At 43.0% G+C, this 72,089-nt stretch overlaps 1 protein-coding gene across 1 annotated transcript; it reads right to left on the bottom strand.

The window, feature by feature from the left end:
- Positions 1 to 34,500: 34,500 nt before the first annotated feature.
- On the bottom strand, positions 34,501 to 63,692 carry LOC148524755 (thioredoxin domain-containing protein 5-like). The gene is made up of 10 exons (XM_088471677.1): positions 63,227 to 63,692; positions 59,333 to 59,482; positions 56,440 to 56,545; positions 55,910 to 56,006; positions 46,819 to 46,934; positions 43,104 to 43,190; positions 42,838 to 42,963; positions 41,360 to 41,442; positions 41,012 to 41,141; positions 34,501 to 35,213 (listed from the first exon to the last, which is right to left on the bottom strand). The coding sequence occupies exons 1-10, from the start codon at positions 63,394 to 63,396 to the stop codon at positions 35,091 to 35,093; spliced, it is 1,188 nt and encodes a 395-aa protein (XP_088327803.1). The 5' UTR covers positions 63,397 to 63,692; the 3' UTR covers positions 34,501 to 35,090.
- Positions 63,693 to 72,089: the final 8,397 nt, after the last annotated feature.

Here is a 72,089-nt window from a genome sequence, read left to right as displayed (position 1 = left end):
GAGTGACAGAATGTGCCGTTTGTGGGTGGTGACAGGGGCTGGTCTTGGAAAATGGGGAAGTGGATGTGCAAACGCAGGTGTGTCTGTGCGTTCTAACAGCGTTTCATGGGCATGCATAATGAACATGGAAGCGTCTTTGTACACATCACCTGGTTGTATTTCACACTGCAGTGATTGCAGTGCTTGCGGAGGGGTAGGGTCGACCTCAAGGGCTGCGAGCAGCTCCGATGACTGTCGATGTTACTGATAAAGCATACACTTCCTGGAGATGACGTGTGCTGCGAAGGGAAGGGGCCGTCTTTAGACATAGTTGGCGTCCTCTTGCCTGGCTGTGTGGTCGCTTCCTATGCATATATTTGCAGCTGAGCGGCTGCGTGCAAACGAATCTAGCGAGCGGGTCTGAATCAGGCCCTGAGCCCACGGACCCCTACAGGAAAACAAACACACACATTGGGCTCAATAGGAAAACAAACACAATTGCCCCCACAGGAAAAAATAAAACACATTGGCCCCCGACAAGAAACAAAATTGTCCCCCACGGGAAAAAAAAAAACACACACAGCCCCCACAGGGGAAATCCACACACATTGGCCTACACATGAAAAAATAAAACACATTGATTCAATTATTCCTCCCACAGGGAAAAAAGAAGGCCGGCGCTGGCTCTTGCTTCTCCGTGACTTCTGTGTGCACTGCCACTGACTGTGCAGGGCTGCAGGGTGCTGCTGTGCATGCAGTCGTGCAGTGAAGGCTGCAAAGGTAGAGGGTGATGGAGGTGGGCCGAGGATGGGCTGAAGGCGGAGCCGTCAGTGGTGACTGACAGCTCCGCAAAGGCTTATGGGAGGAGCTGCTGCGGGTGGGCATGCGCAGCAGCTCCCCCAGCGGCCATTTTTCTTTAACTACACAGTCACACAGTAACGCTGCGCGATCAGAGCTGAGCTCCGATCACGGCAGTGGCAAGCGGAGCAGAGCAGGAGTCAATGAAGGGCAGCTACACAGGGACCGGCCCAGCGGGAACTGGCCCGGTGTCCCGGAGGCCCAATCCGCCGCTGAAAAGGCTAATTGGAGATAATGTAAAGGAAAATATAATTGCCCGGTGTTTTTTAAACATAACTGACAGAAATTTAAATAGTTTAACTTTTATCATATTAATGTGCTGTTAGTTCAAAGTTGCTATTAGCGATATCTAATTATTAACATTGTTACAGGCTTGCCTACCCTCCCGATTTGGTCATGAGCCTCCCGAATATCGGGTGCAGCTCCTGCCCCCCCCACCCTGAAAGGCAGACAAGCCTCTCGGCTGCCACCTGCCCCCCAGGCTACTACTAGAAACCCCCCAGTGGGGGGGACCGATGACGCGATTCACGTCATCGTGGTTCTGCCCCCTGCTTCACAATGCCTTTATTTTCGGCATTGTGAAGAGGGTGCGTGGCCATGATGATGCGATCATGCGGTCACGCCCTGGCCCCACCCCCAGAACAGCATCATAACCCAGCCATGCCCCCCGCTGTATGCAGGCATTCAGCTACCTCCCAGAAGGAGGGAGCTAAATGTTGGCAAGTATGCATTGTTGAATCGTGCAACTGAACCTTTAGTACATTCCTGCCTATAAACCTCTAAGATTCACCTGCCTAGAACCTCTAAGACAAAACCTGCTTATACCTCCTAAAACCATAAGGTGTCGCTAATTAGCGCTGTGTTTTAAATATACCATTAATAAGACTCTAAGACAGTGGAATAGCGGTCCAACGCGCTAAAGATTATTATTCAGGTAAAAGTACAGATGTTACCACGCTATGATCTAACAATGAGCGCAAACTAAATTGTACAAACATTTAGGTCATAAGGTACAGTCAATACATACGCGTGCGCTCTGGGACCAGATACCGGCATCAGTAATGAAACCTTCGTCGAAACAGCATAACAGGACCACCGCAGACTGGCATCTCCTTTCAGAGCACTCGCATATATACCCGTACTGGGATAAGCAATACAATAGAATACGTTGGCAGGTTCTCATTGGTTCCTCTTCTTGCTTCTTCCGTTACGGTACAATTCATAGGTTAGTGCAAAGACTCAAACCAGCCTCTAACAGCCTGATTGTGTCCACTTTCCCGCTGCATAATAAATCTAGTCTAAACTATGGCATACAACATTTCAAAAAGTTATTCTCTCTATCATTCATATTTCATAGCCGCATGTTCTGATCTCCTCACCGATGCCACCGGAACGCTGTGGGAAAAGAGTAGATCAGTACGGCACCAATCACGGTCCATTTGCCATTTACTAAACCATAGTTACAGAAAACATTAATTTCTTCATATGCTGACATTGCGATTAAACCAAATAATAATCATTCCTTTCGTGCTGCGGGACCATTGCTTTTAAATGTGTATGCGGGGAGAAATGACATTAAATTGTGTTGTGCGTTTGAGGGTCTGTGGGGCACTTAGCGACCAGCACTAAGTTGGAAAGGCTTCTGTGTATGTGTGTGAGCATGCCAGTATGGGTTTGGGAAAGATCACTAAAAAGCTGGCTGTGCGTCTAAATAGCTAGTTTGCGTTGTCCTATGTTTAACATGAAGTGCAGGGAAAACACCACTAATTTGCTACTTTTTGCTACATCGCGTATGTGTTAATGTGAATGCAGGGGAAAACACCACTACTTTGCTACTGCTCAAATATGTTTGTGGTGATTTTAATGTGTTGCAAAGTTATTTTATGTCTGCTAAACACCGTCGGTAGGTGTTTGGGGAAGATTGTGAAAAAGCTGTTCGTGCTACTTTTTAGCAACTTTGCGTTGTGAGTAGCAAAATTGCTACTTTTAGCAATTTTGCACTGTGGATTGTGTACTATGTATTTTTGACAAAATGGCGCTTGTGTAAGCTTTCTTTTCTAAAATGGAGTCTTGCTGCCATTCACAAGATGGTGTCTTGAGGCCAGTCGCAAAATGGCGTCGTCGCGATTAAATTTTAAACTGAACTTGTCTCAGCCAATTATTCAGCTTCGACAGTCCACCCTTTGATAGCAAACAATATGCTATCACAATCTGCTATTAGGATTTAATTTAGGCTTACATTTATATATTATTTAGTGTTATTATGGGATGGCACAAGGTGGTTCTTAATCCATCAATAATGTGTCTCTGGGTGGGGACATGAAACTACTATTATACGCACACCGCGGATCTTGGGAGATCAAGTGACAGATGTGGGAATGCACCAGTCTTATAACAGCAGTCTTGAAGGGGAATTTGAGACTTTACATTTTCTGGGTGTTCTATAAATAACATTTCAATAATATCCTCTATGCATGTCTAAATATTACACATTTAAATGATGGTACTTCCTAGCTCAGGGTTGTAATGCAGTTCTGTATCTACCTCGGTATACATATTATCATTTCTAACCACCATCACAGTTTCATTCCTTCATTTCACTCTGTTTTTACATTTTCCACACTTCAACACAATAGGAACACACCGGACGCATATGCCAATTACTATGATGACAATCAGTATAAGGATCAAGAATTTGCCTATGCTGGCGATCACTTCCTGGACCCATTCCCCTAGACCCGAGAACCATTTCACTGGGTTCAGCCATGACACCCATCCTTCTATCTTTTCCCCTACTTCAGCCACTGAAGCGTTATGGTTCTTGCGAAATTCCCACTTTAGCTGCAGAATTTCATCCATCTTCTGGTCTATCACCTCCTTAGGGTCGCTGGTATCATTGGTGACATAGGTGCAACATTTTACTCCAAATTGAGTGGACAATGTTATGCAATACCCTCCAGTAACAGCTGTTAAATAATGCAACACTAGCCTGTGTTGCACCACTTCTTTCTTGATCGCTTGCAATTCTCTCCCTGTGTACCTGAATGTGTCATCGTACATCTCGGTGATATTGTCTATTAATTTAGCAAGTTCTTGGATATATCTAAAATTTAATGTACCCCTCGCAATTCTGGTGGGATCCAGGGCAACTAAAACTTGGAAGCCAGTTGTCTCACTGATTAACTGATGGGCTTTATGCATATCACCAGGTATCATATTTCTCTTGCCTCTGTGTTCATATTCACTTCAACATGTGTGAGGGTCATAACTTCTGGGACTACTCTTCCCAGGTAACACAAACCATCGGAACTCGGGGAGAGCCATTTATACGCTTTTCTTCCACTTATAAAATATACATTATCAGGGAGAACATAAGGAATGGTATGCATCATTATCATTAAACACATTTCTCTTGCAAACAATCCTATCTCAGGCTCTTCCATCTGGTATATGCAAGTTTCTGGTTGTATTATTTTAGCACAATAACCATCTGGTACTTTACCAATCTTTTCTTTGGTGGAACTCAATGTATACCGGTACCTAAAATATTTCCCACTTGATTTAATTGAGCGTAGCAGATCATAGTTTATGGACTCATTATCAGCTCTTTGTGAGAAGGTCTTCGTCTGATTATTCCCCGACACTTCCCAACCTCCGGGTTTATTGGGGTTGGTTATGTTCAAACACAAAAGTGATCTATCTACTTGGAATTGATAGAGTTTGAAATGAGGTGGTTTGGATGAGAGGAATTTTCCATCCAATGTTTTCCCTTTTGGCAATTCTAAAATTTCCGTGATATTCAGCGGAAATGGCACCAACCCTACATTATGCTGTCCCTGTGGCACATGTGAACACACCCAGCAATCGGTTTGATTTAACACTTTGCCTACCATGCTGTGATAATCCTCTAAAGGATACCCTCCCCAGTACGGATTATATTTTGGTTGGCACCGTTGGATACAGTTCTCATCAACTAGGGACCCACAAAGCTCACAAATACAGGAATCATCAGACGATAACCCTCCACACCTTCTCCGAGTATCCGGAATGATAGCTCTTTTAACAATAACAGTACTAAGATTGGAAAGACACTCCCCTGATTGGCATTGCACTCCTCCTGTCTCCACTCCATCGGCACTGCCATCAGCTCCCGTTTCCTCAATCGGTCCCCCATCACAGAAACTGGATATCCCTGGACTGACCAGAATGGTGAACACTCTAAAAGAGAATATGAAAATGAACACAGCTGGCCTGTCCATTTTAACAACAAGTCCTGCAAAATTTCTCTCGGTTCATGTATCTCACTACGACCTTTTCAATCCTCCCGGAACAAGCTCGCGAGTGACAGGTCCACACTATCAGCCTTGTTTCCGACTTGTTTCCCCACCGGTTGATTGACCTTTTTGCAGTGAGTGGAATGGACCCATGTATCTCTCTCGGCCACCTTCAAAGATGTAGTACTCGTCAGCAGCACCTGGTATGGACCTTCCCACCGGTCAGTCAGACAACCTGAACGCAAGAAATTTCTGATCATTACATATTCTCCTGGTTCAACATCATGACAGTTAGTTTCAGGCATATCATTAGACAACAATTTCAGTTTCTGCTGCTGTTGCTTTAACTGCCTACTCATTGATATAAGATACTTTACAGTTACCTCGTTGTTACCCTTTAGATCTTCCTGTGGACTTATAATCAAATGAGGTTGTCTACCGAACAATATTTCAAATGGGGACAGATTCAGAGGAGGTCTAGGAGTGGTCCTTATGCTATGTAGGACCAAGGGTAATGCTTCTGGCCATCCTAGTCCAGTCTCTGCCATGATTTTACTTAGCTTATTTTTAATAGTCCCGTTCATCCTCTCTACCTTGGCACTGGCTTGCGGTCAGTAGGGGGTGTGAAGTCGGCTATTAATACCCATCAGCTTACACATATTTTGGAAAACATCACCTGTGAAATGGGTACCCCTATCACTCTTGATGATTCTAGGGATACCATACCTGCATACAAATTCCTGAACTATTTTCTTGGCAGTAAATGCAGCAGTATTAGTTGCCGCTGGGTAAGCCTCAACCCAGTTAGAAAATACGTCTGTGCACACTAATACATACTTAAGGTTCCTGCAGGGTGGTAATTGGATGAAATCAATTTGTATCACCTGGAAAGGTCCATCAGTCGGTGGAATGTGGGATGGTTCGGTAGGGATCGCTTTCCCTATGTTCTTTCTCAAGCAGGTCAGACAGGACATTGCTATCTTCTCTGCTTGTGAAGAAAAACCTGGTGCGCACCAGTATGCCCTCACCAACTTGCACATACCCTGTTTACCCAGGTGAGTCAGACCGTGTGCTGCCTCAGCCATGCTGGGGTAATATGCCTTGGGGGCTACTGGTTTACCATGTCCGTCCCTCCAGAGCCCAGAGGACTCTTGCCCACACCCCTTGGACTTCCAAATGGATTTTTCCTGAATTGAACACAAATTTTGCATCTCAATTAATTTTAGCATGTCAACGGTTTGGAATGAAATAATTGTTTCAGTTGGAGAAAACATTTTTAATCCTGCTGCCCATTTTGCAGCTTCATCGGCTCTGTTGTTGCCCAGTGACACCGGGTCATCCTCACATGTGTGGACTTTACATTTAATTACTGCCACTGCCTTGGGCAGTTGGATTGCTTCTAAGAGATGTTTTATGTGTCGGGAGTGTGCAACTGGTGTGCCTGCTGCTGTCATAAAATTTCTCAGACGCCATAGAGCCCCAAAATCATGCACTACCCCGAACGCGTACCTCGAATCAGTGTAAATGTTAGCAGATTTGCCTGCTGCCAGTTCACATGCTCTAGTCAGTGCTACTAACTCTGCCACCTGGGCTGAGTGAGGAGGACTGAGAGGTTTAGCTTCCATGATGTCTGTGTCATTTACAACAGCATAACATGTACATAACTCACCTGTGTCTGTTTGTCTATGACAACTCCCATCCATATAAAAAGTTACATCCACATTCTCTAAAGGTGTGTCATGTATGTCAGGTCTAGCAGCAAAGGTCTGATTCAGATATTTCATACAATCGTGCGTATCATTATGCCTGCCGAACTCACCTCCCGCCAGCAACTCTTCTCCTTCCACCCTTTGTACATCATGTTGTACATATGGTAGGTATGTTGCTGGATTCAGCGTACTGCAACATTTAACAGTAACATTTGCAGGAGCGATTAGGGCTAGTTCCCATTTGGTGAACCTAGCTGAGGAGACGTGTCTGGTTTGAGCTGGGTTCAACAGAGCAGATACAGCATGGGGAGTGTAGACAATCATATCATGGCCCAATACTACGTCCTCACTTTTACTCACCAATAGAGCGGTAGCTGCTACACTTCTCAAACAAGTGGGGTGTGATCTTGCTACCGTGTCCAATTGGGCACTGTAGTATGCTACGGGCCTACTGGCATCACCATGTTTTTGTGTAAGGACACCTGCAGCACAACCATCGGCTTCCGTACAATACAAATCAAAAGGTTTTTCATAATCAGGTATTCCCAATGCAGGAGCTCTTGTCAGACTATCCTTAAGATTAAGGAAAGCCTGTTCTGATTCCTCTGTGTGTATGACACGATCGGGCTTTGAGGAAGAGACTAATTCCTGTAAAGGTAAGGCCAAAATAGAAAAACCTGGGATCCACATTCGGCAATATCCACACATTCCTAAGAAGGTACGAATTTGCTGTTGATTCTGCGGCAGTGTCATGTTTTGTATGGCTTGTATTCTATCTGTTGTAAGATGTCGTAACCCCTGGGTTAGGCAGTGTCCCAAATATTTTACTCTGGATTGGCACGGCTGTAGTTTGTCCTTAGCCACCTTGTGTCCTGTTTGTGAGAGATGAAGTAATAAAAGTTTAGTATCATTCAAACATGACATAAACGAGTCAGAACATAGCAATAAATCGTCCACATATTGAATTAGAACAGATCCATTGGCAGGTTGAAAAGATTGTAAACAGTCGTGCAATGCCTGGGAGAAGATACTGGGGCTGTCTATGAAACCTTGGGGTAATCGTGTCCATGTGTATTGTAAACATCTGTATGTAAATGCGAATAGATACTGACAGTCAGGATGGAGAGGCACAGAGAAGAAAGCAGAACAGAGGTCAATGACAGTGAAATGGGTTGCATTTGGTGGGATCTGCATCAAAATGACAGCTGGATTTGGCACTATGGGGAATTGGCTCTCTACTACCTTATTAACACCTCTAAGGTCTTGTACCAGCCGATAGCCCCTCCCACCACTCTTCACTGGAAAGATGGGACTGTTGGCTACACTAGCTGTACGGACTAAAATTCCTTGTTGTAACAATCGCTCAATTATTGGAAAAACCCCTAATTCTACCTCCTGTTTTAGTGGGTACTGGGGAATTTTAGGAGCTTGCCTACCGTTTTTTAAGTTTACCATTACAGGGCTTACATTTGCCATTAATCCAGTGTCCTGTCCATCCTTAGTCCAAAGGGAATCTGGAATTAGGGACAACATTTTGTCTACTTGTGATCGGGTTTCATTTACAACTGTAGAGTGATACATTATCCTTTGAGGAGTGTCTAACATATCCCGCACCTCGTATACCATTCTCTCTGGGATATCTAAATATACCCCATCAGGGGTGCAATATATAACACATCCCATCTTACATAACAAGTCTCTGCCCAGTAGGTTAGTAGGAGCCGCAGCAGCCAGAAGGAACGAATGTCTGGTATGCAACGGCCCAATAGTAACCTCTGTGGACTTTGTTAAAGGATAACTTTCCACTTTACCTGTTACACCCATTGTTGGTACTGTCTCATTAGTCACCTGTAAATTAACGGGAGATTTCATCACTGACCTGGTCGCCCCTGTGTCTACAAGAAAAGGATATTCAGTATCAGCTACATCAACCATCATGACCGGTTCTTCCCTAGTACTTCCCGTTAACCTGACTATCTGTAGACTACAGGTATGACCTGACCCCTAGCGTTGGCTACCGTTCTCCAATAAAGCATTTACGGCTACAATTGGAGCTGGTGCCTGTTGAACATTTGCTGGCCTTTGTGCATATCCTTTATGGGGATATCTAAATTTTCCCTGATGTGGGATTCCTACTCCTTTTACTGTGCAGTTTCTACTTAAGTGTCCTGTTTGTTTACAGTTAAAGCATGTTCGTGTTTCGGGTGAAGACATGTGGTGTTGTGAGGTTTGCGCAGAGGGTAAAGGTGGTGGATATGGGTAAGGATAGGGAGGGTAAGGGTATTGTGGGGGATAAGAAGTTGGTGGATAGCCTGGGACCTGTGGTTGCATCAGGTTAGTGGGATAGAGTTGCGTTTGTTGTTGAGTGGGGTTAGTGAGAGTGGGTGTGTGTGCAAGTGCAAGCGTGTCTGTTGGCTGTGATGTTACCGTCATTCCCTCCAGAGCTTGTATACTGACAGCCATCAGTTTCTCGCTCTGGGCTTCTCTCTTTTTGGAGATGTTCTTATCATGTTCAATGGCGGTTTCTATGAGGGTATCTATTGTAAGTCCCCACCAGCCAGGCTGTGAGGTCTGTACCCGAGTTTTCAAACTCTCTTTCAGACCGTCCACAAGTACTGTGACTATCATTCCCCGGTGGTGAGTGCTATCTTTAATATCCTCTATCCCAGTGTACTGGGTGATAGCCTGCAGAGCCCGATCGCAGTAATCTTCTGCAGTCTCACTCTCTTTCTGTTTAATTGTGAAAATTTTGTTCCAGTTAACTACTACTGGAAAATATATACCCAATTGAGTTACTATGCGGGAAATGTTACCTTGGTTTACTTGATCTGTTAAGGGGACATCACCAGCCAATACACAATCCGTGATAAATTTTGTCACGTCGGTATTGCGTGGCAGACAGGCCCTTAACACCACACGACAATCTTTATTAGTGGGCTCATGTGAACTACCCAAATTTCTCAAAAATCTTTGACATTTGGCTAATTCCTTTTTGGGATCGGGGAAATCATTTATGATGGAATTTAGTTCTGCTCTTGTCCAAGGACAATGCATTACTACTTCCCTCGTGGGCACTATACCGTTTGCGTCTGCATTTCCATTTGGAACAGTTATTGTCCGAATGGGATGCAGACCGGTAGCGCTGCTACCTTTGACCTGGTTACCTGGCTGGGGGTTTAATCTGCTGCTGCTACGTATGGTATTAACAACTTCCTCTATGGGTGCAGAGTGTGTTAACATTTCCCTTGCTGTTACCGATGGAGATGGCGGCACCACCCGTGATTGTGGTGATGCAGCATCTATCATTTGCACAGCATGGGAAATGGCAGACATTACAATAGGCTCATCATCCACATCATAAACATTTTCTTTAAGGTTGCTTAAGAGAGGGTACAATTTGTTTGTTACATTTTTATGGGTTTTTTTTTCATTGACTGCACCTACACCCCTATCCGCATAGGGTGGTGGTGGTGCGCGTGAACCATCTGTACTACCTTCTGCGACGCTACCTTGCAGTGCGTGCGCGCTATCAAGCGATGCGTCTGTGGCGCTATTTAGCGTCACCGGCGCATTGCCCGAGACTGTGCCCGCGACGCCTGCTTGCGTCGCGGGTACCTCCTTCAGCCACATTTCCCCCTCGTGCTGCCACAGTTTTAAACATTCAAAATATTTAATCTTTTTCTCTCGGGATCGCATCAAACTGATGTGATCCCGGACATTATCTAACACATTTTTATCAAAACTACCAATTCTGGGAAACGGTCTGACACTCTTCCTCGTCATATTAAACCATAAATCACAATACCTTATTGCATAAGTACCGTATTTGGTATGCATGATACGACGGGCCGATCCGATCGGCGCCTCCATTAGCAGCACATCATTCCCTAACATTTCTACTGTTTGCATGGCTCCCATTCTGGGACAACTCCTACGCTTTCCAATAAAAATTTAAACCGGTGAAAGACAATCAAGATACTTTCACTTACCTGCGGACGATTTAAGTCGGCGGCGCCCACACACCTGGATAAGATTTAGTAAGGCAACTTCCACACCTGGATAAGAGTTGAAAAAGGCAACTTCTACACCCGGATAAGATTTAGTAAGGCAACTTCCAAGCCTATGAGAGTTTATATGTCGGCCACTCTCATGCACCTCTATACAACAAAAGACAACATGTACACCTGCTACTGTGTATAGAACGGTAAAGCTGCTTACCGAGCGACTAGGCTAACCCTTGCACCTAGCCCTTAAGGATCATACGATACCCTTAACTTTGTTCAACAAATATTCACTGTTACACACTTTTTTCCTGCGCAGAAAAATACACGTTTAACCCAGATATTGGTAATAGAAAAAAAAATGTAAACCTCAATGGCTTTGTTCAAACACGTGGCAGCATAACCGGAAGTACGTGTACACAATTGTGCGACTAGTCGCATACACAGTGATGCGACCAGACCCACGTGTTATTACCTTAACGCTATTATGCTACTCCCTCTAAACTTTTATCAACGAGAGAAAATAACTTTTCTCTCCTTGTCCCTGGATTCTGATCAGCGCTTCCTCTACACAATAACCGTCAGTACGCTCTCAGCAACACTGTGGTAATTAAAGACTAATGCGTCTCTCAAAAGGCGCCTCCAGCCTTTTGCTGAGAGAGAACTGACCGAGTGTTACCGTGTATCAGATAACGTGATAAACCTACGAGCCCCCAACTGTTGAATCGTGCAACTGAACCTTTAGTACATTCCTGCCTATAAACCTCTAAGATTCACCTGCCTAGAACCTCTAAGACAAAACCTGCCTATACCTCCTAAAACCATAAGGTGTCGCTAATTAGCGCTGTGTTTTAAATATACCATTAATAAGACTCTAAGACAGTGGAATAGCGGTCCAACGCGCTAAAGATTATTATTCAGGTAAAAGTACAGATGTTACCACGCTATGATCTAACAATGAGCGCAAACTAAATTGTACAAACATTTAGGTCATAAGGTACAGTCAATACATACGCGTGCACTCTGGGACCAGATACCGGCATCAGTAATGAAACCTTCGTCGAAACAGCATAACAGGACCACCGCAGACTGGCATCTCCTTTCAGAGCACTCGCATATATACCCGTACTGGGATAAGCAATACAATAGAATACGTTGGCAGGTTCTCATTGGTTCCTCTTCTTGCTTCTTCCGTTACGGTTCAATTCATAGGTTAGTGCAAAGACTCAAACCAGCCTCTAACAGCCTGATTGTGTCCACTTTCCCACTGCATAATAAATCTAGTCTAAACTATGGCATACAACATTTCAAAAAGTTATTCTCTCTATCATTCATATTTCATAGCCGCATGTTCTGATCTCCTCACAGATGCCACCGGAACGCTGTGGGAAAAGAGTAGATCAGTACGGCACCAATCACGGTCCATTTGCCATTTTACTGGCAAATTAGGTGTTTGGGGAAGATTGTGAAAAAGCTGTTCGTGCTACTTTTTAGCAACTTTGCGTTGTGAGTAGCAAAATTGCTACTTTTAGCAATTTTGCACTGTGGATTGTGTACTATGTATTTTTGACAAAATGGCGCTTGTGTAAGCTTTCTTTTCTAAAATGGAGTCTTGCTGCCATTCACAAGATGGTGTCTTGAGGCCAGTCGCAAAATGGCGTCGTCGCGATTAAATTTTAAACTGAACTTGTCTCAGCCAATTATTCAGCTTTGACAGCATTGTTACCCTTTATCTACATCAGGCTTTTTTTTTCTTTTGACTGTGACCCACAACATTTTTATTATTATACTTTATATGGTGCCACAAGTGTTCCACAGCACCTTACACAGTACATAGACAAATAAGTGAACAAGCAACAAGTGACTTACAGTACAATACAGTGTAGGAGAAGGGTTATATACATTGCTGCATTAGTGATCATAACACTCAAATAAGCAACAGTGCGTAAGCAATCAGGTGTTAGGTGCCATAATGGGGAGTAGATGACAGTATAAGTAAGGAGTAGCACAAGGGGGTAGAGGGCCCTGCTTGTGAATGCTTACATGGGTGCGCCATGATTTTTAAGGTGGGCAGATAAGATCCTGTTTTTTACAAATGGTTTCTGTACATCCAAATAACATGTACTTGTTCTCATCATTACTATTATTATTTAGGCTAGGTATTATAACATTGTTAGTCTGAGTATTAAAGATTACTAAATCCCCATTATAATAAACCTACATCGCTTCTTCATTGTTATTTTATTGCTTCTACACAGAGCCTCGTTCATTATGTATGTGGTAAAGAAAACCCCCCAAAAAATCAGGATACTCCTTGAAGACGATTTATTATGTAATGCACCCAGGGACAGACTGGACATTGGTCTTATTGGGACTTTACTTGGCAGGCTGTTGGCCTCATGGGGGCAACCCAGTGCCAGATTGGGGTGGGGACACAGGGTGCAAGTACCCCCAGGCCCCTCTCGCTCAGGGAGCCCCCTGCTTGTCTCCCACAGCCTTTTATTAATAAAACAATAATAAGTGGAAAGGAGGGTGTTGTAGATGCTGCGCTGTCATTACATTGGCACAGGCAGCACAGCAGGAGAGGTCCTTCCCTGCAGCTCAACAGTGGTCAGGGGAGCTGAGGCCCGATTGGAGGAGTTCATCACATGCTCCTCTGACCCCTGTGTTGCTCAGCATCATGGGACAGACCAGTGACTGGCTGCAGGGAAAGGTATATTTCCCCTTCAGTATCAGTACCTGGAAGTGATGTGGAGAGAGGCAGAAGTGTGTGTCCATGTCTAAACAGTCCACCAAAAAAAGAAACGTGTCCCCTCGTGGGCTCACTTCGCTCACCACAGGTTTATTTTCCACCTCTATGTCCACGTGGATTGTAGGGACTGATGTCAGGGTACAAAAACTGAAGGGGATCTATTCACCTCCCTGGCTTGCAGCTGAAATTGGGAATGTTGCAGGGACTAGGCACAATAATCAGCCAATCACTGCATAAGTGTCATAAGATCTGCATATATTCTTATTACTGTATTGATATCCGTGAAAACAATCAGTTAACTGAGACATACTGTATATATATATATATATATATATATATATATGCAAATCAATATCACCCGGCACTCCTGAGGCAGCTAACACCTTGAGTATATATGCTTGGGTGCCTTCCTTAAAGAGTATACGATACCCCTTTCCGCATCCAAATAAATGAGGAGGCACTCCGAGTCTTGCGTGAAAAACGTGTATTAGGAACAGTCAACGTTTCGGGGACAGTCACCCCTTCGACAGGACACATGCTTGTGACAAACACATTGTGCATTAAATAACATACATTAACAAATCAGGACTCACCCGTCACCCGTCTTTAATGCACAATGTGTTTGTCACAAGCATGTGTCCTGACGAAGGGGTGACTGTCCCCGAAACGTTGACTGTTCCTAATACACGTTTTTCAAGCAAGACTCGGAGTGCCTCCTCATTTATTTGGATATATATATATATATATATCACCCTTAAGTTTTTAGAAGTGAGTTTTAAAAGTGATGTTGCCCATAGCAACCAATCAGATTCTACTTAACATTTGACTAGCACCTTCTAGAAGATAATAGCTAGAATCTGATTGGTTGCTGTGGGCAACGTCACTTTTAAAACTCACTTCTAAAAACTCTCACTTTAGTAAATTTACCACCAAATGTTTATTTTTGATAAAAACATAGGTTCAACATTTAAAAGTTCTAGTTCACATAAACAAAGTAAAAAACATAACATAGATCCAATAAATCAGTGAGCACCTTGGTATCTTTCTTAATTGACCTTTTTGGTCTTCTGTTGGGTGGTTTTCTGGTGAAGAGTATATCCACAGCATCCTTTAGCGTTCCCGCTAGGCTGTTTTAGCGGGGCGAAGCGCCCTGCCCTCCTTCTGGAGGGCAAAAAGAGCCCTGCCCTCACCGCACAGCGCACTGCTAAGACAGCCTGCGGGTACCGTCTTCATAATAATAATAATTGTGATCTTTTTTCCCTGTTAGATTACAACAGCAGTGACCTTAAATCAGCGTGTCGGAAACACGAGCTGTATGTTAGTTTTCAAGACTTGGGATGGCAGGTGAAGAAATTTTTTGCATTACCTATCTTTTACCTGACTTTATGGTAACAAATATGTTTACAATGTACATTGTTGAATTAAAGGAGAACCCTAGTTAAATGTTAATATACATAATATGTGTTATATGTATTTCAATTCACAATAACCAATATGTACAAATCATGTATCTGAAATTATATTCATTTCTTAAAATAATTATGATTGTTCTTTCAGTAAAAATTATACCATATTCTATTTTTTGTGTACTAAATAAACATACAGTAATGTATTTTACAGGGGGTAAAGTGGGCCAGTATAAGTGCCCTGTAATTGCTCTGGTCAGTGGTGTATAATTAAACATGTAATAACTATAACAATCTCCTGTGTAATGTAAATGTAAATTATTCAGATATACTTTTCAATGACACCTGTATGTAAATTCACTTTGTAGAGCTGTGAGGTCAGTATGAGAGAAAATAAAAAAGCTGACCCTATATTTATTATCACCATATAACTACCCACTAATCACAGGTGAGTTTGCACCCAAAAACCAAACACTTCACACCAAATCTATTCTCACACAATATATTTAATATGATAACACCCACTTATATTACTGTAGTGCTGTGTAAGGTTTGCTGTATGCTAAGCATGTATTATGTACATTGTGCCATGACATCTGCTGAGATATACATGTGTAAGGCCGGGTACACACTAGAATGATATCTATCTTCACGATTTGTCATATTGGAACAACAAATCATGAGGAACGTTTAGTGTGTACTAGGGGTGTGCACCGGCCACTTTTCGTGTTTTGTGTTTTGGTTTTGGATCTGGATCTTTCTTCGTGTTTTGGATCTGGATTGGTTTTGCCAAAACCACCCTTCCGTGTTTTGGGTTCTGGGTTTTGTGTTTTGGATCTGTATTTTTTTGAAAAAAAGCATAAAAACAGCTAAAATCACAGAATTTGTAGGTTTTTCTGCTCCTATGCTATTATTAACCTCAATAACCTTAATTTCCACTCATTTCCAGTCTATTCTGAACACCTCACACCTCACAATAGTGTTTTTATGTCCAAAAGGTTGCACCGAGGTAGCTGGATGACTATGCTAAGCGACACGAGTGGGCGGCACAAACACGTGACCCATCTAGGAGTGACACTGCAGTGGCAGGCAGGATGGCAGTTAGAAAAACTAGGCCCCAAACTGTACATAATGCAAAGAAAAAAAGAGGTGCAAGATGGAATTGTCCTTGGGCCCTCCCACCCACCCTTATGTTGTATAAACAGGACATGCACACTTTAACAAATCAATCATTTCAGCGCCAGGGTCTGCCACACAACTGTGGCTGAAATGATTGGTTCGTTTGGGCCCCCACAAAACAAGCTGGCAATTAATGTGTCCCTGCACAAACTGGCTCTACGGAGGCAAGATGTCATCCTCATCCTCCTCATCCACCGATTCCTCACCCTCTTCAGTGTGTACATCCTCATCCTCACAAAGTATTAACTCGTCCCCACTTGAATCCACCACCACAGGTCCCTCTGTACCTTCTGGAGGCTGGTCTCCCTGGAAGAGCTGATAATTCATTTTGATGAACATCATCTTCTCCACATTCTGTGGAAGCAACCTCCTACGCCTTTCGCTGACAAGGTTCCCGGCTGCACTAAACACTCTTTCGGAGTACACACTGGAGGGGGGGCAACTCAGGTGAAATAGAGCCAGTTTGTACAGGGGCCTCCAAATTGCCTCTTTTTCCTGCCAGTACAGGTATGGACTGTCTGACATGCCTACTTGGATGCTGTCACCGATGTAATCCTCCACCATTCTGTCAATGGTGACAGTATCATATGCAGTGACAGTAGACATGTCAGAAATTGTTGCCAGGTCCTTCAGTCCGGACCAGATGTCCAAACTTGGTCCTGCCTGCCCTGCATCACCGCCAGCGGGTTGCTTAGGATACCTAAGTTTTTTCCTGGCAGCCCCAGTTGCGGGAGAAAATGAAGAAGGAGCCGTTGACGTGTCACGTTCCGCTTCAGCTGACAGTGTGTTCACCAGCAGGTCTTTGCACCTCTGCAGGCTTGTGTCGGCCGGAAAGAGAGACACCACATAGGCTTTAAACCTAGGATCGAGCACGGTGGCCAAAATGTAGTGGTCTGATTTCAACAGATTGACCACCCTGGAATCCTGGCAAAGCGAATGAAGGGCTTCATCCACAAGTCCCACATGCCGAGCGGAATCGCTCCGTCTTAGCTCCTCCTTCACTTTCTCCAGCTGCTTCTGCAAAAGCCTGATGAGGGGAATGACCTGACTCAAGCTGGCAGTGTCTGAACTGACTTCACGTGTGGCAAGTTCGAAGGGCTGAAGAACCTTGCACAACACGGAAATCATTCTCCACTGCGCTTGAGTCAGGTGCATACCCCCTCCTTTGCCTATGTCATAGGTGGATGTATAGGCTTGTATGGCCTTTTGCTGCTCCTCCATCCTCTGAAGCATATAGAGGGTTGAGTTCCACCGCGTCACAACCTCTTGCTTCAGGTGATGGCGGGGCAGGTTCAAGAGTGTTTGCTGGCGCTCCAGTCTTCGGCACGCAGTCGCTGAATGGCGAAAGTGGCCAGAAATTTTTCGGGCCACCCAAAGCGTCTCCTGCACGCCCCTGTCGCTTTTCAGAAAATTCTGCACCACCAAGTTTATTGTGTGAGCAAAACATGGGACGTGCTGGAATTTGCCCAGATGTAATGCCCGCACAATATTGGTGGCGTTGTCAGATATCACAAATCCCCAGGAGAGTCTAAGTGGGGTAAGCCACTGGGCGATGATTTCCCTCAGTTTCTCTAAGAGGTTGTCGGCGGTGTGCCTCTTACTGAAACCGGTGATACACAGCGTAGCCTGCCTTGTAACGAGCTGGCGTTTCTGAGATGCTGCTACTGGTGACGCTGCTGCTGTTGCTGCGTAAGGTGATACATCTACCCAGTGGGCTGTCACAGTCATATAGTCCTTAGTCTGCCCTGTTCCACTTGTCCACATGTCCGTGGTTAAGTGGACATTGTGTACAACGGCATTTTTCAGGACACTGAGGACACTTTTTCTGACGTTTCTGTACAGTCTCGGTATCGCCTGCCTAGTGAAGTGGAATCTAGACGGGATTTGGAACCGGGGACACACTACCTCCATCAATTGTCTAAATCCCACTGCACTAATGGCGGATACCGGACGCACGTCTAACACCAACATAGCAGTCAAGGCCTCAGTTATACGTTTTGCTTCAGGATGACTGCTGTCGTACTTCATCCTCCTCGCTAAGGACTGTTGGAGGGTCAATTGTTTAGTAAAAGTAGTGGTGTTCCTACTTCCTCTCTGGGATGATGAACGACTCCCAGCAGCAGCAGCAACAGCAGCAGCGGCAGCAGTAGGCGTAGCAATGCAGGATCCTCCGGAGGAATCCCGGATAGGAGAGTCAGTCATGCCAGTGATATGGCCTGCAGGACTACTTCCGATCCTGACTAAGGAGGAAATTGACGAGGAGGGAGTTGACGGTGTGGTTTGCAGGCGCTTGGATACAACAGGACAACGGGATTTAGGTGTCCCTGGACTGCTTACGGTCTGAGCCAAAGTTTCTGAACTTGACAGTAACTTTTTATGAACGCGCTGCAGGTGCCGTATAAGGGAGGATGTTCCTAGGTGGTTGACGTCCCTACCCCTACTTATTTCACCTTTACATATGGTACATATGGCAAGACAGTTGTTGTCCGGATTTGGATAGAAATATTGCCAGACCAAAGAGGTGGAATGTTTGGTCTTCTGCCCAGGCATGACCGTGATGGGCTTTTTCATCCCACGGACAACAACTGTCTCCCCCGGAGCCTGATTTAAACAAACCACATCACCATCAGAATCCTCCTCGCCAACTTCCTCCTCAGCGCCAGCTACACCAGTATCCTCATCCTGTTGTACTTCAACAGTGACATCTTCAATTTGCATATCAGCAAGTGGACTGTGGGTGCTCCTTTCAGCACTTGCAGGGGGCGTGCAAATGGTGGAAAGAGCCACCTCTTCCCGTCCAGTGCTGGGAAGGTCAGGCATCGCAACCACCACCACACTTGGACTCTCTTTGGGGATTTGTGATATCTTCTTAGAAAGCACAGTTCTTCGCTGTGCTTTTGCCAGCTTAACTCTTTTGATTTTTTTAGTGGGAGGAGTGCTTCCATCGTCATGTGAAGCTGAACCACTAGTCATGAACATACTAGGGATCGACCTTAGCCGTTCCTTGCCACTCCGTGTCGTAAATGGCATATTGGCAAGTTTACGTTTCTCTTCAGCTGATTTAAATGTCTTTTTCAAGGTCATTTTCCTGAACTTTGCCATTTGGGATTGTATGTGCCCTCTACTATGACATTGGGCATCGGCCTTGGCAGACGACGTTGATGGCATGTTATCGTCTATGTCATGACTAGTGGCAGCAGCTTCAGCACTAGGAGGAAGTGGTTCTTGATCTTTCTCTATTTTATTTTTATCGGAGAAAGTTTGGTCCTCCATTTATGTTATATCGATTTGATATATACGTGCGGCTAAACACAGAAAATAATTTTTTTTTTGGTTCGGACTGGAGTGTACTTTGTGGGTTACAGCACCCTTTAACGGTCAAGCCAGCCGGCCCTTTACTTATGACACAGGCGCACTCTTGGCACTACTTTGTTGATGCACGTGCGGCTACTGCGCACACAATTCACAAACACAGAAAATAATTTTTTTTTGGTTTGGACTGGAGTGTACTTTGGGGGTTACAGCACCCTTTAACGGTCAAGCCAGCCGGCCCTTTACTTATGACACAGGCGCACGCTTGGCACTACTTTGTTGATGCACGTGCGGCTACTGCGCACACAATTCACAAACACAGAAAATAATTTTTTTTTAGGTTTGGACTGGAGTGTACTTTCGGGGGTTACAGCACCCTTAACGGTCAAGCCAGCCGGCCCTTTACTTATGACACAGGCGCACGCTTGGCACTACTTTGTTGATGCACGTGCGGCTACTGCGCACACAATTCACAAACACAGAAAATAATTTTTTTTTGGTTTGGACTGGAGTGTACTTTGGGGGTTACAGCACCCTTTAACGGTCAAGCCAGCCGGCCCTTTACTTATGACACAGGCGCACGCTTGGCACTACTTTGTTGATGCACGTGCGGCTACTGCGCACACAATTCACAAACACAGAAAATAATTTTTTTTTAGGTTTGGACTGGAGTGTACTTTCGGGGGTTACAGCACCCTTAACGGTCAAGCCAGCCGGCCCTTTACTTATGACACAGGCGCACGCTTGGCACTACTTTGTTGATGCACGTGCGGCTACTGCGCACACAATTCACAAACACAGAAAATAATTTTTTTTTTGGTTTGGACTGGAGTGTACTTTCGGGGGTTACAGCACCCTTAACGGTCAAGCCAGCCGGCCCTTTACTTATGACACAGGCGCACGCTTGGCACTACTTTGTTGATGCACGTGCGGCTACTGCGCACACAATTCACAAACACAGAAAATAATTTTTTTTTTGGTTTGGACTGGAGTGTACTTTCGGGAGTTACAGCACCCTTAACGGTCAAGCCAGCCGGCCCTTTACTTATGACACAGGCGCACGCTTGGCACTACTTTGTTGATGCACGTGCGGCTACTGCGCACACAATTCACAAACACAGAAAATAATTTTTTTTTGGTTTGGACTGGAGTGTACTTTCAGGGGTTACAGCACCCTTTAACGGTCAAGCCAGCCGGCCCTTTACTTATGACACAGGGGCACTCTTGGCACTACTTTGTTGATGCACGTGCGGCTACTGCGCACACAATTCACAAACACAGAAAATAATTTTTTTTTAGGTTTGGACTGGAGTGTACTTTCGGGGGTTACAGCACCCTTAACGGTCAAGCCAGCCGGCCCTTTACTTATGACACAGGCGCACGCTTGGCACTACTTTGTTGATGCACGTGCGGCTACTGCGCACACAATTCACAAACACAGAAAATAATTTTTTTTTGGTTTGGACTGGAGTGTACTTTCGGGGGTTACAGCACCCTTTAACGGTCAAGCCAGCCGGCCCTTTACTTATGACACAGGCGCACGCTTGGCACTACTTTGTTGATGCACGTGCGGCTACTGCGCACACAATTCACAAACACAGAAAATAATTTTTTTTTTGGTTTGGACTGGAGTGTACTTTCGGGGGTTACAGCACCCTTAACGGTCAAGCCAGCCGGCCCTTTACTTATGACACAGGCGCACGCTTGGCACTACTTTGTTGATGCACGTGCGGCTACTGCGCACACAATTCACAAACACAGAAAATAATTTTTTTTTTGGTTTGGACTGGAGTGTACTTTCGGGAGTTACAGCACCCTTAACGGTCAAGCCAGCCGGCCCTTTACTTATGACACAGGCGCACGCTTGGCACTACTTTGTTGATGCACGTGCGGCTACTGCGCACACAATTCACAAACACAGAAAATAATTTTTTTTTGGTTTGGACTGGAGTGTACTTTCAGGGGTTACAGCACCCTTTAACGGTCAAGCCAGCCGGCCCTTTACTTATGACACAGGGGCACTCTTGGCACTACTTTGTTGATGCACGTGCGGCTACTGCGCACACAATTCACAAACACAGAAAATAATTTTTTTTTAGGTTTGGACTGGAGTGTACTTTCGGGGGTTACAGCACCCTTAACGGTCAAGCCAGCCGGCCCTTTACTTATGACACAGGCGCACGCTTGGCACTACTTTGTTGATGCACGTGCGGCTACTGCGCACACAATTCACAAACAGAAAATAATTTTTTTTTGGTTTGGACTGGAGTGTACTTTCGGGGGTTACAGCACCCTTTAACGGTCAAGCCAGCCGGCCCTTTACTTATGACACAGGCGCACGCTTGGCACTACTTTGTTGATGCACGTGCGGCTACTGCGCACACAATTCACAAACACAGAAAATAATTTTTTTTTGGTTTGGACTGGAGTGTACTTTCGGGGGTTACAGCACCCTTTAACGGTCAAGCCAGCCGGCCCTTTACTTATGACACAGGCGCACGCTTGGCACTACTTTGTTGATGCACGTGCGGCTACTGCGCACACAATTCACAAACACAGAAAATAATTTTTTTTTAGGTTTGGACTGGAGTGTACTTTCGGGGGTTACAGCACCCTTAACGGTCAAGCCAGCCGGCCCTTTACTTATGACACAGGCGCACGCTTGGCACTACTTTGTTGATGCACGTGCGGCTACTGCGCACACAATTCACAAACACAGAAAATAATTTTTTTTTTGGTTTGGACTGGAGTGTACTTTCGGGGGTTACAGCACCCTTAACGGTCAAGCCAGCCGGCCCTTTACTTATGACACAGGCGCACGCTTGGCACTACTTTGTTGATGCACGTGCGGCTACTGCGCACACAATTCACAAACACAGAAAATATATTATTTTTTTAGCACTTGGGGGGAGCACCCCTGATGGACAGAGCACCCCCTGGACAACACTACAGCACCCCTTTAGGACTGGGATACTGCACAGGACTTTGGAACTGACTGCACAACACAGTCCAGCCAGCCCCTATGGACTTTGAAGTAGTGGACACAGCCCCTATTAACAACAGCAGCACAGCACAACACAGCCAGCCCCTATGGACTTTGAAGTAGTGGACAACAGCAGCACTACACTACACTACACTACACAGCACTAACTCCCACCCTCCCTCTTCACTGTCCACAGCCGAGTGAGAAAATGGCGCCGACGCGGGTACCTTATATAGGATCCAAAACCCGCGAGACTCGGAAGGCGGGATGATGACGTTTTGCCTCGATGTCAGATCCGAGTCAGGCGGGAAAAGTCGAGCCTGACTCGGATCGGACTCGGATCGGGGGGGCTCGGGGGGGTTCGGATTTCAGAAATCCGAACCCGCTCACCCCTAGTGTGTACCCACAGTTGCACTCTCCCACGGGTCACATATGAGATCTTCTGGTTGGCCTTGCTGCACAGCCAATCAGATGATATCGTATGCGGGGCTGTGCAGTTTAATGAAGGACGGAATGAGGTATAGTTCCATCGTTCATCAAATCATATATTGTGTAGGGGCAATCTTTGATGGTGCGGGATGAAGGGAATTCATAATGACCATCGGCAAGATTGCCCATTTTGTAGATGTGTACCCGGCCTAGCGTCTATATGACCAAATAAATATTTCTGCTTAGTAAAATATAATTAAAATACCTGAGATGTCTGCTTACCTATTGTTGTTGGAATCGGTGCTCCTGTGCCCGACCCAGTCAATCTTGTTAGCATTATAAATGTACTAAAACACAAGCAACACATAATTCTTACTCTGTCTCCTCTGAAAACTTCCTATCAAAAGAATCAAACTGCTAAAGTCTATGACATCACCCTGAGCCAAAGCTATTGTGATGCATCAAGTGCTGTAATAAAGAAAGCTAGGAAAACGCTAATTGTAGACAATTTAAAGGAAAATATAATTGCCTGGTGTTTTTTACACATAACTGACAGAAATGTAAATATTTAAACTTTTATCATATTAATGTGCTGTTAGTTCAAAGTTGCTATTAGCGATATATCTAATTATTAACATTGTTATAGGCTTGCCTACCCTCCCGATTTGGTCAGGAGCCTCCCGAATATCGGGTGCAGCTCCCGCCCCCCCGCCCCACGGAAAGGCAGAGAAGCCTCCCGGCTGCCACCTGCCCCCCAGGCTACTACTAGAAACCCCCGCAGTGGGGGGGACCGATGACGTGATTCACGTCATCGTGGTTCTGCCCCCTGCTTCACAATGCTTTTATTTTCGGCATTGTGAAGAGGGGGCGTGGCCATGATGATACGATCGTGCGGTCATGCCCTGGCCCCACCCCCAGAACAGCGTCATAGCCCAGCCATGCCCCACGCTGTATGCAGGCATTCAGCTCCCTCCCAGAAGGAGGGAGCTAAATGTCGGCAAGTATGCATTGTTACCCTTTATGTTTTTATCTACATCAGGGATTTTTTTTCTTTTGACTGGGACCCACAACATTTTTATTATTATACTTTATATGGTGCCACAAGTGTCCCACAGCACCTTACAAAGTACATAGACAAATAAGTGAACAAGCAACAAGTGACTTACAGTACAATACAATGTAGGACAAGGGTTATATACATTGCTGCATTAGTGATCATAACACTCAAATAAGCAACAGTGCGTAAGCAATCAGGTGTTAGGTGCCCTAGTGGGGAGTAGATGACAGTATAAGGAGTAGCACAAGGGGGTAGAGGGCCCTGCTTGTGAAAGCTTACATGGGTGCGCCATGATTTTTAAGGTGGGCAGATAAGATCCTGTTTTTTACAAATGGTTTCTGTACATCCAAATAACGTGTACTTGTTCTCATCCTTACTATTATTAGTTAGGCTAGGTGTTATAACATTGTTAGTCTGGGTATTAAAGATTACTAAATCCCCATTATAATAAACCTACATCGTTTCTTCATTGTTATTTTATTGCTTCTACACAGAGCCTCGTTCAATATGTATGTGGCAAAAAAAGAAAGAAAAAAAATCAGGATACTCCTTGAAGACGATTTATTATGTTATGCACCCAGGGGCAGACTGGACATTGGTCTTATTGGGCCTCATGTTCATAAAACAATAATAAGTGGAGGTCCTTCCCTGCAGCTCAAAAGTGGTCAGGGGAGCTGAGCCCCGATTGGAGGAGCTCATCACATGCTCCTCTGAACCCTGTGTTGCTCAGCATCATGGGACAGACCAGTGCTGGCTGCAGGGAAAGGTATATTTCCCCTTCACCATCAGTACCTGGAAGTGATGTGGAGAGAGGCAGAAGTGTGCCTCCATGCCCAAACAGTCCACCAAAAAAAGAAATGTGTCCCCTCGTAGGCTCACTTCGCTCACCACAGGTTTATTTTCCCCCTCTATGTCCATGTGGATTGTAGGGACTGATGTCAGGGTACAAAAACTGAAGGGGAACTATTCACCTCCCTGGCTTGCAGCTGAAATTGGGACTGTTGCAGGGACTAGGCAGAATAATCAGCCAATCACTGCGTAAGTGTTATAAGATCTACATATATTCTTATTACTGTATTGATATCCGTGAAAGCAATCAGTTAACTGAAACATACTGTATATATATATATATATCACCCTGAAGTTTTTAGAAGTGAGTTTTAAAAGTGATGTTGCCCATAGCAACCAATCAGATACTACTTAACATTTAACTAGCACCTTCTAGAAGATAATAGCTAGAATCTGATTGGTTGCTATGGGCAACGTCACTATTAAAACTCACCTCTAAAAACTCTCACTTTAGTAAATTTACCACCAAATGTTTATTTTTTATAAAAACATAGGTTCAACATTTAAAAGTTCTAGTTCACATAAACAAAGTAAAAAATATAACATAGATCCAATAAATCAGTGAGCCCCTTGGTATCTTTGTTAATTGGCCTTTTTGGTCTTCTGTTGGGTGGTTTTCTGGTGAAGAGTATATCCACAGGATCCTTTAGCGTTCCCGCTAGGCTGTTTTAGCGGGGCGAAGTGGCCTGCCCTCCTTCTGGAGGGCAAAAAGCACGCTGCCCTCACCGCACAGCGCATTGAGGAATTGAGGTCCTAGATTAGTACTGTTCCAGAAAGGGACTGTGTGCCTAAATTAAGAAGATCTCTACCCAAAGTGGAATTGTATTATACCTCTTTTCCACCAAAAACCCGGGTCCGACATGGGTTTTCAGACATGGTTCCAAGCCAGGTCAGACACCATTTACCATCGATCTGGGTTATTCTCAGGTCAGCCTCGTTCACCTGGGTCTGCCCTGCTACACTTGGGAGGTCATAAAAAGTGGGAGATGACTGCTCCACAGCCACCAATCAGCTCATTTTAGGCATGACCCATGTCGGATAACCCGGGTTGCGCCATTTACACTGCACCATTACCCAGGTCCATCCTGGGTCCGACCCTGGTAGCTACCTGGTTTAGATTGCTGGGTCACTTGACACGGGTTATTTTTCGGGGACCCTTTTACACTGAGCTGCGACCTGGGTAGACTCAGAAAAAACACAGGTTTTTGCTCTGGTGTAAAAGTGGTATTAGGAAGTATCCACTCAGGTAGGAGCTGGTTAGTCAATGCTAGCTATGTGGCCTAATGTGTACAGGTAGCTGTACAATGTGACATATTGTGAACTGTGGGGAATACAATGAACGGGTTCACTGTGTGGTACATTGTGAACTAGGACATTACTATGGGGCATAAAATGAACTAGAGCATTATTATTGTATGGTACATTTACACAACTAGGGCAATATTATGGGGCATGAAATGAACATCACATTGGAGAGAGGTGTCTAGCATTAGGGAGGGGACCCTTTCAAAATGCTATGGGACACACAAAGTTCTGGCTATGCCTCTGATTCACTGTACCGTATGTGTGCTGGATCTGTCAGAGATGGCTGAGACACACACAATGCTTCTTTTGCCCTGTTTTTAAACAGTCTAAGAGATCGATTCAAGTGAACTGTGACGGGCAAAAGCAGGCTTTATAAAGGGGGTGTTCATGTGTATGGGCAGGTGGTGGAGACAAAATTACGCAATTAAAAGAATTACATCATATTGCCCTCCTCCACAGAAACATGCAAATAGGGATGGGACATTAAAAGAAAACATTGGTCGTATCAATGTTTTAACTTTTTACCATTGGTCATAATTGTTAAGTGCTAAACATTGGTTCAGGAAGACTGATGGTTTCCAGTAAACTAGCTACTTAACAAAACTTCAAGAAAGGGATTTGAACACCAACCTCTATATTCCTATACTTAACTTGTGAGCTATCAGTAACTGTGCTTTATGTGCACCTTGTAATTTAATTATATCCCCCTGAATTTTAAAATACAGATTGCTCAGCATGCCATACCTAATGCTGGAACTCACAACCTCATACACCACAGACAAACACCTAACAAATGGAGCTATTTGTTACATAGTAAGCCTTCTAATTTTATGAAGCTAGTTGTAATTGTCAGTTGAAACTATTGCAGCTAAGCAGATATATGTACAAAGATATGCAAGTACCAATGTTTACATTATCTGATTAAATCCAACCAAAAATTATATTTCTATTGTGGGCAGAGTGAACCTTTAAACTTTCTCTATGGGTGGAATCCAGTTGCTGGTGACGTACTACCAGGCATCGCAGCGAGGCCTAGCTGAGCACATATTGGCCAGTTATGGTAGTGCCCATATCGCAAAATTTCCCCTCCCAACCCCACAGAGGTGCAATGCCAGTGGATGGTGATGTGCGGTTACGGAACGCCAGTTTGCATCGATGCCAATCAACTGAATTCCCCAATGAAAGACTTGTGCAGCTAAGGAAACATCTATGTAATAGGCCATTTACCTTACTGTTAGTGCTGAACCCTTTTCTTTTTTATTTCCCCTCATTGAACAGGTCCATCTTATGAATCCCGAATACGTCCCAAAACCATGCTGTGCTCCAACCAAGCTAAACGCCATCTCAGTGCTTTATTTTGATGACAACTCCAATGTCATACTGAAGAAATACAGGAACATGGTGGTGAGAGCATGTGGCTGTCACTGAGTGTCTCTCCAGAGATGTTAGAAGAAAGAGGAGTAAGGACCATCCAAAAGGAGCACTTTCATTCCACTACACATTGCTAATGATGACTGAAACATTAGGCAGGAACATCCGTAATGCTTATTAATAGAGGTCAGCTATGTGTATTACATGTACTTAAAACTGTGCACACAGGACGGTCATTTATCTGCAAGATGAACAGGAGTGAAATGAAATCTTCCAAAATGAAATGTTGCTAATTCATTATTAGTTAGCTTGGATCAAGCTGTTTTTCTATTAAAATAATATTTATATATATGATATGCATTAACCTCTGTGCTGCTTTGTTGGTCCCAGAGTCAGGAATCAGGAAAGTTTAGATTATTACTAAAATAGTTTCTTTAATGGAGTCAGTTTTACAAGAATGTAACACCAGCAGTACTGGTCATTGATGCATCTGTAATCGCTGTATTCCAGACATCTCATATTACTGCTCAGAACAAGTCAGTGGGAAAATACTAAAAGCAGTGCAATATTACTCTGGTATTAACTCCCTGTTTACTGCCATAGACCTTGTACAGCACATAATAAATGAATGGGTCAACCTTTCCTGGCACTGGATGAGTTAAATATCCACATGGATTTTGTACTTAACTCAAATATAAACATCCTTTCCAGGGACTTTCATTATCAGTATTTATCAATCTTAAACATCTCATAAGTCAGTGATTAAATTTGGCTCACTACCTAAAGAGCATTTAAAACTTCCATCGAGTGTAGTTTCATTGATATGTAGGACGTTGTAGGCACTAAACCACTGATAGCCAACCTGTGTTCCTATGCAGATTGTGGGACTACAACTCCTTCCATGTTCTGCGGCCTAGTCATTTACAATTTGTTCATCAATGGTCATTAAATCTTTAGTAATTCTAGACTTTATGTATGAGTTATTATTTTTGTCTTCCAACATGGGAAAAATGGACTTTAACATGTTAGGATATGTAATGCTTCAACTAAGTGATAAAATTAATATTCTGATCATTGCATTTTTTTTATCAAGGTATCCATTTTACAATATGAAATAAAAAGTAAACAATTGGATCTATATTTAAAATAAAAGTGAAGGAAAACATAGCATTGATACTATAGAGCAGTGGTTCTCAAACTCGGTCCTCAGGACCCCACACAGTTCACATTTTCCAGGTTACCCAGCAGGTGCACAGGTGTATTCATTACTGACTGGCACATTTTAAAAGATCCACAGATGTAACTAATTATGTCACTTGCGATTCTGTGAGGAGAACTGGAAGATGTGCACTGTTTGGGGTACCAAGAACAAAGTTTGAGAATCTGTGCTATAGTGCAACTTTAAGGGCTTCTTGAAGCTTGCTGTAGAGAGCTTAACTTATTTTCTGGAAAGTCTGTCTAGCAACTAACGTAGATGATGGGTGTTTTACAGCATAGGAATGGGCTAATTTTTATAGTTTTGCACTACTTCCTTTTTGCCATTACATGTTATTTTCTCCTTCCACTTAAGCAAATGATATAGTATTTTTAGGACATATAGGCATTTCTTTTGATGGGTTTTTATGTTCAGTCCATTGGTTAGGGGGCAAAAAAAAGGACCAAATCCTACTATGAAGTCACTTAGCTCTGACTAATACAGCCAGTATATACTGAAGCATTGTGTCTACCAATGTCTTGAGTTTTACAAGAATGTTACAGAACAGACACATGGCTGACAGTGGTGGAAAATATTGTCATATGCGGGTAATACACCAGTGCCACAATTCCCTGATCCCCACACACCGATCCGAAGGGGAAGCGGGGAAAGTCTGCATGTTAAAAATGATCGCCAGACCAATCCCAGGTGTTGGGGATCAGGGAATTGCAGCAAGATGTATGGGCCCCTTAAAGATATTGTTCCCATGAATTCTTACATGGGTTTGTCATCTTAACCAAGCCATTGGAGGACCATACAGGATCAGTGGATATTGGTACTGTAATCCATACCTGTTGACAATGTAAAAATCCATCTCCGGGTGAAAGAGGTCCAGATAGGGTCATGTCACAACAAACTGGGTCATCACATTCTTGCTACATTTTGCTTTGGTTCTTGGCAATACTTCGCTGTGACAGAGCCATGATGATGCAATTAGGAATTTCATCAGGCCTTTGCCCTGCCCACTTTACCCAGAAAGAGATGTGCATATGCAAATATGCTGTAATCATAGACAAGAAATTCTGCAGAGTGTGGTCAAGACGATCATCCCTTGGTAACATTACAGATGTGTCCACATACATCTTACCTTCGTGCACTACGTCGCGTTAAACATAACACGTGAGTACCATGCGACTCAGTAGCGCAGAGCATCTTTGCGTGCAACTTTTTCTCCTACAAATGCAGCTTATTCGCACAGCGATGCGAATAGGGTAGCACAAGAAGCTTCTGCTGATTAAAATATGCAGCCTGCCTATATTCCGCGGGTATCTATATTTATAAATATCTGCATGCGAAATGCTATATCATTGTCAGCGCCTCTGACACTAACGTAGCATTTCACATTCAGATACACCCGCAGTTACACACAGAATATAGCATGCTGCATATAATCAGCAGAAGCGGTTTGTGAGTCTTATTTCCATCAGTCTGCTAATGACGCATTTGAAGGTCAAAGAAAATTATTTTTTTTTTTTTTAAATCACAAAAAGACGCTTGGCGCTGCAGGATGGCGTAACTAGAAGGGCTGTTTACCACGGAAGGAAGGAAGCTGTATGTGGAGACATCTGTGATTATCATGGACTTCTCCTTATAAGGAAGTGTGCGCACCAAAACCATGCCAGAACCCTTCACTGCTGAAACAAGCACTCAGGGCTGTACAGTCATGGCCAAAAGTTGAGAATGACACAAGTATCGGTTTTCACAAAGTCTGCTGCTTCCGTTTTTATGATGGGAATTTGCATATACTCCAGAATGTTATGAAGAGTAAATCAGATGAATTGCAAAGTCCCTCTTTACCATGACATTGAACTTAATCCCAAAAACAACATTTCCGCTGTATTTCAGCCATGCCACAAAAGGACCAGCTGACATGTCAATGATTCTCTCGTTAACACAGGTGAGACAGTGTTGACAAGGACAAGGCTGGCTGTGTCATGCTGACTGAGTTAGAACAATAGGCTGAAAGCTTTAAAAAAAAAGGAGGGTGGAGCTTGAAATCATTGTTCTTCATCTGTTAACCATGGTTACCTGCAAGGAAACGTGCAGTCATCATTGCTTTGCACAAAAAGGGCTTCACAGGCAAGGATATTGCTGCTAGTAACATTGCACCTAAATCAACTATTTATCGGAGCATCAAGAACTTCAAGGATAGAGGATTAATAGTTGTGAAAGTGGCTTCAGGGTGCCCAAGAACGTCCAGTAAGCGCCAGGACAGTCTCCTAAAGTTGATTCAGCTGTGGGAATGGGGTACCACCAGTGCAGAGCCTGCTCAGGAATGGCAGCAGGCAGATGTGAGTGCATCTTCACGCACAGTGAGGTGAAGACTTTTTTAGGATGGCCTGGTGTCAAGAAAGGCAGCAAAGAAGCCACTTCTCTCCAGGAAAAACCATCATGGATAGACCGATATTCTACAAAAGGTACAGGGATTGGACTGTTGGGGACTGGGGTAAAGTTATTTTCTCTGATTAATCCCCTTTCAGATTGTTTGGGGCATCTGGAAAAACGCTTGTACGGAGAAGGAAAGGTGAGCGCTACCATCACTCCTTTGTCAGGTAAAGCATCCTGAGACCATTCATGTGTGGGGTTGCTGCTCAGCCAAGGGAGTGGGCTCACTCGCAATTTTGCCTAAGAACACAGCCATGAATAAAGAATGGTACCAAAACATCCCCCAAGAGCAACTTCTCCCAACCATCCAAGAACAGTTTGGTGACGAACAATGCCTTTTCCAGCATGATGGAGCACCTTGCCATAAGGCAAAAGTGATAACTAAGTGGCTCGGGGAACAAAACATCGAAATTTTGGGTCCGTGGCCAGGAAACTCCCCAGACCTTAATCCAATTGAGAACTTGTGGTCAATCCTCAAGAGGCGGGTGGACAAACAAAAACCCACAAATTCTGACAAGCTCCAAAAACATTGATTAGGCAAGAATGGGCGGCCATCAGTCAGTATGTGGCCTAGAAGTTGATTGACAGCATGCCAGGGCGAATTGCAGAGGTCTTGAAAAAGAAGGGTCAACACTGCAAATATTGACTCTTTGCATAAACTTAATGTAATTGTCAATACTAGCCTTTGACACTTATGAACTGCTTGTAAATTTTACTTCAGTATACCATAGTAACATCTGACAAAAAGGTTTAAAAACACTGAAGCAGCAAACTTTGTGAAAACTAATACTGGTGTCATTCTCAAAACTTTTGACCATGGCTGTAGAATTCTTTAGATTTGTGACCCACAAGCACTCATCCATTTGTCATTAAAAAGTTGAAGGATCATTTTTCTGACCAGTTCTCTCACTCCCAATACTCAGTTCCTTGCACCAGTTAAATTACAAACATGGGGATCTAAGTTACCATCCCAGGACAGACCATGCCAGCAGACAGAATCCCGGCGCCGGAATCCTGATGGCTGCAATCCAGACAGTGAGTATTAGGTTTAGGATTAAGTTACGGTGCGGGAGAGGTGGGTTAGTGTTAGAATATGTCGAAGCTGGATTATTGGCTGAGACAAGATCAGTTTAAAATTGAATCACAGCGACACCATCTTGCGACTGGCCGCAAGACGCCATTTTGCGAATGGCCGCCTAAGCTCCATTTTAGATAAACTCACTCTTTAGTACATGTGGTGATATTACTATTAGCATCATGCGATTGCATCTGTGACCATCGCCATAAGTTACGGCGATTCACCAAAAGCCCATTTCATGACTTTACGTAGTTTGGGTGCTCTGGATAAAGTGTATATTATTATAATTCCCCTAAAGGATATATTGCATTAGCTAAACAGAGCAAATGGCCACGTGACAACTAGCCTGTGTAGACAAGCTTCCTGGACATGTCTGCTCTCACTCCAGGTGGCCCTGCTCGAATACACACCTTACATTAGCAGGCTTCCTGCAATAAAATACCTTCAAAGCCAAGAGTGTTATCTGAGGTTTTGGGTCTTGTAGCTGTGCTAATTTGCATTTACACAAGAGCCTGGGAGAACAAAGGACTTTACTGTTGAGCCTGGGAAGGGTGGGGGCTGCTGAGAGAGGGGGGCGTTTGGAACTGTAAGGCTCAGCATTCCACACTGCTAGGTGTTCACTTAGTTTAAGTGAGATGTAAGTGCACCATTTCTCAAACACACATTAATACGCACAATTGCGCTGGTAACTAATCGCATATTAGCAAATGCATAAGATCCTATATGAAAATGCTGTTCATTAGCTTTATGCGCAGGCATCTGCTCCAAGTTAACTAGCGTCTTTATATCAAACCCCGCATACTCACACATTACATATCCACATACAAGGTTCCATAAGCTTTCAGGGACAAGCTTTAAGTTTGTTCATTATAAATGCTGTGAAATAAAGATTATTTGGTAACTAAGGTTTTATACATGCTAAGTAAGCAGTGTTTGGTTTTGTACTGATGCGTACTCTCAACAGAATTCCGGTATTATCGGTGTGGAGATCGCATCATGCATTCTCAACTTCTGGACCGCAGAGACTTCAAGCAACAAAATGTATATTATATGAACTGTTAGGATGTTCCATGGGGCGGGAAACCAGAGACCCTCAGTTGTTGGAGGCTGGGTTGTGTCTATTTGAATCAGCCTGTTAAATGCTCTGTAACAGATGTATCCCCCTTGGGAACCAATGGCATCAGCAACAACTTTTTTATTGTGTTGTCTATTTCTGGGGGGTATAAATATGTGTGCTCCAACACTGGGTCTTAGTCTTCATGCTGAATGCTGATTGACAAAGGGGTTTCTTGCTGATGCCTAACATCTGTTCCGGAAGCACTGCGTATGTATACTGTACTTGGGTCTGTTTAATTCCTTTGCGCCAAATTGTGTCTGGATCAATAACGTGTAACTGACTGTACTTTTACTTGAATAATACTTGTGCTTTAGAACCACAGATTCCAGGTCTGAAGTCTTTATTTACTGTATGACTGCATACGCAAATTAGCGTCATCCTTAGAAGGTATAGGCAGGATATTAGAAGGTATAGGCAGGATATTAGAAGGTATAGGAAGGAGTGTATAGAGGTTCTAATATAGATTCCTTAAATACTTACCTGCATGCATCAGGATTAGGCTGCATGAATTCTGACTGTTGGCATTACCAGTGCCGGGATCACGTACCCAAAACAACATGCATTGCCAAATCTGATAAAGGGGTTTCTGTTCTGCAACCTGATAACCACTCTTTAAAAGCCTCCTTTTGCCATCATATTTATAAGATAACCAGGTCAGTTCAGTTTTCTTTAAGGTCGCGCTTACAGTACAATTAAGTCAGTCAATCACTTATCCAATAACTTCCATTATACATTTTTTGTAATTTATTTAATTTGACATACAAAAATTTCCATACTATTTCCCATATGCAGAGTAATCTCTCAAAATCACAGACAAGTATCAGTCAAGTTCTCCACAGCACAGACAAAAGTTACAGGGAGAGAGATGTCAGTAATAAAGTTAGGGGCTACCGGTTGTAGACTTTAATACAAACTGAAATTATTTGTCACAATACCGGTTTCTACTAGATCCATGTCAGCATAATCAACTAGTTATGGCTTGCAAGAGGTAGTTTATGCTGAGAACCTTTAAAAGCTGTATGTAAAAAACAAAACAAAAAAAAACTGTGGATACCTTCTAATTGGGTCAGGACCTTCATGTATTTGAATGCAGAAGTGTGTAATAAAACATTGATCGGACACAGTAAGTGCTGTACTGTTATAATGATATTGAAACACTTGATGACAAAATAAACAAAACAAAAAATCCAACACATTATGGTTTGTCTATTAAAGCTGCGTTTATTGGGGCAGCCTAGCCTAGAGCCCTAAAACAATTAGGTTAGGCTTACAGTACATGGAGACACAGAGGATCAAAAATAATTTCCCATAAAAGGTAATTAGGTATAACATTTTCTAACAAACCATTGATATATGCTGCACACCATAATCAGAATCGACATACTACACAGAACAATGAAAAATCTTTTTATTTAATTGTTTCATTTAGTGTATCCCTTCATCCCTTACCCACCCAGCAAGTAAGTAAGGCACTTCACGTCTAATTTCACAATAAGAGAAAGAGGTGATGAAATATGTTTAAGAGACAGATTGTTAAATTCCTCCCCTTAAGACATATTGTCCATATAGTGGCATAATAAACCTACATCCTGAGATGTCTTTATATAGGTTTCTGTTGCCCTTCTGAAAGACAAATTGCTGTATCCCTTCCTTTTCCATGGTTAAACATGTCTTACAGAATACAGAGAGGACAAACCATCAAATCAAGACGCTCTGTAGTACTGCATGTAGAAAATTCAGTAACCATTTGGCCCATACAGACGACATAAACCCATAGGGTTCAGGGAAGTTTCATAGTTCATCTCTGGAGTGACGCAAGACAAAGTTCTGTAATGTTTCCAGATCTCGGGCACCTTCATGCTCACCCACTTTTTCCCCAGCACGAAAGAGTAGCAATGACGGATACCCATGTACCTGTAAAGGGGAAGAGTTGAACAAGGTAAAGAAACCAGTAGATGCTTTATGGCTAAAAAAGGAGCTAAAAGCACTCAGTTATACCTTGTGTTTATTAGAAAGCATTTACTACAGTACAGTGGTGGAACTAAAGGGAGAATACAACTGACTAATCAAAAAAAAAAAAAAAAAACACAACACTAAAATATATATTTATATATATATATATATATATATATATATATACACACACATACACATATACATACATACACTTAAACTATATATTATAAACACATTTGAAAACTAAAAAAGTAGTTCTGTACAGGTGAAACGATGGCTGATAGTCACGACATTTGAGCATCTCCCCTCCCCTTGCACACCATCAATGAATAAAACATTAGACAGATTAATGTTGTATAATATTTTCTACCCTGGAAATATTATTACACAGCATTAAAAATATGGAACTGTTCCAATAAATATATATAAATATTACATGTACATACACACACATATACATATATATATATATATCAATTTTAAAAATGTCACAAACCCGGGCTGACTCGCAGATACAACAGTCTGGATCAGCTGGTTGTGATGCCGGCGCACCACGGTCACTTAAAAAATACACAGTTCTTCTGCCACCACGCAGACTGTTCTCCGGAGGTCTGCGATCTCCCAACAGATTAATAATAAATCACATTCAAATGACACACAAATATGTAGCATGGGCCTATCCAGGCACACACTAAGAATCACAGAGAATATGCTAGATTAAATGTGTTTAATCCAAAAAATATTTAAGGTTTAGTTACAAAAATATTAATAAAATGACAAACCGATTATAATGCAAATATTCTCTTACAAAATAAAAGAGACAAATAAATCAGAGTCCCTAAGACAACTTACACTAAAGTTCTTAGCACTGCTGATGGGGTGGGGGGATCTCACCCACAGGAATATCCTGATGCACTCCGAGACCTGACTGTCTGAACCCCAAAGGAGTGGACATTGAATGTTGGATGGTATTCTCTTTTTATACATCCCTAATTCTTTGTTCATACTTAACAGGGTCTCCCAATCAGGTCAGCAGGGTTTAAGATTAATAGATTTCCAATACAGGGTTACCTGGCCAAACTAACAGGGTCCCTGCTTTAAAGATAAGTGATGATATAACTCACTCTTCAACTTCCACCTTCTAGACCTATAGTAAATACCATCGTTATCTTAGCCTCTATAATAGTCTTTTGAAGTAGGGCACTGAAGTAACTGGATGTCTGGTTCTGGGATTATGATCTAGGACACGGACTTCAGGGGTCATAAAAGGGAGAGTTGTTCACACATGGCCTCACACTGTGAGGGATATACATCATTTGGTTACCTGAAAACCATTCACTTGCTAATTCCAGCCCTTTCTGACCTGCACACCAAATAGCAATGGACATACCATGTTTATACAGTTTATGGACGTACCATGTTTATACAGTCTATAGAGCTAAAGGACACACAGTTATATAACACTCCTCAAATCACAGGACATAGATCATTATCAACCCCTCTTCCTGGAATGCCTATCTTCAAAAGAGGTGGGGTAATACCTCAGCCCTTCTAGACACACACAGTTCAATTAAAGGATTAATCGTCACACCTCAGTTTTAAATCTGAATGTGAGGGACTTTTATAAGCAGAGTTGCAGCTCTTTTCAAGGATTTTACTGAATATACATCCTGAGCTTTCGGTCTCCATTAATCACAATACAAGTCCTCCTATATTTATATCCCTACAGCATAGATTAAACAATAAGGCTGCTTAATATTTACAGATTAAAAGAACGCAAAATTCACACAACATAAAGATAGATCTGTACCTTGTCATTGACAAAACACTGAACAGGAGATTCCCAGTGGAAAGACAGAACAAACTTTGGGGCTGATTCATAGTTGAGATTGAGAGCAAATGAAAAGAAGTAAGTTTGCACCTGGACAAACCTTGTTACAATGCGAGGTGCGCAAATATATATGAATATTTTTTTGCATGCAGGGTAAATACTGGCTGCTTTTGCATGTAGCCTACAAATGCTGGACAGCTTTATTTTTACCCTGCAAATTAGATTTGAGCTAGGATACGCCCCTCCCAAATCTAAATCTGAACCACCTACAGTGCAGCATGGTTTTGCTAAGGTGCAAAGTTGCTTTTTTTTTTTACCTTACTACCAACTCAGAATCAGCCCCTAGAGCACAATCAGACCGTGAAGATAATGCTGGGCATACATTGCCAGATAAAATACCTTAGAGACTGACATACATTTTATCTGGAAGCCTCACAGCCTGCAGATATCAAGGGCATACACTGAGATATCTCACAGTGTCTTGGCCCCGATATATCAGATGGGCTAGACAATCCGGCATGCCCGACCAATCGATATTTTAACATTGGTCGGCAGCACACACAGTACAATTATCGGGGCGATCGTCCCAATAATTGTATATAGTGTATGCCCAACATAAGATGGATGGTCAGTCACAGTGCAGAAAAATAAGAACTGAAAGCTACTAGGCTACAGTATTACTTTTATGTAGATAACACTTAAATCTAGAATTCTTCCCCACAAAATTGCAACATCTTGTGAGCAGGGAATTTTGGCTTCTGTTCAATTTAATTGTTCTGGTATATATATATATTTTTATGTTATGTTCAATTTGTCTTACTAATTGTATACGAAACAGAATATCTCGGCAGAATGCAGCCAAAGCAGAATAAGCTGCTGCTTTACCTGTATCTACAAACCTTCATCTCTACTTCCATCATTTCTCTTGGGCTTTCCATTAATTGAAAAGAAATCACACATGCCTCTCACTGTCCCAAATGCTGGAAGTCTGTAGGAGACTACTACAGATTGGGAATACATACATGGGACACCCTGTGTTTCTGATCGCCTGAGCCAAAATATAATTAAACACTTAGGGTCGAATTTAATTAACCTCGAAGGGCTAATTAGCTGCGATGCGGTGTCTGGGGCTATTCAATTACAGCCCGCAACAGCCACTTAACGCGGATTTCTGTTCACCTCGTCCTGTGGCTTGAATAGAAATCCGCATAAAGTAGTGATATTTTTTGTCTTCTTTCTGCCACGACAAACACGTTAACCCATAGCTCCGGGTGCTTACCCTGGAATCTATGTATTAATCGCAGATTTACCGTGCATGGATAATAGGTCTATAATTGAATAGTCTCGGGTGTAAAAGTCCCCATGTGGTAAATTAACTAAGGCGGTTTGTAAAATCAGACACCTTAATAAGCAAATAATGGTCTGAGAACCATTAAGCAGTATCAGGAGGAGATATATATATATATATATATAGAGATATATATATATATATATATATATTACACCATGAGCACACCACACATCTGCAGCTTTAGGAATAGCGTAGTATAGGTGGAAATTTTAAATGAAAAGTTTAGACTTCACCTCAGCGAAACTTGAACATATGAGTATTTATCAATCACATGTGCACATGCAGGACTCATTTAGGTAAACGTGTTTAACACATTAAATGCTGTGCTTTTTTCCCCATTATCTGACTTAGCTCAATTTCACTTATGCCTGCTCAAACAATGCAACTGGGAATTTATACAACAGATCTTAGTCCTGCACAAATCTGTATGACATAGGGGTAATCGCCATTTCCAGCTGTACCAAGTACATGGCCTTGCTGAATAGTTGCACAAAATGAGGATTCATTTTAGTAGCATTTTCAGGGTAGGAAATCCAGGAATCTCTGGAAGTTACTGGGAACAAGGAAAAGATCATCTTTCCTTTGTAAGACAGAAAGAAATTGCAAATATGCCTTGAAATAATTACTGGGTTTAAACTAACCAATTTCTTCATTTATTGCCAGAACTGAAAGCATTTCCTCCATTAAACACATGGAGGCTTTGCTGTAGAGGAATGGGCCATATGTCCTATTTGTATATTAGGCATGCTAGATGGTGAGGAACAAATCTCATAGTGAGGGATTGTTTTCTTTAGTAACTTAAGCCGCAAACGCCATTAGCTGGCAAATAAACAGTCACAAATAAAAATTAAATTTTTAAACCTTGGGTGGTCTATACTATGACAACCATGGACACTAAGGGGCATATTCAATTAGATGCGAAAAGTCCCGTGCTTTTCGCACGCCGGACTTTTTGCCGACATCGCTGGTTTTCAATGCAAAAACGTATCTCGCGCGTCCTCTCTTATCCCTGTATTCAATTACAAATTGGCGAAACCGGTCCCGGCGAAACTAACATGCGAAAAGTGCTGTCAGATTTGGGAAAATCAGCCTGACACCCCCCAAAAGATGCACTTACATTGGGGATCACTATAGATACCCCGAATAGCCCTGCTAAAGGTATTTGGGGTACTTAAATGATCTCAATAGCTGCTATTCAACATCTTTGCATAAGTGGTGAGAAATAGCATTTTGCATTATTTTTTGGTGATCAGTAGTCCCAGCAAATTTGGGGTATTCGAAAATGGGTTCTAGCATATTTTAAAGTTGCTAAAGTGACATTTGAAAAAAACTAAAAAAAAAACTAAAATACACCTTCCGCAACCACCTGCAAACTTAAAACCACCTGTGACATACTTGGGGACCCCCCTGGAGTCTATTTCCCTAGTTTTTAAGTTTGTCCTCCAACTTTGGACTTTTTCACCCCCAAAATGAAAGTACTTTTTTGGGGTGATCTAAAGTATTTTTTTTACTTTTTTTTTTTTACGCAGTTTACCTTTGGGGGACTGTCCCAAGGGTGCAGGGTGGTTTGTATCCCAAAACAGCAATTCTGCCCTTTTTTCAACACCTATTCATAGGAGTAACTTTTTTGCCGGTTCTATTCCATTGCGTTTCCGCACCGGCAAAAAGACTCTGGAATTGAATACAGAGGAAACTTTTTGCATGGCAAAATTACATTACTCGCAAAGCTTTTTCGACTAAAACGTTTTTTCGCCGCTAATTGAATACGGCCCTAAAATGGATACAGAATTTCATAAAAAACCCGGCATTTGAGTGCCGCGTAATTTTGCTGGTCCCAGCCTGAACCCCCTTTCAGACAGAAAAGAAAGTTACTGGGTCAAGCATTTCTACCCAGTAATCTGATCAACACAGATGTTAATTCTGTCTGAAAAGGTCGACACTGTTCGAAAATTGCCAGGTCTCCAACCCTGGTCAAAACCAGGGTCAAAGTCCCGAAAATTTCAACCCTGGTTGACCCTTCCAGACAGAAAAAGGACCCGTATTGATCAGCAAATTACCAGGTAAAAGCGTTTTACCCGGTAATTTGCTTTTCTGTCTGAAAAGGGTATTACAGTACTCATACAAGGAAACAAAAACTACATAACTACAATAAATATAAGTTCCCTACTTCCTAAACCTCCTCGCCCGTAGAGTAGAGTATTTTTATGAAATTAAGTAATTGTGTCACAAAATGATAGTTACCAGAATCACCCCTCAAACTGCATCCAACAATATACGAATCCTGACCGCACCACATCTTGCTTCCAAGTGGTTAATGCAACATACATGTGTAACTATAGGGCAGCGCAAAACATACTTTGTAATTCTTCCACCTAAATGTGCCCTTATATTTTTGCATTGGAGACAGGTAAAAAGGTGCACGTTATAATAGACTGAGGCAAACATGCAGCCTACAAAACGCAATAAACCTAAAGTTCACAGAGGTATAGAGAGAAAAATACCTTTTTCTCACACACACAAAGTAATAAAAGGTCTCAGCAATTAGCAGAGAAACAAATGAGTGTACAGACTTACCGAGAATCTGTTACAGAGGGATCTCTCCGCAGTGCAGTCAACCTTGGCAATTTTAACATCGCTCAAACCAATAAACTCCTTTTTCGAGAGATCCTCCCACGTAGGAGCAAGATGCTTACAGTGTCCACACCTTAAGAAATAACATCAGTGCATGAACCAATTTATAGAATCAATGGAAGATTTCCTAACATCAGTGGACATATTGCACTTCAGCAGTACATTTCATACACTTTGCTGCAGCGTTAGCTTAACACCAGTGTATAAGCCAGACAGCGGAATCCAAACACCTCCAATCACAGCAAACACAACAGTCTGAAGAATCCACATGGTTACAGCTAAAATACTCACCATGGTGCATAGAACTTTATAAAGCTGACACCTGTGGCAATAGTCTGGTCAAAGGTAGTTTCAGTAAGAGACAGGACCTTGGACTGGAAGAGATAAAACAGCGTATAGTTAGAGACCGGAGAGACCTGCACGTAATGAGGCGCGCCTGGTAGAGCGTAGCTTTTCCCACAACTGCTCATAGAAACTAAAAGGCGCTATGTTTAACTCACTGCTGCATGAAGTCTCTGGCAATACAAGTCTCTTCCACATATACTTCAGTAAATACACAAATAACTGAAGTTGAGAGGCGTTATTTATTTTTACAAAATGTATTTTCAAAAAGTTTGAGACTTCATTTGAAGTCTAATATTTGCTTTCCCTTCTAATATTTGCAATATATCAAAACAGTCAAATTTGCATCACTGACCACAACTATGAGATGGGGTAACAGTCGGCAACCTAATTGTTCAACTCAATCTCTTTCCAATAGTCTGCTTTGATGAAACAGATCCAAAATTGACACTGGCATAAGAAACATAGTGCCCCTAACAATCCATATGCTTGGCTTTCCCACGGAATCTGAGTACCTTTGCCATCTACACACATATGGTACAAATTGGCTGCAGCTCCGGTAATGCGGCAGCAGATGTAGCTTGTGTGTAGTTTCCACATTTGGTCTTCTGAGAAATAAACTGGAATGGATAACTCTTATGCATGGAAAACCTTGCAGGCACAGTCACAGCCCCATACAGACACAGTGCTGGCCCTTTTCTACATTATGGAAAGGTATACAATTTCTTATTTACAAATGAGACAAAGATTTCACACTCTCTCTGTCATTTTATGAACACCCCTAAGAAATGTGCTAATCCTTTTCTTCCCATAAAGAAACCATTTCCCCCCCAAAAGAAATGTAATTAAAATACCCAAAATAAAAGTAAAAACCTTGTTTTACTAGAGCCTATGCCTTTTGTATGGTCTAAAGTGCTACAATTTATTTTGTAATTTTATTATTTATTTATTATTGTTCCATCTTCATCAGCTATACTGTTAAGGCCCCCATACACCTACGCGATTTCTAGACGATCACACGATTTTCGACTCGACGTACGTTCAGTCTTGTGGAAATCGTGCATGTTTTCATCCGATGCGCGCTCCCGTGGGCCCTTCAATCGTATCTTATGATCATATGTGCAGCACATATGTTCCATCGTATCGTGTTCAGAACGTGTCTTTTTTTTTTTCATGTGATCCATCGTGTGGTAATTCAAGTAATTTCAATGACTGTTTGTCCCTATTCCCTAAAGAGCGCGTGAGGCACAGGATCGATAATACGACTGATCCTGTGCAAACAAAAAAAGAAATGGTGACGACGGGACTGCAAGGTAATCTGATGTGAATCGGATCGGATGCTGAACGCGTAGGTGTATGGGTCACTTTACTATGGCTCATCAAGTAAACCCACAAAATTAGCTATGCAACTGCAGGCTGCTACCCACTTCTATTGCTGCAGGCTCTTCAGTTGGTACTTCAACATCATCTTCCTTTTCCTCTGCAGTTTTCAGTTGGCTTACAGCATACTCTTTCAGGGAATCCAAATCCCGCTTCCCTTTGTATTGGTCCACCTGTAACAGGAGAAAAGTAGATATAGCAAATAATTTTTTTTATTTCACCACAAAGCATGGCATGGCCAAATATATATGAACTGAGCACAGAGGTTCAATAACAGATAGATGATGTATTTCTACAATATTGGATTACTTACTTTTTCGCCATTTCTAAACCACAGTAAAGTTGGATAGCCACGTACTTGATTGTCAGAGCAGAGCTCATTATGCTGAGTGCAATCAACCTTTGAAAAGGAACATTGAGCAAGTTATACCAGATACCAAGCACGAGCAAAGAAAGTAACAGGTTAATTATTCATTTACAAATTTTATTCCATAAACAAAAAACCTTATGGTTTCACATGTCCCATTAAGGCCTCTTAGACATGATCTGAAATTTCACAAAACCTACTGAATTTGTGCCACTCAAACTAAAAAAAGCAATGAAATTACGATCCTTAAGGCTGACGCCTTAATGGATGTGTTTCTTGTGCAGCACAGATATGGTATGCCATCACACCCTGTCGTTAACTGCAGAATCAGCACTCTCACAGAGTGAGATTGCTGTCACTCACAAAATGGTGGAGCTGCTAATTCACAGAATTCTGTGCTCATTGGAATACACATATGGAGTCTATGCAACTGAGATCTGAGCAGTTATGTGGCACACACATCCCACTTAGTGCCAACAATCTTCCCATTCGTTCACCACAACAATCCTACTGGGTTCCAATATCCTTCTCACACCATACATCCATCTCATTGAGAATACACATTCAGCTCCCTAATTTCTAAAACTATCATACTCTGTCTATGCATGTACACTATCTTTGCTGCTATAACTTCCTCATCTGTGTGGTCTCCTTACAGTGCTAGTTCTTTATTTTCTCATCCGCACCAATCTGTCTTTCCCCATCCGCGACACCCTGTCTTCCTGCATCCATGCCACTCTTTCCTTCTATCTGCACCACCAACTTCCCCCTAGTCACACCACTTTGTCTTCCCCTCATCTGTGCCACTCTTTCTTCCTCCATCTGCACCACTCTGCCCCCCCAACCGTGGCGATCTGTCTTCCCCCTTATCTGCACCAATCTGTCTTTCCCAATGTGTGTTCTCCCATTGTACTAGTCTGTATTCCCTCATCCGTATCAATCTGTCTTTACCCATCTGCGCTGCTCTGTCTGCATCCATGCCACTGTGTAACCCCCATCCACATCGCTCTGTTCTCCCAAACCATGCCAATCTTCCCTGCATCCGCACCACTGTTTTCAACGCATATGCATCACTTTGTACCCCCCATCCGCACCACTGTTTTCCACCCATCTGCATAATTTTGGCTCCTTCCCATCAGTGCTGCTTAAGCTCTACCCCCCCCCAACTTATATATCCCCATCCACACAGCTCTCTTTCCCCCCATCCACTCCACTCTTATCCCATCTGTGCAGCCCTATCTTCTGCTCAGATCTCAGTTGCATAGACTGCATATGTGTATTCCAATGAGCAAACAATTCTGTGAATTAGCAGCTCCACCATTTTGTGAGTGACAGCAATCTCTCTGTGAGAGTGCTGAATCTGCATTTAACCACAGTGTGTGATGGCATACCATATCTGTATTGCGCAATGAACACGTCCATTAATGAGTCAGCCTTAATGATCGTAAATTCATTGCTTTTTTTAGTTTGAGTGGCACAAATTCAGTAGGTTTTGCGAATTTTCAGATCATGTCTAAGAAGCATTAATGGGACAGGTGAAACCGTAAGGTTTTTTTGTCTATGGAATTTCATTGCTTTTTTACAATTTATTAACCATCAGGGTTTTGAGGAGCAAACCGGGCCAGTCTAAATTCGCTCCCTACCCAGAGTTATGTCTTCCCAAAAATCCCCCATGGAGAACAGCAGAAAAGTGGTCCTAATTGAGAGTGTCAGAAAAAAAGTCATGACAAATTTTTTGAATACTGCTTATAAAAAGCTGTAATTTTACCAAAAGAAAATAGTTATCCGAACGATAATCAAATAATGTACAGTAACAAAAGAAAAGCATAGTGAAAATACAATTAATATTTAGAGACTAAACAGAACAATGGTGTAAAAAGATGTCACTAGCCTCCTCCATGACCGCGTTGATTCCTTCCAAATGGTTTGGGATCCATGATAGCTTTACTAAACTAACCCTTTAGTGTGCTTCACTATGGGCGTGATTTAGAGACGCACGCAATGTTGATGTTGGGTGCAGTACAGTGATTTTTTTGGTACTGTGCACGCACCACAGCAGTTTGGCTAGCGGCAATGATCGAAGAGTGTTTAATTGTAAAGTGAGTGACAGGTAGTCAGTGTTTGGGGGAAGGTAACGCATGTGTGTCAGGACAGTTTTCTAGGTGAGCCTCTACCAAATTCCTATGCAGCTGAAGAGGCCCTGACGTCTAAGACGAGACACTCATTCTGAGACAGCATGGGCTTGCTCAGAGGTTCCACATTTCTGCTTTTGTACGCAAGCGGCAGATGTGAGATGCCAGCAGAAGGCGGCTGTGCACAGGATGGCAGCTGAGTCATTAGCATATTTTCACAAGTCCTCTCAATACGGGATTGCAGCAGCGACATGCATTGCATGCATCTCTGAATCAGGCCCTATATGAGCCGAATATGTGGTCCCGTCCAGCATCCCTCGCTTTGCATTATTTATTTTTTTATCCACATGCCAGTGCCCATTTGATTCTGCCAAAGTCTTCCCCCTACCATCCCTTTTCTTCCTCTCTCCCTACCGCATATCCTCCATCACTTAAATGAGAAATCCCAACAGCTTGTTACCCATTACTAATTGCTGAAGTATTATACAAAGTCTATACTCATTTTTACCTCCGTTTCTATAATTATTTTGTGAAGACTTATTGTATTTATATACTCTAAATGCCTACTTTAATTTTCTGTTGGAATAAAGAGAACATAAATAAAATACCATTGACTTGTATTAAATACGTGAAATTAAATATTATAGAATAAATGTTCCAATTACAAACATTTAACATCAGTGAATTTATGTTTTTTTCTGGGTGTACAGCATCTGTCTGAAAAGTATATTTTAATTTTTACTATAAATGTAGTGATTAAACGGGATGTAGTCAATATACCTCCGATTGGATTGCCGATGGTCGAAATCCCGACCTGTGGCAGAACACCGGCACTGGAATCCCGACATCAGTTGAGATGCAGACGCCGGGATCACGATCATAAGCATAGCGGGCTGAGTTAGCTTTTAGCCACAGGTGGTGGGGGGGGGGGGGGGGGGGGGGTGTTGGGATTAGGCACAAAAGGACAGGGGGGTAGGAACTAAGGGGGAGGGTTAGGTTTAGGCACTAACCGGGAGGGTTAGGATACTTACCTAGACCCTGTCGGGATTCTGAGCATCGGGATGCTGCGGACGGCCTTTTGACAGCCGGCATCCAGAATGCCAGTCTCCCATACCCAACCAGATTAAACACTGCTGGTTTTCCTTAAGCCCTAGTGCTCCAACACCACTTACCATTAGACAGATGCTCAGGAGAGTGTGGGAGAATACTTTGAATCTATGCATACAAGATACTATACAACAGGGGCAGCAGTTATTAATGAGTAGATACACCACCAGTTAAAAGGTTTTAGAATACTCATTTTTCAAGTTATTATTAAAATTCAAACAATTTAAGTGATTAGTAAACTGCTAGATGTTAGAAGAAAAAAAAAAAAAAAAAAGAAAAAAGTTTACTATGCAAAATAATAATGTGAATTTCATAGTTATAGAAAAAGGATTTATTTTAGAGAACAAGTAATTATTCCCCCGAAAATGTACAGAAAGTCCAACTACTGATGCTTACAACGGGTCTGGTTGCTCTCTATATACCTTAGCAATCTTGACTGTTTCAGAGTCATGAAATGAGGCTGCCAGTTGTTCCCACACAGGGGCCAAGGATTTGCAATGACCACACCATGGTGCAAAGAATTTGATGAAATGGTTTCCTGCAAAATAACAAATAAAAACAAAGAAAGGGTTTATATTATGAGGGCAGTAATGTTCAATGGGCCATATTTTAGCAGCATAACATATACTGTGATAGAAACCTAAAAAGTTTAAATCTTTCTGCCCTGAAAGCGGTCTAGTATAGCAACAGTCATAAAACATAGGACATGTCGCTCAGTGAATGGACAATAACCCGGGCATACCATAGCAAATTAAGAAGTATCTAATTTTATATATATACTACACACACTTATTGAAACACTTTGCTTGAATACTGGGGTGACCTAGCCCTATCAGGGGTGGTTGTCTATATGACTCTGAAAATGGATTTAAAGAGGTTCATTGCTCTAGTCTAGGAGGGCCTGTAAAAGGGCCAAAGTGGCCAGACAACATGTGTATAAGTATACTTGGCTATATTGTGATTAATATTTGTGCATGAACTGACTTCTATATATTTGAACGGTAAAGTGTGCTTTAACTGAGTGATGATGAAAAATCAATATAAAGTTTTTTGCATTTTTGGAAAAAGGAGTAGAACCCTCTGATTTTTTGGATAGATGGATAGCAGTATGACGACTGCATTGGAGGTGGTACCTTCTATGATGTGGATTAACCGGTTGTGCACCTGTTATATATATATATATATATATATATACACACACACACACACGCACACACACACACACACACACAATAGCACAAGGGTCCGGCACTCCCTTAACATAACAGTACTTGCCCGGCTGAAAAATTTCATGTAGAAAACAGCGATAGTCGGCACTCCTGGTACAGATGACAAGGTATAACCAGCGTAGTATGTCAACGTTTCAAAGCCTTTATTCTATGTCTTTTTCATCAGGACTAACAACAGACTGTTACATCTTACCTTATAACAGCAGCTTCACCCAGTGAACAAGCGCCATGTCCGCATCGGGACCACACCCCCGGCGGGCAGCGCTAAAATGACGTCATCAGACCCAGATCACATGATACGCCCTGGCTGATGACCTAGCAGTGCTCCCCATCACCATGGTAACCCGCATAGCAGCGGATCTGTACAAAATAACAATATCACACCATGAATACATGGCAACAAGCAATAAAAATGGACTGAAATCTATTAATTGATAATAATAGCTAACACAATTTAACAATAATAGTGTTTGAATAAATCAAGAACAAGCAGCCCCTAACAACTGCACAGTTAAGAAAATAACAATCAGGACACCTATTAGAGCACATGATAACATTTCTTAATTACACTTAATATTATATCTCCAGTAAATGCTGGATAATATACATATATATATATTTTTGGCAACAAATAATCGTTCATCTAACTGACGGCCATGGCAATAGACCCTATGAATAATGCCCATAAGTAACAGCCCCTACATAAAGCAGTTTAAACCTAATTGTTCATTGAGCCCCTTGGGAGCAAGGGTCCCCAACGTATGGATCCAGCGGGCCTCACATTGAAGTAGTTTAAGAGGTCGATTTCCACCTCTAATTGAGACCGGCACATGATCAATCATGCGGTAGCGGAGGGAGGCAAGGGAATGAGGCACTGTGGCAAAATGCCTAGCTACAGGCTGTTCGCTAGTCCCTGTATTTAGAGCTGCACGGATAGCTGAACGATGGAGTGCCATACGTTCTTTAAAACTTCTCTCTGTCTTCCCAATATACGATAACCCGCAGGGGCACAAAATTTGGTACACCACAAATGTGGAGTTACATGTGAGTGTATATCTAATATAATATGGCTTACCGGAGTGTGGATGGTGAAATACATTGCCAGCTATAAGGTACCTACAGGTCATACAGGTACAACGAAAACAGACATGTTTCGTACCAATACTATTAGAACGATAAACTTTATTAGATGGAGTGATATCTGTTTTTACCAGTATGTCACGAAGGTTACGTCCCCGGGTATAACACGGCATAAGTTTGGTATTCGATAATGACAAATCAGGATCTGATTGGACCATAGACCATACATTTTTGGCAGCTTTGTTGATCTTAGAGCTAGCGTTACAATAATGGTTAGTCCAAATCAATGCTGGAGGTTTATTGGTCTGAACCTTAGTATCTAGAAGATCCGCCCTATTCAATTTCATAACCTTCTGCTTGATTTTCTCCAATTCATACCGATCATAGCCCCTATCTAGAAACTTTAATATCATCGCGTTCATTTGACTTTCAGCCATCACAGGGTCAGAGGTAATCCGCTTGACCCGCAATAACTGAGAGTATGGTAACCCTCGTTTAAGTGCCACGGGATGACAACTGTCATGGTGAAGCAGATTATTTCTATCTGTAGTTTTAGAATACAAACTAGTTGTGATCGTACCAAAGTTAATTGAAATTAACACATCCAAAAAATGAATCTGGGCATCACTAATGTTATAAGTGAGCTTTACCGGTGATAGACTCAAATTATGTTGCTCAATAATATTAATGAGGTCTACCTTAGGACCCCTCCAAAAAATCAGTAAATCGTCTATATAGCGCGTAGAAAACGCTATTCTAGATGCAATTTCAGAACGGGAGAAAAAAATATCATACTCAACCGAAAACAAAGATATTGGCGTATGATGGGGCCACACTGGACCCCATCGCACAGCCGATTAACTGTAAAAAGAAATCACCATCATACATAAAATAATTTTTGGTCAAAATCAAATACAACATATACTATAATTCCCCATGATGATGGAGTGGCTGCTACTATGAATTACCTTCATCAGCATCCAGATTACACAGGACCAGAGTTATCATTTATTAGGAATTTGTTGTATTTGATTTTGACCAAAAATTATTTTATGTATGATGGTGATTTCTTTTTACAGTTAATCGGCTGTGCGATGGGGTCCAGTGTGGCCCCATCGTGCGCCAATATCTTTATGTTTTCGGTTGAGTATGATATTTTTTTCTCCTGTTCTGAAATTGCATCTAGAATAGCGTTTTCTACGCGCTATATAGACGATTTACTGATTTTTTTGAGGGGTCCTAAGGTAGACCTCATTAATGTTATTGAGCAACATAATTTGAGTCCATCACCGGTAAAGCTCACTTATAACATTAGTGATGCCCAGATTCATTTTTTGGATGTGTTAATTTCAATTAACTTTGGTACAATCACAACTAGTTTGTATTCTAAAACTACAGATAGAAATAATCTGCTTCACCATGACAGTTGTCATCCTGTGGCACTTAAACGAGGGTTACCATACTCTCAGTTATTGCGGGTCAAGCGGATTACCTCTGACCCTGTGATGGCTGAAAGTCAAATGAACGCGATGATATTAAAGTTTCTAGATAGGGGCTATGATCGGTATGAATTGGAGAAAATCAAGCAGAAGGTTATGAAATTGAATAGGGCGGATCTTCTAGATACTAAGGTTCAGACCAATAAACCTCCAGCATTGATTTGGACTAACCATTATTGTAACGCTAGCTCTAAGATCAACAAAGCTGCCAAAAATGTATGGTCTATGGTCCAATCAGATCCTGATTTGTCATTATCGAATACCAAACTTATGCCATGTTATACCCGGGGACGTAACCTTCGTGACATACTGGTAAAAACAGATATCACTCCATCTAATAAAGTTTATCGTTCTAATAGTATTGGTACGAAACATGTCTGTTTTCGTTGTACCTGTATGACCTGTAGGTACCTTATAGCTGGCAATGTATTTCACCATCCACACTCCGGTAAGCCATATTATATTAGATATACACTCACATGTAACTCCACATTTGTGGTGTACCAAATTTTGTGCCCCTGCGGGTTATCGTATATTGGGAAGACAGAGAGAAGTTTTAAAGAACGTATGGCACTCCATCGTTCAGCTATCCGTGCAGCTCTAAATACAGGGACTAGCGAACGGCCTGTAGCTAGGCATTTTGCCACAGTGCCTCATTCCCTTGCCTCCCTCCGCTACCGCATGATTGATCATGTGCCGGTCTCAATTAGAGGTGGAAATCGACCTCTTAAACTACTTCAATGTGAGGCCGCTGGATCCATACGTTGGGGACCCTTGCTCCCTAGGGGCTCAATGAACAATTAGGTTTAAACTGCTTTATGTAGGGGCTGTTACTTATGGGCATTATTCATAGGGTCTATTGCCATGGCCGTCAGTTAGATGAACGATTATTTGTTGCCAAAAATATATATATATGTATATTATCCAGCATTTACTGGAGATATAATATTAAGTGTAATTAAGAAATGTTATCATGTGCTCTAATAGGTGTCCTGATTGTTATTTTCTTAACTGTGCAGTTGTTAGGGGCTGCTTGTTCTTGATTTATTCAAACACTATTATTGTTAAATTGTGTTAGCTATTATTATCAATTAATAGATTTCAGTCCATTTTTATTGCTTGTTGCCATGTATTCATGGTGTGATATTGTTATTTTGTACAGATCCGCTGCTATGCGGGTTACCATGGTGATGGGGAGCACTGCTAGGTCATCAGCCAGGGCGTATCATGTGATCTGGGTCTGATGACATCATTTTAGCGCTGCCCGCCGGGGGTGTGGTCCCGATGCGGACATGGCGCTTGTTCACTGGGTGAAGCTGCTGTTATAAGGTAAGATGTAACAGTCTGTTGTTAGTCCTGATGAAAAAGCCATAGAATAAAGGCTTTGAAACGTTGACATACTACGCTGGTTATACCTTGTCATCTGTACCAGGAGTGCCGACTATCGCTGTTTTCTACATGAAATTTTTCAGCCGGGCAAGTACTGTTATGTTAAGGGAGTGCTCCTTCACCAAGATACTGGAGGTGGTGCCAAGGTACACACACACAAACACACACACACACACTTGTGTGGAGACGATGTACAATATGGAGTAGACAAGTCCACATCCAGCATCCTTAGGATAGGGGTACACTCACCAGACTTTAAGTTGCGGTACAAATGTTTTTATTCCATGGCAATGAAGTATAATCACACAGACGTTTCGGTCCCTTCTGGACTTTTGTCAAGGTACAAATTAGTTTATCTTACAACAGACATTAAATACCCATAACCCCTCCCACATATAAAACACATGCAAACATATAAACCTAGACATGGATACATTTAGACTCAAAATCAGCGGTATAACCTAACAACGGTATAAATCCTTTGCCAACTAAAGGACATCCAGTGTCCTGTGAATACATATATACACCCTCACCGCGAGTCTGGAATCCAGCGCCGGCAGTGACACGCAGGTGAACCGCATGCAGCCGGAAACAGCCACGGTCACATGGTCCATTACAAAGGGAGTAACCAGTGCAACCAATCAAGGAGGATCGAATGCCACTAGCATCATACCGTCACACCATGGTAACTGTAGCAACAGGGGTAAACAAATTCCCCGTAATCAGCGTTAAAGCACTGTCATTATAAAATACAGAAAGGTATTGGACCAGTGAGCGCAGCACTACTTATAAAAATAGGGGTTATGGGTATTTAATGTCTGTTGTAGGATAACCTCTTTTGTGCCTAGTAGAGGAGCACGGGAGACAGATTGTTTGCTGGTGCAACGTCAGCCCAGCTCCGGCGGCCACTCACACAATGCGGGAAGCCTTATTCACCAAGCACCTATCACTGTACATGTTACAGCTGCTAGCAGTTACTTGTAGGTACTTTGTATCTACATTACTGCGCCCTTTCGTCTTGTCCATTACCATTGATACTTTTGGATATGTCTATTGAACTTTAACTGGACCAGTCAGTATACTATTGGAGCCAATTATCTATTCAATCCATTAGTTCAAACTAAGCGATGTGTGCACACACAAGAGACTTCTTAATTGGTGTTCTTAGTATGTAATATTGTTGTATTATTATTTTTAAATATATATTTCTCATGTATACTATGAGAGATTTATATATCTTTAAATATTTGACTTATGATTAAAAAATATATACATATTATATTTAACGGATCCGTGACTGTTATATGCATTTGTGTGCGTTCTACCATCTCACAGTAAAGAGTTTTATATTAGCGCAGTCTGTAGTTCAATAGAATTTTGTGTGTTTTATGGGTATTCACAAATCCCATGTTTAAAGACTTGCTGCTATAATCTAATATATTTCTTTAAATTATATTTTGTATTGGTTCATAGAGAATCATTCGATTCAATTTTAATAAACACCGAGATCATTAGATTGTTTTGTGTTTTAACCTCATTTGTACCTTGACAAAGGTCCAGAAAACCGAAATGTCGGTGTGATTATACTTAATTGCCATGGAATAAAAACCATTTTTACTGCAACCTAGAGGAAGGGCAGGACGGACAAACAGACCTAAATTACACAAACCAAATCACTAGTTCTGACCCAAACACACTCAGATTTCTGTCCACTCTCACAAGCTTCCTACACACACCTTGCACGCTTCCTCAACCTATTTCACCCTATTCACTCAGAGCTTTGCATCCCAAAAATCCACAGAGCCTGTGGGTCGGATTCATAGGTGTATGCTTTTGCAACCGAGATTGCATCTTTTTGTGACTGCGTCTTTATGCTAATGCCACAGCTGATGGCATACGTACAGAGACGCCCTGCACAACCACACCATTGGAGATTGCACCTATGGCTGGTGCACTTTTTCCATCTGAACACGTGTCAATATAACTGTATCTTAAGACAGTTGCTGATCGAGAGACAAGCTCGCATCTGGCCAGCCTCCCCCCCCGTTGTCGCCCAGAAACGCCCACAAATATTGCTTCTTTCTGCTGCGGCTCCCGGCGGTAACTATCGGGACACATGCGCAGGCTAATAACTTCAGCTGCTAGCATGCGGCATAGAAACTGCGTGCGCCTCTGAACCAGGCCCTGTATGGTGGTCAAGTTGATCACTACTACCCTTCTCCCAGACCTCTGCTGTTTATCACACCGGTGACAACGCACTTCTCATACAAATACTGCATTCCTTAGGTCTCCTGGACTCTGTCCTATCTAGGTTTTCACCCACTTCTGAAACTGCTCCTTCAGTGTTCATTTCTCTCTATCCAGCACCTCCAGTGAAGTACTAAAAGGCTTTGTCCAGTACTCCCATGTCATCTATTTTCTCAAAAACAAACTGTAATCAACATTTCTGTTGAACCTGATAAACAATCCTAACACCTTAAGCCCAGCAGTCCAAACGTTATGGAACTGGGAATGAGGTTCTCTATCGACTCACTCTTGATGCTCCTCTTTAGCCATTTGACAGCAAATACATAAGAGATTTTATTGACGTCAGTACTTTGTAGGTCCACCACGTGTAGTGATTACAGCAGACACCCGTGTTGGCAAACTGTCCACAAGCACCTTGACAACAGGATGCGGTATGTTTTGCCATTCCGCCTTAAGTACTGTGACCAACTGTGACACTGAAGAAGGTTGAGTCGGCTAAGAACGCACCCGTCGCTCCAATTCACCCCTGAGGTTCTCAATGAGGTTAAGATCTGGACTCTGAGCTCGCCCAGTCCATCCGTGTTACCGTATTTTCTGTATACCAGTCTAGCGTTGCCCTGGAAACATCACAGGTGGCATTGTCATCCTGATAAAAACATTAATTGTTTCCGTAGAACTGCAAGTGCATGGGCCTCCCTACGAAGTGTTCTTGTCGATTAGTGGCCATTTGGAACTCGTGTGCAATGGTATGCATTTCGCTTGTGTGGGGTTGTCCAGTCACTTTAGTCTACATAGACCCGTATTCAAGTAGAAGCGAAAAGTCCATTGATGGACTTTGTCGTCATCGCTGGTTTTGGGTGCGAACAAGTATCGCGCGCATCCCCAGTGAAACTTAAATCGGCAAACAGTTCTGTCAGTTTTGGGGAAATCAGCCTGACACCCCCAAAAGATGCACTGACATGGGGATCACTATAGGTATCCCCGAATAGCCCTGCTAAATGTATTTGGGGTTTTTAAATGGTCTCAATAGGCGCTATTTAGCATCTTCCAGCAAGTGGTGAAGAATAGCATTTTGCAACAGTTTTTGGGGAAAATAAGTACTCTCATCAAAAGGGTGCAAGCTTATTTTAAAGTTGCTAAAGTCAAGCATTAAAGCGCGCCAAAAACGCACCTTCAGCAAACACCTGCAAACAATAATACACCTCCCCCATACTTGCAGACACCCCCAAAGTCTATTTCGCTAGTTTTTTCATTTTGTACCCCCACTTTGATTTTTGTCGCCCATTTTTTCAAAGTGCTTCTTTTGGGGTGTCCTCTGTGGGTTTTTTTTGCATTTTCTGCAGTTAGCGACAGGTGGGGGGGGTGCAGGGGTTCGGGCGTCAAAAGGGTGCAGGGTGGTTCCCGCAACATTGCACCCCAAAACCCCAATACTGCACTTTTTTCCGTCGGGTATTCATAGGCGAAACTTTTTCGCCTATTACATTGCATTGAGTTATCACGCCGGCGAAAAGACGCTTGAATTGAACACTGGGATAAATTGAAACCGGAGAAAATGACGTCATCGGTGAGAAAATATCGCTGAAACTGACTTTTCGCTTCTAACTGAATACGGCCCATGGTGCACTTCCACAGGTCATTTTCAGGAAATGTTTCCAACAGAATTCATAAAAAATAAGTTTCTGAAACAGATTTTCCGAATGGTTATGTAAAACTCAAAGATTGTATCGCCGGATCTTTAAAACCTTTGTAAATAGCATGTTGCTCCTGCTAAATTCGGCTAATATCTAGAATACAGTAAATGTATACAGATAGGACAGATGTTAGACGGGTCTATTTTGAAGAATGAACTTCCATGTTCCAGCTAAATTTTCGGTTACGAAATGCACCCTCCATAGAGCAGTTAGAGATGGAAAATTCTTGAAGTTGACAACCCCCCTTCAATTAATAAAAGACAAACCCACACATGTAAATATTAGCACTAATAAAAAGGTATACATGTTTGCTTTAGCAATAAAAACAATTAGCAAGAATATTTTGGAACATTGTAATGGACCAAACTAATGGAATACCTTCGGCTACATGATCCTTGAAGGTTTCTGAGGTAAGCTCGTACAGGCCCTGTTTGGCTTCCAAAATTTTTGGAGGTTCTTCTTCAACTTCTGGTTTCTATAAAAAGATCATTTTTGCATCAGTTCTATTAAATGCAGTTTGCATATTTTACACTTCACTTCACACTGGAAGGAACAGTGACTTTCAGATCAAACTGACAAGTAATAAAACACATTTTGTCATATAATCGAAAAGCATAGCAAAATGTCATTAACACCTGGGCAGAGATGTTTTTGGTATCATTTCATTTTCTAATAAAAGATTAACCAGTTCCTTCCAGTGCTCTGGCAGCTGTGAATGTAAATTATACATCTGATAAGCAGAACAACTTCTGCTCTAGCACAGGTGACATCACCTCACAAAGAAGGTTAACGGTGATCCCAAACAAAAAACAACTAGTTGCCCCAGTCTTAAAATGAAGTAAAGCACTGTGCTAAATAGAGACATTCATCAAAAGCCCTTCAGTAAAGGACATTTCCTGGACACTCACTTCTGGTTCCTCATTTACAGTCTGCAGCATCCAGTTTTCCAGAGTCTGGAAGTCCCTTGCGCCCTGGTACTTCACAGCATCTTGGCCCAGTTTAAACAGCTTTAGGCTGAAAGATAACAATGAGAGGAAATATTCAAACTCACTACACATGCATTTATCTACATACATTGGCAGCGAACATGGAATGGCAGGAATATCAATTATACAAGTAAATATTTTAATAAAATGCATTATTATTTTTTCTCATTAGCAAATGAAATAGGTTTACCATTAAAAATCTCTTCAATGGAAATTTTTTTTTTTAAAAGAACCAATATTGGTCAACAAATCTTCCAGATTAACAAAGTTTCCTGGGCATCTTATACAGCCAAGGCCAAAAGTTTTGCGAATGACAAGTATTGTGTATTGACAGGTGTTGCTATTTTACTTGTGGTCAATCCTCAAGAGGCGGGTGGACAAACAAAAACCCACAAATTCGGACAAACTCCAAGCATTGATTAGGCAAGAATGGGCGGCCATCAGCCAGTATGTGGCCCAGAAGTTGACTGACAGCATGCCAGGGCGGATTGCAGAGGTTTTGAAAAAGAAGGGTTAACACTGCAGATATGGACTCTTTGCATAAACTTAATGTAATTGCTCATAAAAGCCTTTGACACTTATGAAATGCTTGTAAAATTTTACTTCAGTATACCATAGTAACATCTGACAAAAAGGTCTAAAAACACTGAAGCAGAAAACTGTGTGAAAACCAATACTTGTGTCATTCTCAAAACTTTTGGCCATGGCTGTATATTAGCAAGTATTAAAGCCCTTTCAGAGCGGGATAGAGGAAAATTTAGGAAAAACAAAAAGTTGTTGTTTTATTATTCTAGCCTGAAAAGTGTCTAAAACATCCTTTCATAAGGACAAACAGAATGGGGTTTTACATTACACAGGAATGTGCACAAATTTAAAAAAGTAAAAGTTTCTTATTTTACACTGCAGTTCACACTCCATCCTACAATACAGTCTGCTGCAATACTTTTATTCACAGTATAATATTATCTTACTGACACACAAAGAGGGAGATTTATCAAATCAGATGTCGCTCATAGCAACCATCCAGCTTCTGACTGTCATTTTTCTTGCACAACCTATATGTGGATGTGTTTTTCCCTTTAAGGTCTTCTCACAATAAGTATGAGATCGTAAACAGAGAGAAGCAAGACCCAAAGAAACTTTTAGGTGCCTAACCAAAGGTTCCAGGTTCCTGAGTGAGTGCAACCATATAGGGCAATGGCTAGTCGTAGGCTCCCTCATTACCTATGGTGGAGGATCGTCTTGCACTAAGATCACAACGTTGAACCAATGAAGCTGCTGCTGCACTGGGTTACCATACACCTATTTGATTGTGGACATAGGGCCTGCTTCAGCATGAATCGCTATTTTGCTTATATGCACGCACCGCAGTTGCTAATATCAGCGGTGACATGTAAATGTTTGCATTCGCATTGCAATCGCAGTCTGACATAAGGACGCCCACTTCCCCTTAATCACATCCGTATACTTGGCCAATATAGAGAAACAAATCGGTAACATCGAGTAACATTGGACCCATACACAGGTAATGCAGGTCAGACCTCACTCCGGATTTGCTTAAATGCTATGAGGCCTCAAGCGGCATCTGGTATCGCAGTGGCTAATTTATGCACGCCCATGCAACACCGTCCCAACACACTGGCATGCCTGCGTTCGCCCGACCACCCACAAACAGCACTTCCTGTCAATCACTCTGCAATGGGTCTGCGTATCCTCTGCGCCCACTGCCCCGATAGCAGTGGCTAGTTTGTGCACATGCACTGCATACGCAGAATGCAACCATCGATCAATTGAGCAACTGCGTTCCTTACTGAATCAGGCCCATATTACAGTATTTCAGTGTTGTGCACTTTTGCATGGGTCCATGGGCTTTTGAAAATGTTCTCTGAAGATTTTCACCAGAATGTTTACAACACCTGCATTCAGGGGCTGCATACGGGCCCCCTCCTTTGAGCAGCAGGCCCCCCAGCTCCTCTGTGTCAGCAAGCGGGTCCCTCCTCCTCCTCCGTAACGCCATCTTCCCTGGAATATTTGGGAAGATGGCGTATGCAAAGGTTCTGGCACAATGACAACGTCTTTGCTTGCACTACGCCATCTTCCTGAAGAGATCACTGGGAAGTGGGCGCTGCAGAGAACGAGGGACCAGCTTGGCGGCACAAAATAAGTACCACTCTGGGTACAGGGTGTGCGATGTGGGTTCCCTCTGGATTAACACATTTTTATATGTTTTTAGTTTGAATGAGGTGACTCTCAGCTTTAAAGAGCTGATTTTGGGCCATTTTTAAAACTCAGCTTCTAACGGTCATCTTACATAAGAAGGTTGATACTTCCTCTCTCTGAGAAATTTCAAAGGCATCATTTTCACGAATGGTATCAGGCAATATAATGGTGATGGGGACATTTACAATGACCAGGCTTCCTAGTGTGCAAGAGTTATAAAATTACGGTGTAGTACACAAATTGACTCATATTTGCTGTCATTACAAACAAGTTTGTGGATATAACAATTAACCACAATATTAGTTTTCCTTAGAGAAGGTTGGGATTACGGCAGAGCTGGAGAGCCACACGTCACATGAGAGTTGCCAGCTTGACCCTTCTCTAAATTTTCCCCTTTAGTTTAACACAAACTGAACATGCAATCTCTGCAACTTGCAAGATAATGTGTCATTTAAACATCTTAGCTAGTGTCCTGCATTTAGCATGCAAGAAAACACCAATAAATGCTTGTTTTTAGGGAAAAAAACAAACAAACATGATAAATGATAATCAAATTGCATACATTTACTATATAGCTATATTTTTAGTAACTTACGTGGGGTACCCTCGGACACCATTCTCTGAACATATGGTGTTATCCACTGTGCAATCCACCTTAGCAACATAAACTGGAGTCTTTTCCATATTGTTAAACTTGTCACCCAGCTCATTCCAGGTTGGCTGTAGACGCTGACAGTGGCCACACCTTACATAGAAACAAAGCATTTCACGACTGAATCAATTACATTTATAAGTTCATAGAACACTATAAATTACAAACAAAAAAAAAAAAAACTTTAGAGACTGACAATTGACAGATTGTCATACTGCTAATACCCCACTAATATTTATTCACAATGTATCAGATGAGATAGAACAGTAAGACCCAGCACAGGATGAAGCCAGGATCAACTTACAACTGAATGCCGGGTACACACTTGAGCGACAGTGACACCCTGGACATCGCATGATTGCCGGTACACATTACAGCGACGTAATGGTGGACGGAACGATCACTCATTCCATCCTTTATTAATATGCACAGTGCTGCATGAGATATCATCCGGTTGACCGTGCAGCACGGCTGACCGATATGGATGCGGAGTGTGTGCAAATCGGGTATATACACTGGGCAATATGCCCGATTTGGCCAAATCAGAACGACAGTGTGTACCTAGCTTTATTTTGAAATAGATGGGATCAATCTAAACATACATATACTCACAAGGACGAATGAATAAATCCCAAGAGCTAGATCGGAACGTCTAGCAACTAATGTATAGAAGAATGTCGAAGTCAGATAATTGGATATGATCGCTTGCAATTGTTATCTGACGATTTAGTCGTCTATGGTCTGATGAAGAATTGCTTGGACGCTACTCTGCGTCAGCACAATTCCGATACGCACAAATATATATTTATATTGCTACAAGGTTTAGTCAGAGAGTGGAAGACAGGTTTTGATGTGTATGTCTGTGAGTGCTTTGAGAAACTCTGCATATTAATACAATATGCCTGTAACAAATAATAGGAATGTAACACGGATAGTGATATGATCAGAGAAGGGTTCTAAATGCAAAGTTAGGAATCATTGTCAGGAACCTGAAAATCGTTAATAAATTGTATACTTTTTTGTTCAATACTGTTTTGGTTCATAGGAACTGACACCTACACTCTAATTAAGTAAAGAAAAGCCTGTCACAAGCTACCAGACAAGGTGGCAACAGCAAACAGCTGTGGGTCTCCCCCTGCTTAGAAATAGAAATAAACCTTGCTGCTTATGACACCTTGGATTGTAGTTTAAGAAACTAGTTAAAATATGTCAGAAATGGATAATATTATATATTAATCCATCACAAATACACTGAATTATATAACACACACATAGGGGATGAAAAGAATTGAATTCCGCCCTATCGCGCCCGACGGAGCTATTCTATTCTTGCTCCTGTCGGGCGCGATCAGCTGCCAAGCGCTACATTTCAGCTCGCAGCCCCTGGGGGATGAGAGCTGAAATGTGCGAAAAGTGACATGTTTGAGCGCCCAAACATCACTTTTCGCGATCGCGCCCAGCACTTTGGTCGGGTTTAGCTGCTTTACGTGGCTAAACCTGACCTCTATGGCCGCGATCAGGGTGAAAAGCTGGCACAATTGCATAGCGGCCCACGATCTCCTGTCACTTTAGACGGGAGATGTGTTAGATCAAAGCGTGTAACTTTCTTTTTATTGCAATATAACTTTTTGTGCTTTGGAACCACAATTGGATTGGAAAGCAATTATTTTTTATGCGACTTGTAGCGCTAAATAGCGACAGTTTGGGTACATAGATTTAGGGGTATCAATAAGAATCACAGTACGTGGCTATAGCTTCTATCAGTCTCTAGACAGTGCAACACGTGTAGGTGTTTGCTCTTCCGAGGGTAGGTCCACCTACAACCACATTACCTGTCCAACAATAATGAGTTGGAAATTTCACAGCATGAAGAGCTATTTATGATGTGGAATACAAAGCAGCACAAGGCTGCTTGGCACAACACTAGAGGTCCACATATACATATACATATATATATATACACACACACACACACACACATACACACACACACAAAGCAGAGAGAATATATTTTACATTAGTAGAAGTAATGTGTGATGTATTCTGCTGGAAAGGGTCAGGGGCACATTTTTCAGTGGCAGAACACTTAGGGATCAGTCAATTCAAATTGATGCGAGGGGGGGGGGGGGGGAAGAGTTGACGTTGCAACGGTGTAGAAAATGCTGGCCGGATATCACCCCGAACTCTTGGATTTTTGTACAAAGTCCTATGGGGCTGCGTATACAGCCCATGGGCCCGTCGGTACAGTAAATGTGGCATATAGCCACACTTACTAGCACGAAATTGAATCAACCCCCTAAAATGATGTTGTTGGGAATTACAGCAAAGATGCATGATAAACCAATAATATGCAGCACGGGAAGAAACGTTTTCCTGCTTCACATAAAGGGGCCGATTCTGATTTGGGAGCAAAGTAAATAAGAGCAAGTACCTTGGCAAAAACTTGTTGCACTGCAGATAGGGCAGTTTTAAAAAGTGCAGAGAGATTTAAATTTTGAGATGGCTTTGTCCAAACTCAAATCTAAATTGCAGTGTACAATATGGCTGTCCAGCATTTGTGGGCTACATGCAAAATCAGTCAGTATTTACCTTGCATGTAAAAATTTTTTTTTTTTAAAAAACCCTTGAATTGCAATATGGTTTGTTCCAGATGGTTACTTGTTTTTTTGTGCTTTGCTCCAACCTCAGAATTTGGCCCATAGTCACAAGACCATAACTCCCCATCCCCTTAACCAAGTGGTTCCCACACACATCGATTTAGTGATGACCTAAAGTCAGACAATTTACTAATGAAGTCGCAATTTACTGACATGAATGATGAAACATTCTCTGTAAAGCACTGCTAATAAGCTGGCGCTATATCACAGTTAATAATGGTACAGCAATGTGAAAGTATATAGCCTATGACAATCAGCCTCTAGTGAAGCATCATCCCAGTCTTACAAGGACAACCCCCTGAGCTCAGAAAGTTAATGCCAACAATCCTAAGCCACGTCAGCAGCATCTCTCATCCACCAAACTGATGAACTAAGGCCAACAGAGGAATCAGGAGGAATGTGCTGTCCACACAGGATAGTAACCTGAAGGCGGCAATACTAATACTAATAAGGAGGACTTGTGTGCAACATTCTACACCAGACTAAAGCAACATTCTATTCAGTCACTTCTTAAACAAAGATGAACCACATAATGCACTACACAATTTATATGGCAAATATGAAATAAAGCACTGAGCATTAATCTCCACTCATCTAACTGATAGATATATATATATATATATATATATATATATATATATATATATATATATATTCCTACAAATGAAATACCTAAAACCAGTTTTAGGCCAAATTAGAGTCAACCAAACATAGGGTTAAATATGGGAGGTAAGAAGTGACTGGCAAAATCTTATCAGAGAGGGGATAATCAATACCTCATGTTTACAAGCCTGAGCTATGAGGGATAAGCAATGCTAACACAAATCTGGCACTAGAAGCAGCAAATGGCTAGTACTGTAATTGGCACAGGCCCTTACAAGTGACACTGATCACACAATGCTATACTATAGATGTAACATACTGTATTGTCCTAAGGAGATTGGATTTCCCAAGCACAAACACTCACAGGCCAGGATTTGTTCTCGGCCTCACAGGAGTGCGGCCCCGAACCCACATGTGCTGCAGGGGACAGGGATGGCTCTACGTACAGTATATACCTGAGCAATCACTATGCGGGGTCACTCAGTAATCAGTGCATGCAGGATATGACAGATGTGTATTATACATAGGTACTGGCCGCACACACATATTACTGCTGCTGCTGCAGCCCGCCTCTTACCAGGGAGCGAAGAACATAATGAAGTGCGGAGACTGCTTGACGGCATGGGTGAACATCTCTGCCGAGTAAAGGTGTTTGCTGTGCGGATCCTCTTCGTCATAGGTCTCCAGCTCCCCGGACACACTGACCACCAGCAGCCATAGCAGCTGCGCGAACCGGCATTGTATCATCTTTCCTGGCAGCAGGGAGGCGGCAGCAGAGCTCGGCCTGGTCCGGTGTACAGGCCAGGGAGGAGGAGACAGAGGCCGGGGAGAGAGAGACTGTCGGGAGGAGGAGGCTTGTTACCCCACCACGGGGCCTGTAGTTACAGAAGAGGGAGGAGGAGGGACACGGCTGTCACATTTACACTCCTCCAGGTGTATGATTACCACACACCGCTTCCCTGTCCTCATTGTGAAACCCCATTTGTGTATGTGACTGTGTATATGAGAGGAGGAAATAGCAGCTGTGAGGAACTTTCTGCTCTTATCTCAGACTTTAGTAATAAACACAGTAGTTTGCTTTATTGTCTTTCTCAATATCAGATACACAGCTCATTCTGGGCAGGACGCTTGCATACAATCCCAAAGGACAGTTGTCCCTGTAAGTGCTGTCGGGTGACGAATGCACTGCAGGGGGTGCTGGGAGGCATCTGATTGGACCTCTCAGTGTGTGAAGCCCATAGGTTAGATGGTATTGCCCACTGCATCCAAGCTCCAGGGCATGGTGCATATGCGCCACCAAAATATTTAATATTCGGATGTTCGCCTGCAAAAACCGCATTGCTGCATTACCGCTCTGTCAGGTTTATAGGGCTGAGTCGCACACAAAGTGGTGGTATTTTTGTGAAGCTGCGACAGCCATAGTTACTGCCTTATGCTAATGCACGGATCTATATGGCTTCAAGCGGTTTTTATGTCCACTACCACAACCATCATCAGTATCGACACTTGCACCTAGGTCGGACTCGCCCACAAGTGTACAGGGAAAATCCATAGTAGGCCACACTGCTTGAGAGCCCCACCCCATCCTCTAGGGTCAGTAACTTGCCTTGGAGCAGGACCATGGGTGAACTTGGGTGATTGGTTTCTATAGAAACTACACCAAGATCAGCCCTACTTCCAATAAAAGTGGGTGGACCTTAAACACCCATCCCCTTCTTTATAAGGGGCCCTGTTCTTTGCATATCCTCTCTAATGGTTGGCCAAGTCTCTCAGTGGTGGCTGGCCACACACCTTAAGTTGGGTCCCTACAACTGCATTCCCTGGTGGAACCTTTCATGCTCCAGTCCGACTCTGCTTGCACCAGTCCTATGCTAGGTGCAAGATGTCCATCATATGTAGGCTTCCCTTCCCTGTATGTATGCTTAGAATAGCATGAAACTCTAGCTACATGCCCGCGATATAGATCTCTTGCATGTATTGGCATGAATGCCACCTAGTTGCACCCAGTAATGCCCATTTCATGCAGATCTGGGGCGGGATGCAGTAATACCGCCGGACATCGCCATTGTACAGATCACATATGCACTAATATATGCGATCTGTACAGCAAAGGACAGCTCTTCCGATAAGAGCTGTCCTTTGCAATATCTCCTGCACAGTGGACTTCCGGGTTTATGACCCGGGATGTCCATCTGCGAATGCGTAGTGACGGGATGGCCGCGGGACATGCTGCGAGGGATCCGATCGGATCCCTCATAGGCAGCGTGATGCGGTAGAAGCCTATAGGCTTCTATAGGGTAACGACAGCAATAGCTGGCGTTACCCTCCGCATGGCAGCCCGGTGGCCAGGAGATTGCTGCATACGGAAAATGCGGTAAACAGGTGTTTTACCGCATTTTCTGTTTGGTGCATCCCGCCCCTGGCCTGGATCCATTAGACTCAAACAGCCAGAGGTTGGCAAAACCTACCTCCCAACTGTCCTGATTTTGGTGGGACAATCCTTTTTGGATACTGTCCTGCCACAGTGTCCCATGGTGTAGAGGGGTTTGGGCAGCATCTATTCAGTGCAGAGTAGCTCTGGGCATGCCCTCCTGCATGCCGAAAACGGGGATGGCTCACAGGATATTTCTCACAAGGCCACAGCCCTTTTTGGACACGCCCTTGGCACACAGTGTCCCGGTTGCAACGTTCAAGAAGGATAGCAAATATGCGTAAACTCACTTATACTCATGCTCCGTATGCTTAAACTCGCTGTTTGCATCCGTGAAAAGAAATGCATCCGACAGAGAATCAGCCACTGAATTAGCATAAGGTACAGCAGAGGTGTGCAATCTGTTTCTAGGATCCTCTGATTTTCATATATTCAGCATGTTCTGTTATAAAATAACTATTTTGGGACAGCAGAATAATGTCACATAGTGGTTGGGGTCCTAAACAACTGTAGCACCACAGATTTACTGCAACATTTAAGTTTTATTTACTTACACACACACACCATATTCATAAGCAGGTGTATCTAAAACTTTGTGGGCCCCCGTAGAAAAATTTTGAAAGTTCCCACAGCATTACGTAGTTTCAGGTGCATTGCAGTTTTCTCCACTGAGATGGTAGTAAGGGACAGGGCCTTAAGCAGCACAGGTGGCAGCTATCCTTGGCTGAATGCCCCACAGTGGCTACTAACCTGGCAGTTATGCCAATGTTCAAAGTATTTTATGATTTAAGAATAGATCAACAATTAACTTCTGTAAATATCTTACTAATCATTCATACCAGAATAAGGGCAGTTGTAGACAAACTGGCTCACATGCAATGTTTGCACATACACAACAGTTTACACTTGTAGGTGTATCTATGAGAACGGTATATTTTAACTATATGATGGTACATCATCTTACTTAGGACTACAAAAACGCTGCATGCATGGATGAATTTTGCCAGCAAAGAAAAGTTTGATACCTCTCCAAGCACTCCAATGCCAGTCTTAAGGCACACATCCACTAGCCAATTTCTATGAGCGAATGAACGATAACGATATCGTTCAATCGTGCATGAATCGGCCACATTAAAGTCGGAAATGACCAGCGATGCGCACTCCCGCTGGTCATTTCCGACATCAATCATCGGCCGAACATGCTGAACAACCTGACGATAACACCAGGTTGAGCATGTTAGGGGGTGATTGATATGTCTACACTGAACGACTGCTCATTCAGTGTTGGCACAGCACAGACTGTCAAACGACTGCACGATTACAATGTCGTAATTGTGCAGTAGTTTTTTGGTCTGCAAGTGGATGTGTGCCTTTAGGGGTATATTTACTAAAGTGAGAATTTGTAGAAGTGGAGATGTTGCCCATAGCACCCAATCAGATTCTACTTAACATTTAACTAGCACCTTCTAGAAGATAATAGCTAGAATCCAGGGGCGTATCTATAATGGGTGCAGGGTGTGCAAGGGGGACCGGCACTGCACACCCTGCACCCATAGTATTACTTACCTCTCCCGAGTTCCACGTCTGACCGGGGGTCCGGCGCTGTAAAAACGACTGGAAAATAGCCGCGGCCATTTTTCCGTCGTTTGCGCATACGCAGTACAGGGGAAATGGTCGCCACAGCCATTTTCCTGGTGACCTGCGCATACTGTATAGACTCTGGGCGCACTCTAGTGCCCAGAGCCTATAACTCTGGCGCTGGTCGTGCATAGCTCATGCGCTGCCGGCCACTGGACCCGTGTCGGAGACTGCACACGGGCCCCCTCATCTCTAGAAACGCCCCTGCTAGAATCTGATTGGTTGCTATGGGCAACATCTCCACTTCAGTAAATATATAACTTAGAATTGGAATGTGTGCCCAGCAAATATATGTGGATTTCATTGCCTCACATGGCAAATTCTCCTAGTTGCACTAATGCTTGCTCAACGTCAGCATGCTAAAAACTAGGGGTGAGCGGGTTCGTATTTCTGAAATCCGAACCTCCCCCGAGCCCCCCCGATCCGAGGCAGATCCGAGTCAGGCTCGACTTTTCCCGCCTGACTCGGATCTGAAATCGAGGCAAAACGTCATCATTCCGCCTTCCGGGTCTCGCGGGTTTTGGATCCTATATAAGGTACCCGCGTCGGCGCCATTTTCTCACTCGGCTGTGGACAGTGAAGAGGGAGGGTGGGAGTTAGGGCTGGCTGGGCTGTGTAGTGTAGTGCAGTGTTGTGCTGCGCTGCTGTTGTCCATAAGGGCTGTGTCCACTCCTCCAAAGTCCATAGGGGCTGGCTGTGTTGTGCTGTGCTGCTGTTGCCCATAGGGGCTGTGTCCACTCCTCCAAAGTCCATAGGGGCTGGCTGGACTGTGTTGTGCAGTCAGTTGTCCATAGGGGCTGTGTCCACTCCAAAGTCCTGTGCAGAGTCCCAGTCCTAAAGGGGTGCTGTAGTGTTGTCCAGGGGGTGCTCTGTCCATCAGGGGTGCTCCCCCCAAGTGCAAAATAAAAAAAATATTTTCTGTGTTTGTGAATTGTGTGCGCAGTAGCCGCACGTGCATCAACAAAGTAGTGCCAAGCGTGCGCCTGTGTCATAAGTAAAGGGCCGGCTGGCTTGACCATTAAAGGGTGCTGTAACCCCCAAAGTACACTCCAAACCAAATAAAAAAATATTTTCTGTGTTTGTGAATTGTGTGCGCAGTAGCCGCACGTGCATCAACAAAGTAGTGCCAAGCGTGCGCCTATGTCATAAGTAAAGGGCCGGCTGGCTTGACCGTTAAAGGGTGCTGTAACCCCCAAAGTACACTCCAAACCAATTAAAAAAATACTTTCTGTGTTTGTGAATTGTGTGCGCAGTAGCCGCACGTGCATCAACAAAGGAGCAGCGCCAAGCGTGCGCCTGTGTCCCATAAGTAAAGAGCTGACTGGCTCATTTCTTAAAGGGTGGTGTAACCCACAAAGTGCACTACTTTCCAGCAAAAATAAAAAAATATTTTCTGTGTTTGTGTGCACCTTAGCCGCACGTATATATCAAATCGATATAACATAAATGGAGGACCAAACTTTCTCCGATAAAAATAAAATAGAGAAAGATCAAGAACCACTTCCTCCTAGTGCTGAAGCTGCTGCCACTAGTAATGACATAGACGATAACATGCCATCAACGTCGTCTGCCAAGGCCGATGCCCAATGTCATAGTAGAAGCCACATACAATCCCAAATGACAAAGTTCAGGAAAATGACCTTAAAAAAAACATTTAAATCATCTAAAGAGAAACGTAAACTTGCCAATATGCCATTTATGACACGGAGTGGCAAGGAACGGCTAAGGTCTTTCCCTATGACTAATGTGTGTCATACTAGTATGACTAGTATGTTCATGACTAGTGGTTCAGCTTCACATGACGATGGAAGCCCTCCCGCTAAAAAAATCAAACGAGTTAAGCTGGCAAAAGCACAGCAAAGAACTGTGCGTTCTAAGAAGATATCACAAATCCCCAAGGAGAGTCCAAGTGTGGTGGTGGTTGCGATGCCTGACCTTCCCAGCACTGGACGGGAAGAGGTGGTTCTTTCCACCATTTGCACGCCCCCTGCAAGTGCTGAAAGGAGCACCCACAGTCCACTTGCTGATATGCAAATTGAAGATGTCACTGTTGAAGTACAACAGGATGAGGATACTGGTGTAGCTGGGTCTGAGGAGGAAGTTGGCGAGGAGGATTCTGATGGTGATGTGGTTTGTTTAAATCAGGCTCTGGGGGAGACAGTTGTTGTCCGTGGGATGAAAAAGCCCATCACGGTCATGCCTGGGCAGAAGACCAAACATTCCACCTCTTTGGTCTGGCAATATTTCTATCCAAATCCGGACAACAACTGTCTTGCCATATGTACCATATGTAAAGGTGGAATAAGTAGGGGTAGGGACGTTAACCACCTAGGAACATCCTCCCTTATACGGCACCTGCAGCGCGTTCATAATAAGTTACTGTCAAGTTCAGAAACTTTGGCTAAGACCGTAAGCAGTCCAGGGACACCTAAATCCCGTTGTCTCCAAGCGCCTGCAAACCACACCGTCAACTCCCTCCTCGTCAATTTCCTCCTTAGTCAAGATCGGAAGTAGTCCTGCAGGCCATGTCACTGGCATGACTGACTCTCCTATCCGGGATTCCTCCGGAGGATCCTGCATTGCTACGCCTACTGCTGCCGCTGCTGCTGTTGCTGCTGCTGGGAGTCGTTCATCATCCCAGAGAGGAAGTATGAACACCACTACTTTTACTAAACAATTGACCCTCCAACAGTCCTTAGTGAGGAGGATGAAGTACGACAGCAGTCATCCTGAAGCAAAACGTATAACTGAGGCCTTGACTGCTATGTTGGTGTTAGACGTGCGTCCGGTATCCGCCATTAGTGCAGTGGGATTTAGACAATTGATGGAGGTAGTGTGTCCCCGGTTCCAAATCCCATCTAGATTCCACTTCACTAGGCAGGCGATACCGAGACTGTACAGAAACGTCAGAAAAAGTGTCCTCAGTGTCCTGAAAAATGCCGTTGTACCCAATGTTCACTTAACCACGGACATGTGGACAAGTGGAACAGGGCAGACTAAGGACTATATGACTGTGACAGCCCACTGGGTAGATGTATCACCTTACGCAGCAACAGCAGCAGCGTCACCAGTAGCAGCATCTCAGAAACGCCAGCTCGTTCCAAGGCAGGCTACGCTGTGTATCACCGGTTTCAGTAAGAGGCACACCGCTGACAACCTCTTAGAGAAACTGAGGGAAATCATCGCCCAGTGGCTTACCCCACTTAGACTCTCCTGGGGATTTGTGATATCTGACAACGCCACCAATATTGTGCGGGCATTACATCTGGGCAAATTCCAGCACGTCCCATGTTTTGCTCACACAATAAACTTGGTGGTGCAGAATTTTCTGAAAAGCGACGGGCGTGCAGGAGACGCTTTGGGTGGCCCGAAAAATTTCTGGCCACTTTCGACATTCAGCGACTGCGTGCCGAAGACTGGAGCGCCAGCAAACACTCTTGAACCTGCCCCGCCATCACCTGAAGCAAGAGGTTGTGACACGGTGGAACTCAACACTCTATATGCTTCAGAGGATGGAGGAGCAGCAAAAGGCCATTCAAGCCTATACATCCACCTATGACATAGGCAAAGGAGGGGGTATGCACCTGACTCAAGCGCAGTGGAGAATGATTTCCGTGTTGTGCAAGGTTCTCCAGCCCTTCGAACTTGCCACACGTGAAGTCAGTTCAGACACTGCCAGCTTGAGTCAGGTCATTCCCCTCATCAGGCTTTTGCAGAAGCAGCTGGAGAAAGTGAAGGAGGAGCTAAGACGGAGCGATTCCGCTTGGCATGTGGGACTTGTGGATGAAGCCCTTCATTTGCTTTGCCAGGATTCCAAGGTGGTCAATCTGTTGAAATCAGACCACTACATTTTGGCCACCGTGCTCGATCCTAGGTTTAAAGCCTATGTGGTGTCTCTCTTTCCGGCCGACAAAAGCCTGCAGAGGTGCAAAGACCTGCTGGTGAACACACTGTCAGCTGAAGCGGAACGTGACACGTCAACAGCTCCTTCATTTTCTCCCGTAACTGGGGCTGCCAGGAAAAAACTTAGGACATCTAGTCCAGACTGAAGGACCTGGCAACAATTTCTGACATGTCTACTGTCACTACATATGATACTGTCACCATTGACAGAATGGTGGAGGATTACATCGGTGACAGCATCCAAGTAGGCATGTCAGACAGTCCATACCTGTACTGGCAGGAAAAAGAGGCAATTTGGAGGCCCCTGTACAAACTGGCTCTATTTTACCTGAGTTGCCCCCCTCCAGTGTGTACTCCGAAAGAGTGTTTAGTGCAGCCGGGAACCATGTCAGCGAAAGGCGTAGGCGGTTGCTTCCACAAAATGTGGAGAAGATGATGTTCATAAAAATAAATTATCAACTCTTCCAGGGAGACCAGCCTCCAGAACATACAGAGGGACCTGTGGTGGTGGATTCCAATGGGGACGAGTTAATACTCTGTGAGGATGAGGATGTACACAACACTGAAGAGGGTGAGGAATCGGTGGAGGATGAGGACGACATCTTGCCTCCGTAGAGCCAGTTTGTGCAGGGACAGATTAATTGCCAGCTTGTTTTGTGGGGGCCCAAACGAACCAATCATTTCAGCCACAGTTGTGTGGCAGACCGTGGCGCTGAAATGATTGCTTTGTTAAAGTGTGCATGTCCTGTTTATACAACATAAGGGTGGGTGGGAGGGCCCAAGGACAATTCCATCTTGCACCTCTTTTTTTTCTTTGCATTATGTACAGTTTGGGGCCTAGTTTTTCAAACTGCCACCCTGTCTGCCACTGCAGTATCACTCCTAGATGGGTCACGAGTTTGTGCCGCCCACTCGTGTCGCTTAGCATAGTCATCCAGCTACCTCGGTGCAACCTTTTGGACATAAAAACACTATTGTGAGGTGTGAGGTGTGAGGTGTTCAGAATAGACTGGAAATGAGTGGAAATTAAGGTTATTTAGGTTAATAATAGCATAGGAGCAGAAAAACCAACATATTCTGTGATTTTAGCTGTTTTTATGCTTTTTAAAAAAAAAATACAGATCCAAAACACAAAACCCAGAACCCAAAACACGGAAGGGTGGTTTTGGCAAAACCAATCCAGATCCAAAACACGAAGAAAGATCCAGATCCAAAACACGAAAAGTGGCCGGTGCACACCCCTACTAAAAACAAGCCCTGTTAATTTTTTCAGGGTATTGAAAACTAGCATGCCTTAAAATGTGAAGCATATTTGCCAACTCTCCCTCATTGTCAGGGAGACTCCCTGAAATAGCAGCAATCTCCCTGAAGAGTGTAGCAATCTCCCTGATTACACTTTACCCCCATTATGAAGCTGTTATATTAAAAAAAAACAGAGATATATACATTCAAATGGGATGATTAGCAT

This window comes from Taudactylus pleione, unplaced genomic scaffold (genome assembly GCF_031769625.1).
Source record: "Taudactylus pleione unplaced genomic scaffold, aTauple2 ptg000116l, whole genome shotgun sequence".
In the NCBI taxonomy this organism is placed as follows: Eukaryota; Metazoa; Chordata; class Amphibia; order Anura; family Myobatrachidae; genus Taudactylus; species Taudactylus pleione.
The sequence above is the reverse complement of the archived record's forward strand: the minus strand, read 5'-3'. Positions and strand labels throughout refer to the sequence as shown.

Coding starts and splice junctions, on each gene's coding strand:
- LOC148524755 (XM_088471677.1), bottom strand. CDS start 63,396: ATGATACAATGCCGGTTCGCGCAGCTGCTATGGCTGCTGGTGGTCAGT. Junction 56,007..56,439: donor CTGTAAATGAGGAACCAGAA/GTGAGTGTCCAG, acceptor ATCTTTTTATAG/AAACCAGAAGTTGAAGAAGA. Junction 35,214..41,011: donor CCCTCTGTAACAGATTCTCG/GTAAGTCTGTAC, acceptor TCCCCTTTACAG/GTACATGGGTATCCGTCATT.